The sequence below is a fragment of the Pavona decussata genome, unplaced genomic scaffold (assembly GCF_977016875.1).
Source record: "Pavona decussata unplaced genomic scaffold, jaPavDecu1.1 SCAFFOLD_574, whole genome shotgun sequence".
In the NCBI taxonomy this organism is placed as follows: Eukaryota; Metazoa; Cnidaria; class Anthozoa; order Scleractinia; family Agariciidae; genus Pavona; species Pavona decussata.
The window spans coordinates 1-70,816 of NW_028145850.1; the positions used below are offsets into that span (position 1 = coordinate 1).

At 38.9% G+C, this 70,816-nt stretch overlaps 6 protein-coding genes, 1 long non-coding RNA gene and 1 pseudogene across 7 annotated transcripts; all 8 read left to right on the forward strand.

Moving 5' to 3' along the window:
- The first annotated feature begins 2,921 nt into the window (after positions 1-2,921).
- Positions 2,922-8,728, forward strand: LOC146449811 (uncharacterized). The gene is made up of 4 exons (XM_085101063.1): positions 2,922-3,023; positions 4,446-4,544; positions 7,529-7,669; positions 8,339-8,728. The coding sequence occupies exons 2-4, from the start codon at positions 4,460-4,462 to the stop codon at positions 8,413-8,415; spliced, it is 303 nt and encodes a 100-aa protein (XP_084957189.1). The 5' UTR covers positions 2,922-3,023; positions 4,446-4,459; the 3' UTR covers positions 8,416-8,728.
- A 1,022-nt stretch (positions 8,729-9,750) lies between these two features.
- LOC146449812 (putative skeletal organic matrix protein 5) lies at positions 9,751-11,259 on the forward strand. The gene is made up of 2 exons (XM_085101061.1): positions 9,751-10,429; positions 10,499-11,259. Exons 1-2 carry the CDS (start codon positions 10,283-10,285, stop codon positions 11,015-11,017), a joined length of 666 nt encoding a protein of 221 aa, XP_084957187.1. The 5' UTR covers positions 9,751-10,282; the 3' UTR covers positions 11,018-11,259.
- A 3,365-nt stretch (positions 11,260-14,624) lies between these two features.
- On the forward strand, positions 14,625-16,600 carry LOC146449813 (putative skeletal organic matrix protein 5). The gene is made up of 4 exons (XM_085101060.1): positions 14,625-14,925; positions 15,020-15,062; positions 15,504-15,630; positions 15,700-16,600. Exons 1-4 carry the CDS (start codon positions 14,706-14,708, stop codon positions 16,216-16,218), a joined length of 909 nt encoding a protein of 302 aa, XP_084957186.1. The 5' UTR covers positions 14,625-14,705; the 3' UTR covers positions 16,219-16,600.
- A 3,911-nt stretch (positions 16,601-20,511) lies between these two features.
- On the forward strand, positions 20,512-24,725 carry LOC146449814 (uncharacterized). Its single transcript, XR_014860513.1, has 2 exons — positions 20,512-20,618; positions 23,558-24,725. It is a non-coding gene; the product is annotated as an uncharacterized LOC146449814 (long non-coding RNA).
- A 1,619-nt stretch (positions 24,726-26,344) lies between these two features.
- LOC146449815 (putative skeletal organic matrix protein 5) lies at positions 26,345-27,499 on the forward strand. Its single transcript, XM_085101068.1, has 2 exons — positions 26,345-26,580; positions 26,932-27,499. The coding sequence occupies exons 1-2, from the start codon at positions 26,518-26,520 to the stop codon at positions 27,448-27,450; spliced, it is 582 nt and encodes a 193-aa protein (XP_084957194.1). The 5' UTR covers positions 26,345-26,517; the 3' UTR covers positions 27,451-27,499.
- Positions 27,500-37,847: 10,348 nt separating this feature from the next.
- On the forward strand, positions 37,848-51,713 carry LOC146449816 (putative skeletal organic matrix protein 5). The gene is made up of 6 exons (XM_085101059.1): positions 37,848-37,974; positions 45,852-45,944; positions 48,021-48,161; positions 48,816-48,858; positions 50,755-50,881; positions 50,951-51,713. Exons 2-6 carry the CDS (start codon positions 45,860-45,862, stop codon positions 51,467-51,469), a joined length of 915 nt encoding a protein of 304 aa, XP_084957185.1. The 5' UTR covers positions 37,848-37,974; positions 45,852-45,859; the 3' UTR covers positions 51,470-51,713.
- A 7,602-nt stretch (positions 51,714-59,315) lies between these two features.
- Positions 59,316-61,084, forward strand: LOC146449817 (uncharacterized; annotated as a pseudogene).
- A 755-nt stretch (positions 61,085-61,839) lies between these two features.
- On the forward strand, positions 61,840-64,716 carry LOC146449818 (uncharacterized). Its single transcript, XM_085101064.1, has one exon. The coding sequence runs from the start codon at positions 61,840-61,842 to the stop codon at positions 64,714-64,716; it is 2,877 nt and encodes a 958-aa protein (XP_084957190.1).
- Positions 64,717-70,816: the final 6,100 nt, after the last annotated feature.

Below are 70,816 nucleotides of genomic sequence, written 5' to 3' on the forward strand. Positions count from 1 at the left end.
GAATACCCCTTTCTGATTGGATGAAATTAGACAATGGCACGTATGAATTTTGCTACGCATTCCAGTCGCTCGAATACTGTGGGATTTTGATTTTCTTCGAGGACTTGCTCCGGGCCTTTCGGATGGATTTTCGATTGGAAGGTACGAGAAGAATCGAAAATCTTTTAACCTTTATGCTGTGAAGTTTGAAATCGGAGCGATGCGTTTTTTGGGGAAAAAATCGCTCCGGCGCTGGAACCCTTTCAAAACGAGTTTTCCTCCCTTGTCACTCTTCTATTACGCTCGAGTGAACGTTCAACGCCGAACCCTTCAAATGGCTAAAATCGCCGTCTTCAACCTCAGGAACGACAACACACAACATTTAAGGTAAAACTACGTTTATTTTGATGTTAAATGAGAATATCTATCGCAATCTAGTACGATAATACGAGGATTTTCGATATTCCCATACATTGCCTCTATAAATTCAAAATACAAACGGTCACATAGTTTGTGTGCGCCCCCTGTGATCCAACACGCGCTCGTGGAATAATTGTTAAATATTCCATGTTATTAGTGTAAATAAAAAAAATGAGAAAACTCTCATTAATCTCATTCTAGTGAGATTGAAAGGCTTTGCAAATAATAATAATTTATAATAATAATAATAATAATAATAATAATAATAATAATAATAATAATAATTCTTTATAAATAAATTTATTCTAAAACGGCATGTACACGAAATGCAAAAGCCCCTTAAGATTCGTAAGCTTTTTTCAAGTCAATCGTTCCTTATTATAATACCTACTTGCATGGTGCTATAAAAATCATAACCTCCCTTAGGTAGATGTTTACCTCCTGTAGGTGGATGTTATGAGTTGATAATAAATGAAATGACACTCAGGTCAACGATTAGAAAAGCCCCTGCAAGATTGTAAGTTTTAATGCTTGCAAATAAGCTTTCCATGTGTACGATTGTGCCACTATAATACATACGATACAAACGTGGTGCTATAAAACGTACCTCCCGTAGGTCGATGTTAAACTCCCGTAGGCCGATGTTAACCTCCTTTAGGTCGATGTTAACCTCCCGTAGGTCGATGTTTAATACCTGAGCAAATCTTGACTTTTTTCATAGTTCCACGTTTCTTCCACAAATCGAGCGTAAAATCCTTGAATATCAGTGTTCAGACGCCGAGAAACGAAAGTAGAAAGAACTCTGTATTCTACCATAACGAATCCTAACAAACGTTCGAAGTCTTTATTTCACCGACGTCGTCTGCCATTACTACAAGATTGTGCCAGTATAATACATACGATACAAACGTGGTACTAAAAGAGAGTGAATGCAGGTCAATTTCCGGTATAATCGGATCTCGGATCGTGGCTGCCCCGAAGAATTGCCCGATGACGTCACCTTCCTTAGGCCGATGTTATCTTTTCTCAACCGTCAGCTTAATTGAACCAACAAAATCCAAAATGGCCGCCAATGTGAGGTTTTCTGAATCGCTTCACCCAGCCCTACTCCGGGCAAAATCAGAGTGTTTTGCGAAGGACTGATATGTAAGTGCTCAACCTTTCTTTTTATTGTTAAAAATAGTGTTTCTAGCGGAGACGGAATCCGCCGTGTAAACGGCTTCTTCAGAGAACTCAACAACGCCGCGGAAATATTAGAAGACAAATATTGCGATCGATCTAGATTTGGAAACGTGCAACGTCTATTACCGTCAAGAGGCATGGTGGCTAGATCTCTAGGAAAGATCCATGTCAAGATTATTCAACGCTTGCACATCAGGCCAAAGCTAGCAAATCCTTGGCTGGGCGAGTTTACAATGGAAATTATGCCCTCTGAGGTTTTTACAAGCATGACACAAGATATCATGGGACGCACAAATTTTGGTCGTGAATTCAGTGAAACGAATGCCTATCTTATCTATAATATTATTGATTTGCGAAAGTCTAAGTATCTTTTTTTTAAGGATGGACATTGATGGTGCGGAGGTGGACATGAGCAATATTTTGAAAGAGGAAATGCAAGCCCCGAAGAGGTGTCAAGTAATTCACTAATTGTGACTGAAGAAAAGCCTTTAGTGCTGAAATTTCATAAGCCAAATGATGTTTTGCTTGTGAAATTTCATTATGGTTATTGGAACACCTTCGGTGTTCCACAACACTAGAAAATATCTGATATGTTTTCAAGAGTTCTAATTCCTTTAATTTTTCTTATAATGTTTTGGAACTTTCTCGGAGTAGCAGGTTTTTAACCTTAAAGAGTATTTCCTCAGTATACAACTGACTGCCTAGAAAAGCACTTATTCATTTCTATCCGTCTACCCAGACGATCCCACAATCCCTCCTCGTACCTGAGTCTTTTCACCTTTTCTGGGGTGGGTCCTGTTTCTGTGAGAGGGTTTTTGTGGACTGTGAAATCCCAGAACAGCAAACAAAGGTTATCTTACAACCATGAGATGTCTTCCGAGGCACTCTCAACAAAGTCCAAAAACACTGGTTTTCATTTTGTCAGACATCGATCTTTGACAATTTGTGTTCGTTCGAAAGAAATACAAAAACATACACTGCGCCGAATTGACAATTTCAGTGGGGTACTCCCTTATATAAGCTAAGTAGGAAGGTGCAGTCCCATAAGGTTGGGATTTTTAGCCGTTTTCGCCTGGTATAGGGCATAGATTTGAAGCATTTTAGTCTGAAAGTCTGTTAATGGATATGGATCAGTTCTAGAAGCCTCGTCAGAAAATGGGTATAAATTTTAGAAGGACAGCTCTGAAAAAGGTATCGGAAAATTACCTATTAGGGTCAAGGTTTGAATAACCGGGTCCCATTCCCCTACCAGAAACTTCGAGGGGTATCCCTTCCCCCGGGTTGGAGATGTCACGATTAATTGACATTGTAATATCTTCCTAGCCAGGTGAATCTAACAAGGCAACATTCGTGCCTTGTAATACTAAGGGAAGTAGTGGAGCAGCTGCACACCTTGAACTTAAAGCTAAAATACCAGATCACAACCATTGATCAACTGTGAGGTATGTGGTGAAACTTATACTTAATGTGGTAAAAAATTATACAAACGTAGGCTCTTTTATGTTGTTAGCAACGTCGCCCAGAAAAGTGTTTGAATTTTGTTTCGTTATAACGTCAAATCGGTTTCCCCCTGACAGGTGGGATTCTATTAAAACGGTTTTTGTATGTATCCGTTTTCTTTTTTCAACCAAAATTGTCTTTGCAACACTGTAGAAGTCTGCTTTGTTTTTCACTGAAAAATAAACAGTCGGGAAAGAAATGCTGCCGGGCAACTTTTAGTTTTAATTTTTTGGGATAAAAATATTGTGCCCTTAACTTCTGCCTATTTTAAATTATTCAAATCAAGCGGGAACAGTCGCTCACAAAGAAACAAACTGTAGACACGATATACGGACTAAATGAAACCGGGCCTTTACCGGGTGCGGGGTGGTATCGTTCTATCTTGACAGAGAGTTTATAGTTAGTTTTTTTACATCGTTTTTTGACGGTCGTCATGGTTGTCCTGTATCCTCAGCTATAAGTTAAAAGTTGAGCGATTTCTCAGCTAACAATTATTTATGGCAGATCACAGTTAACTTTTATAAGATATCAATGGCGTCCCTCTCATAAGCTGAACAGTGTCGAGCATCATCTGAATATTTTCGAAGAACTTTCTTATGCCTTCAATCTCTTTTGAGACTTAACAAAGGCTGCTTATCATCTTCTGACGAACTTACGACTGCTAGAAACAACTTGTGATGAGCTGCGAGTCCACTTCATTAGTAACTTCAGTCCCCAAGCACGGTTATTGGAAAGTTACATGTATCTGCAAATAAAGTTCACACTTTACTCAGGCAAAATTTAGACATCTCAGCTAACAGTTCTCTTAACGTTTCTCAGCTATAAGTTAAAAAACCGCCTTTCCTGGCAGGTGAAAGTTAGAATTTTGAACAATTCTCAGCCATCAATTAACACCATGCAGACACTGTTTTTACATTTTGGTTTCAACTATAACTATAATGGTAAAGTTCAATTTAAGATGTCCGCTGTTTTAACTGACCAATCAAATGCGAAATTCGTGAGAGGCTATAAGTTTTAACCTTCGTGCTAACGACTCTGATTAGCACAGCCTTTAGATTTAATTGGACTCCTGGAAGGAAGCTAGAATTATTTCCATTAGTTTTCAAAAACAAACTGCAGTTAATTGTGTTTGAGCTTAAGACAAACGACCAAAGCACCACGGGATGTGGAAACGGGAATGACTCATAGCAGCTGCTAGTTATAATCATAATAGTATATAGGCTGCTAAGAAAAGCGGAAGCTCTTACATAATTTGTAGCAGTCGAAAACATTATAAAACATGCAATAATTACAACAAGCTCTCCTTTTTCAAATAAATGAGCAATTGTAAACTAACTAGCTCACCACTTACGATCTGTTTTCAGTGACAGAATCAAAGATGGCCGTTAAGAAAACAGTGTTCCTTCCCCTTCTTATCCTGTTTTCAGTGATTATGAAGAAAAAACAACCTATTAGCCCTGAAGGTAAATTATTTAAATTGAATATTTTAACGATGATGACTATATTGGTTATGCCACGATATTAGACAGAATTCCCAAGTACTCTAATCCTCTTTCTTAATTTTTTAATTGTCTCTTTATTATCTCTCTTTCTTAGTTATTTCTGTTAGCTCTCTTTGCCTTTTCAAAAAATAGACTTAGTGAACACTAATGATTATTTTGTCTTTTGTTTTCTTATTTTGTGTGAAACGTAAGGAATAGCAACAGCTCCTAGTGGGTTACTATTTTGTTAATTTCTCATTCAGTAAAGTCTCTTTGTAATTTTAGGTCCCATTAAGCTGTATACATGTATATCATTAGTTCATTGTCTAGAGAATAAATAATTCAAGCCAGTAATACAACTGTTATCTTCAAGACGTAACTGGGAGGAAGAAAAACACAGGCCGCCCAAGCTCACCCAACAAACGGAATTTTCAGCGGCGAAATATAAGGATTTTGTTATGGCTGGTTTAGGCAGCGAACAAAAAATAACCCTGGCCATGGAATAAAAATTTCTCTGAATTCACTCTAATTTGGCATGCATACAGACCGGTTCTTGTGTCAGAAACGTAATTCCATATTTATTTTGTTATTTATGGGCTCGCAATCGGGCAACAAGCTTAATATCATAAATAAGAATTGCAAGACTTCTGACCTACCGCAAGAAGCAGTCTGTATGCTTGCCAAATTAAAATAAATTTAGAGAAATTTGCATGGCCGTGGGCAGGGGTAACTGACGTATAACTAATTTTCTGGGTTGTTCTTTAACTCTTCTTCTCTAGTTCTCAGATTAGCAAAAATATCAAGCCTTTTCCATGATTTCTAAGACCAAAAGTTGAAGATTTTCTGCTGAAGATCTGCTTTGAAAAATTTTCACCTCACGACAAAGAGTCTCGAGTGTGAAAATAGCCTTCTTAAGGCCGAATTGCTCCCTGACAAGTGGACGAAGTTCTCTCAAAATTAAGGAAAATATATTTAAGGGACAGAAATAAATTATGTCTTCGAGCTAGTCCAAGCTCACCCCTTTTGTTCTACTTGAATTTTTGACTTGACGTTTGGCAATTCAGAAGACTTATCACCAAAAAAGCACTCATCATGAACTCGACTGCTACTTATGGCTGCAGGTAAAATGAGTTTTTAAATATTAAAAAAAATTCCTTTTCCAGGCTTTACTATAACTTTAAGCTGACCTTATCTCAAATATCATGTTTTGATGTTTTTTTTTTTAAATATCGGTACCTTGAAGGGTCTTTTAAAAGCGACAAAAAGGGATTTTGTGTTTATGAATGCAGAGTTTTAGGTTTGCTTCCAAGATCATCAAATCTGGCAATTAATGCTCTATAGCAGCATTGTATTCAATGTTAGGGAGATGTCCGTAGAAAGCCCGAGAAGAAAGCTGTTAAAAGAAATGTTTTGTCTTTTCATGGTGGTACTGATTTTAAGTGTTATTGGAACAACAATATTGTGTTCATCGTAGTCCTAGAAGGTTTGCAACTGAAACTCGATCTGCTCAAGGTGTTAAGTGTTTTTTGTTGGGTTTTTTAGGAACAATGTGCATTATTTACTGTTTAGATCCAAAAAAATGTTTTGGCTTGCACAAAGGCTAAGAAGGTAGACAGCATTGCCAAATGGTTCTGCCGCTGAACTTGGCGAAGGTCGCTAGTTCACATCCCAGCGTGCTTTGTGATCGTAGCGACGACACCTCCTGCCACTTAATTTTCTGACAATTGTAAAAAAAAAAAAAATCAATAAAAAAATAAGAAATTTCCGTTAAAGAGAAGGTTTTCACTTTGAGAGCTCAAAGATGATAAGTTTACCGTGAGTCTGTGAATAGGCCATTTTACAATTTTGTGCTTAGTTACCTGGTCTTTAATTGAAAGTGAGGCTTGGGTTGACCTTGTTTTGATACAGACCTCACTGCTTTTCATATGTAAATGCAAATAGTTAGCATAAGTGCAATATGATCTACATATGAAAAGCAGTGAGGTTTGTATCAAAACAAGATCACCCCCAACCTCGCTTAGAATCCAAGACCAGGTCACTTAGCACACAATATGTGTGATTGTATGTGTGACAACCGAAAGACTCATTAACCAAATGGTTCCTGAAACCTCCTTTATTAAATCGTAATATGAGTTAGTAAACTCAAAGACTCACAAAAACTTATCATCTTTGAGCTCTGAGTTTTTTCTTTAAGGGCTTTTTCTTGCTTGCTCTCTTTCTTAATTTCTTTTTTGTTGCGTCTTACCGCGATTAAACCTATTGTAGCAGTAAATGGTCTGGTCCTGCCAGTGAACCTGAATGGCCTGTGGTTGAACAGGACGCCTTTGTGGACCGAAAGACACTTTTCAACTTTACACACTGTAGTGACTCAATTCCCCTCACTCTAGAGTAAGAGCCTCCTGTGGTGAAATGGAAACTGAAATATTTAATAATCATTCGCCAAAGGCGAAGTTAATATTGGTGAATATTCCACGAGACGATGGTAAATACCCCACTGTGAAAATTCCAAGAGACGAAGTCGTTTCTCCTCACTGAAACGTAAAACTTAGATAGACATCATCTCGTTTACTTCCATGCTTACAAATTCTGTCTTAGATTTCTTTTTGTTGGTGAAACCATTCTGTTCCATGTTTGTAGCAACGGACTATATACTGTCCGACATTTTGATTTTAAAACAGGTAAAAAAAAAAAAGAATATTTATAATGGGCGATTGTTCGGATGAAGGCTGTTCGAGTGCAGAGACTTTTAAAAAACGGTGTCCGTTTTTTTTTTCTTTTCAAAAAAGTAGATATAGTAACGCACTTGACTGAAGGCATGAAGCTTACTCCTTTACAAGTATTCGAACCTCATAGCTTACGACAGGCTCCAACCATTTTGCTTTGAAAAAAGGATCGGTATTTTTCAGAAATGATTTAGAGGTAGTTGAGCAGAGTGGTTTGAATGTAATCTGAAAAATTGTTTGCAGCTTCTCCTGAGGAAAAGGAGGTTGTTGATGTGATCAACAAACAAAAAGATGAGATCAAGAAACAAGAAGAAGATGTTAAGAATCTTGTTGATAGAATAGCAGCAGAGATTGAACGCGAGTACAAGTGCAATGAAGAACCAGGTAGGCAATGAGACAGTACAGACATATATTCTTAACCAGAGTCGAGTTGTTTGAAACCCGCGACTTACACCAAATTAAACTGGTTGACTCTAGGAGAAAGGTCAACTAGGATTTCTTTTTCTCCTCACTAAAAGCATTTCTCCGTGATAGACGGTTTGACGGCAGCCTAAGTCAAACTGATGTAGGATCAGAATAATTTCCTGGACTTTATGCTTACTTGATGACAATACAGTCAATTAATTACGCGATTGAATGTCACTTATCTTGGGTTACCTAAGGCCTACCTTCAGGAACAAACAAAGCAAAAATGGAAACTGAACTGAATGATGTGCAATGGCAGACGATGGACTAAAAACTTACTCAAGGAAGAGTCTTACTGAATTTTAAGAAGGGACATTATCTAGAAGAGACTTAGATCATAGACGACTCGAAATTTTGTTCGATCATGAAGGTATAACCGTATCGCTATTTTGCCAACTCCTTTTTTATTGCAGGGGGAGGGAGGAAGGGGGCTTCTTTTTGACTGAGAAGTGTCTTGTCGCTTTTTGTTTTTCCAGTCTGGGTCTAACAAGAAATGTTTAAACTTTGTTAATTTATGTTTTACATTTTAATAGCTACCTCATCTATGTGCATCTAATTGAAAGTTAATCCAGACAATTTTGTTTGCAGCCCCACCCGCCTCTTCTTGTAAGGAACAGTACGAGAAATACAAGTACGTTTCTAAGTTCTTCCAATTACGCTACTAATGTTCATGATTTATTTATCACTCCTAAATGTGTGGAGAAAATTAATTACTTAGCGTCAAATGTGCCTAGCTGTTATGGTCTTTGAATCTTTAAATAATTGTCTTTCCCCTGAGTATCTATAAGATAGCTATATGTCAATCGTTGTGATATCACTGAATATTCGTTCGGAGACTACGCGAATACACTTCTAGTTCCATTGTCTTGCACCTCCCGATTCACGGCAGTCAGAATACCAAAATGACTTCTGTTTTCAGCCGTACTGTTGTAGTCTATTTCAATAATAGTATTCTAAGAAACACAGCTTTCATGTAGAGAATTTTAGTTTCTTTTCAAGTGGTTTAGACGTTTTGGAGTAAATATTTAGATAGAGTTTGCTTATTAGCAAAAATGATTTTACTCGGTACTCGGTGACTTCAACTCAAAGGTCAAATCTTAGTGACAATATAATTTGCCTTCCCGATCTTGTCATGGAATGTTTGTTCATAGGAAACTCCCTTAACTCTTCTTCCTTGTCCACTGTGGTATGATTTTCCGAGTTGCTTTCACATTCATTCACCTGTAGAGGTTCACGTCTAACGCTCGTATGAACCTGTGAACCTTTCTGAAAGTTTCAATGCCTTTTTGGTCCTCACAGATGGAAACACAATTATGGTATCACTCGATTGGCTTATCTTCTTATTTTCGGGAAACACTTTGCACAGCTTTCAGGGCGCTGAACATTGCAGACAACTCAACTTGTGATCAAGAAAATCAGAGAATGCCTTGATCAGACACACGTTATCAATATAGTAAATTAAATCATTAATATTTTGAAACGTTTGTGATGTTAAATTACACTCAACTTAAGTGAGAAAGACCATTTAAGGCTGTTTGGCGGCTGACAGTTAACCCCATTGAAAACCATCTTAAAGCGAAGAATACGTCGAAAGATTACTACATTCCGTTTCGGCCTACAAAACAAAAAACTGGCTTTCCGAATTGCGCGCAAAGTTTAAAAAATGAGTGCAGTCATCCGAGTCATCCGAGGAAGTAGAGAAACAAGCATTTCGATTTCCGCGTTCTGTTGCCTTTGAGCCATGCGTTAAAACTGTTCAAGTTAAATTCACTAAATTCCATACTTGAGTGTCATGCCCCTACTCAAGTTCATTTTGGAAAATTGCTAATCATATGATTCAACCCTGGCAACCTTACGTTAAACAACATTCCAGTTAGGATTAACACTGCAGAACGCCCCTTACTTAACTACCTAACTATATAAGAGTTAGAGATATATTTATGGAGCTGCGGAAGGAAGAGCGTAATTTCAAATACATCAAGTTTCAAAGTGTGAATTAAGCCGTCAACGTTGAAGGATGAAATGGAATAATGCATATTTATTTTTTATTCGTTGGAAAAATGGACAGTTTACGTGGGAATAGACCTTTATCCCTCGGCGGCCATGTTTAGTCTAACGAGAATAAAATGCTTTGTTTTTGCAAGGTAAGCCTCGCACTGAATTCGCGTCAGGCCGAGACGTGCCGTGTGAAAACAAAGCATTTTACTCCGTTAAGACTCAACATGGCCGCCCAGCGATAAGGGTCTATACATGTTAAACATAAGTAAATACAATAATTCAATATTTTTTGTAGTGTTTTGTAGAAATGTGACATTAAATTATGTATACAGCAAGGTTGGCTGTGTATTATATTCTTTGTGTATCACTTTGTGTTTGTGTAAATATTTTTAGGTTGTATTTCATTTTTTTTTCGGGGCCACGGTGCAGCAATCGCATCTAGTAGAGAGCAATAGTTGTTGTTTTGAGACTTTCAATTAAAATAGAAGTGTAACTGAGTGGACGTGTATACGTACGAAAAAAAAAAGAGTTAATATGTTAAATTCCCACAACAGGTCAACAAAGAGTCAAGTGTACACGCTGATGTTCGGCTCAGAAAAGATTCCTGTTTACTGTCACATGGGAAACTTTGGATGCGGAGATGGAGGATGGACGCTGGCCATGAAGATTGACGGCACAAAGGTTGGCATATCTCCAGTTTTAATCATCTCGCGCCTATATTGAAATTAATTTGTTTGTTTTTATTTTCAGACAACTTTCCACTACAGTTCTCATCTCTGGAGCGACAGAAATTCCTACAACATTGCAGGAGCGGAAACTGGGTTCGACCAACAAGAAACCAAGTTGCCAACTTACTGGAGCACACCCTTCTCTAAGATTTGTCTTGGAATGAGGATCGGCCATCAGATAAAGTTCGCTGTCATTAACAAGCACACCAACTCGCTGTACTCACTGATCGCTGACGGAAAATATCGCGCCACCTCGCTGGGTCGGAACACGTGGAAGAGTCTGATTGGCTCTCAAGCCTCTCTGCAGACCAACTGTAATAAAGAAGGGTTCAACGCTATGTGTAGCGACACTAGCCATTCCCAAGCAAGAATCGGTATCACTAGTAATCAGGAAGAAGATTGCAGTAGCTGTGACTCCAGAATCGGTTTTGGTACTGGAGGACTCCATGACGACTCCAACACGTGTGGAAACGATGCCAAAAACGACGCAGATAATGGAAGCAAACACATCAAGGCCATGGGGTACATCTTGGTTCAATAACAAAGAACTGAAATTGCCATGAGCGCCAAATTATACATTTTCCAAAGATGTATTTGTTTTTTCGCGTGATTACAAAATATGTAGTATATTTAATTATTTGCCTTAGCTAAAGGCTGCTTGCAGACCCAAATGAGATAAAGTAGATCACACCGAGAAAAAAAAAAGGAATCAATTTTGTAGTGCAGCGCCCATGTTAACTGATAATTAAGGTCATGGTCAATAAAAATGTTTAAAAATTTCAAGAGTTTTCCCTTATTTAGACTTAAAATATATGAAATAGTAATCATTTTCTTGGGTTTTTAAATCTCGTACCCTAAACTTCAGGCTCTTTGGCCAGCGGTTGGTCGACAAGAGAGACCGAGAAACGCAAAAAAATACTAAAGATTTTTATTGGCTGCCTCGTAACAGCTTCGATTGTTTCAACGAGAAATCCTGCGCTCTCTCCTGGAGACCAATTGCTGGCCAAACTAAGCCTGTGGACCCTGGGTGCAAGGTTGTTTATTAATTTTTTTTTTTGGCCGGGCTGAAAAAAAATTTGCAACTTGACACACTGAAGTAACCGCTCAATTAAACTCTCTTTCCATTAAGCGCCTATTTTGGTGACATGAAATATTCACCAATATCACACCAATAATTTCACAGAATAGCGGTAGAGGTTGAACGTCAGCGCTCTGAGAACCTGGTAGGTGTTAAACTCTGTCGTTTGCCCCCAAAAATAATTTTTCAAATTGGAAGCTAATGGAGATGTTTGCCTGTCATATATCCCAAAATGAAGGTTAGGCTTTTGAAGAAATAACGAATGCGCACTTCAACTAAGACGCAGTGACTTTAGGAAAGCAAAGAAACCAATTTATATAGCACATCTTTATAGTAGCTTAGGAGATGTAAAACATGATTTCCTGTTTATTTTTTCTTGCCGTTCCTCAAATCTGTTTCTCTGACAACACAAGTGAATTAATAGCTAAATGATGTTAATTTCTTTGTGAGCAAATACAAGAACTTGCGTAACGAACAAAAAGAACATTTTGCAAGGTACGGAATTCCAATGCAAATTTTAACTACTTATAGTTCGCAAATCCTCTCACAAGAATAGCATTTTTGTAAAAAATAGGGAATATTCCATGTTACATCGTACACGTTAAAGATTGTCAAGACAATGATGAAGAGAGTACTGCTGGATGGTACCAATCAATACAAATCCCTATTTGAACTGAGCAACACCACTTCACCGAGAAACCGGCGACAGTCCTCTTTTAATGACATTTGGTCAAAATACGCGGTAAATATTAGCAGTGTTTCGAGAAGAGTCAAGTGCCACCTTGCCACGCATGAAGCACAACTATGGGAAAAAGTACTCCAGAACTGTAATAACTTGCTCTTGGCCAGCTAATGTACTACCAACACACGGAAAGAAAGAAGCAAGGTTCAAGGTTCATTTATTTCACACTATTTACACAACATTAACATAGACAGTAAAGTATTACAACAGATAAATACAAGATAAAAATAAATACAGTACAAATTATAAAATGTGTGTGGTGGTCAAAGTAGCAAAGGCTTTCTAGTTGACCACTTTTAAGGTAAACAAGGAAATGATAGAAGGATTGAAGGAGAAGTACCGTTACTGCTGGACTCTGCTGAATATATGAAACATAATATATTTGAACCGCGGATGAAAGATTAAATAGAAGAAAGATCCTCGCAGTTAGTACAAAACTTAAGCAGTTGCGAAAAGAAGGCCTGAAAAAATATTTAGGCTTAAGCGGGATTCGAACCCATGACCTCTGCGATGCCGGTGCAATGCTCTACGAACTGAGCTTTGATATCAAGCCAACTGACGTAAGTTTTCGAGACTCCAATATGCCCCGTTTTCAGAGAGAAAACACACCTTTTTGAAACGAGAATCGAAAGGTTAACTTCTTGTCGGGTAGTTTTGTTCCTATCTGAGCCACATTCGAGTAAGCTAATAAGTTTGATATGTTCTGATGTTTTAGCTGAAACATTCAGTAGTTGCATGCAGAAAGTTTTAATAAACGAAGTCTTATTCCTGAATTTAAGAGTTGTTGCTGACTTTACGAGAATGCCAGTTGCGTTGTTTTTTCTTTTCGTTTTTTTTCGCATTCGTTGAGCGTTTGAGTTCAAATTTTTTTGATCAGATTTTTAATTAGCCTGCTACGAATGCGCTCTTTGGGATCGTGACATTATTATGACACATTATTCCGACGTTCGTGTGGAGGAATGAATGCGTAAGGAGCACATAAGAACGTCTGCGTAGCACATGTGTTCTATCATAAGAGAATAACGTATAAAAAGCATTGGAATGCTGGAGGTGAGAGTAGGAAGTAGAGTAAAAACATGTCGCAATAGGTGGATTACATTGCCTCCATGTTGGTGGTAAACACAAGAAAATTTGCTCACTTAGTTTGCATACAAATGGAGTTAACTCCCAGAGGAGAAAATCTTATTGTTCCATACCACCAATATGGCCACTATGACGTCAAATGCAATCCGCCTATTTCGAACCATTTCAGCTCTTTGAGATTTGTATTTTTTCTTCTTCAGAAAAAGAGGTAGAAACCGCCGGTCATATCTCGCGGTTGTAATTCCCTCCAAAATATTCAGATCATGTTATTGTCCATGTAGGCGGTTTTATGTTTCTCAATTTCCGGAACAAGAAATTAAAGGCGAAAATTGAAATTATAGCACCGGAATATGGTTTTGGAGACTTGGATATATATTCTTGTCTGTTGATGCATAAGGTGAAAATATTTTTCTGTACTCGTTGCCCTGACGCATAAACAAAATTAGAATTTTGAATCTATATTTTAATATATTTCTATATTAAAAAAAAAATTAAAGCAATATTAGACAATTATTTACTTTATAAACAAGGTAAGAAATTTGTTTTTTTCCAGTTCACTTCATTTATGAGATGAACTTGATAGTGAAGGTCTCTGAACCAAAATTGTTCACAACGTATTCGGTCGTATTGTGACGATCCACACGATGCGTCTATAATAGGTTGTTGTGACACTTCGTAACAATTAAGTTTTTCATCATTTTTACAAACTGATTAAAAAGATACATAACAATTAGTCCTTCCAGAACAAGATGAAAATGAAGGAACAGTAGAAATCTTACCTTACTCATACTGAGGTCTACGGCTATTGTATTATTTAATCTGAAATATTTAATCTGAAAAAAATATTAATTTGTTTTAATGCTAAACAAGAAACTCATAAGGGTCTCTTGTGTTATTTAATTTATTTTGTTTATTGTATAACTTAAAATTTTCAGACAAAACTGTTGCGTATAAATTAATTGATTATAGAAAAGGGCTGGCGATGAACATTATTTTTCAATTCTACGATTCAGAACACTGGAAACTGTTTATCAGTCTTATTCGATTCAGATACATTTTATAGCAATATATTGAATCAAAGAAAACGAAATAAGCTTAGGCCTCGAACGAGCGAAATCGTGCTTGATGAACCACAAAGAAAATTGAGTTAAAATATTTGGAACGTTCGCCACGTGGTTACAGGCAAGAAAATTTTCTGGTTTTGTTTAAAATAAATCCCGGTAAGAAACGAACAAAAGAGGATAGCTGAATCATCATTCTTCATTCTGGGGAAACTTATGCACAAAATTTAGTTTTGACGCACAAAGGTGTTACCAGGCACTCAAAATGCACGCGATGTTTGGTTTTCTTGTATTCACAGCTATGATACTTGCGGCGAATTGCGCCAAATCTCTCACGAAATCCTGCGACAGGGCCCGCGTGGTTTATAACTGCAATGTGAATCACGACTCTCAAGTCAGCGAAGCCATTAAGAAGTTGGAAACAAAGATTGACAGTCTCATTGCACTGGTCAACAATGCCTCCACTCCGAAGCCAATTCCACCTGGTATATGAACTAACATACGGAAAAGTTTTATTGGCATTTTTTGTCATGTGTGCATCTGTTAATTTCAGCTAACCGAAATTTATGTTCTTTCTAGGCGTTCCAGCCTCTTCTTGTAAGGAACAGTACGACAAACACAAGTAATTTCCTACACCCGAATATTGCGCGCCTGTTGCGACAAAAAATGAAGTAAAAATCCATTTTGCAAAATTTAGTCTGCAAGGCGCTCGTAACATGTTGTAATTTAATGGTCACGCTTGGTGATCAATAGACATCTCGGTACATAATAAACAGCACCACAGGAAAACACTCCAAGGAACTGTGCAAAAACTTTGATTTGAATGGTCTCACTTATTCAGGATTTCATCTACAGACACAAAAGTTGGAACTACCCTTGTACCTGTTTATACAGCTTAATAAACAGAAAAACGAGAAAAAGCTATACTGTAAATTATTAACGCTAAACATACAACTGAGTTTACAAGATTCCGAGGGGGAAAACTCTGATAACGAGATAAATTAACACGGTAGCATTTCTCTGTTATTCCTGGATTAACTGATTCTCTTTACTCAAATAACAGATCACTTAACAGTGGCGTGTACACGCTGATGTTTGGTTCTCATAAGATTCCTGTTTACTGTCACATGGGAAACTTTGGATGCGGGGATGGAGGATGGACGCTGGCCATGAAGATTGACGGCACAAAGGTTGGCATATTTCTGTCGTTATCCATATTGTACTTATATTGAAATTAATTTTTCCACTTTTAATTTCAGAGAACTTTCCACTACAGCTCTCATCTATGGAGCGACAGAAATTGGTACAACATTGCAGGAGGGAAGACTGGGTTCGATAAACAAGAGACCAAGTTACCAACTTACTGGAGCACACCCTTCTCTAAGATTTGTCTTGGAATGAGGATCGGCCATCAGATAAAGTTCGTTGTCATCAACAAGCTCGCCAACTCCCTGTACTCATTGATCGCTGACAGCAAATACCGTGCTACTTCGCTGGGTCGTATCACGTGGAAGAGTCTGATTGGCTCTCAAGCCTCTCTGCAGACCAAGTGTACTAAAGAAGGGTTCAACGCTATGTGTAGCGACACTAGCCATTCCAAAGCAAGAATCGGTATTCTGGGTAACAAACTGGGGAGTTGCAGTACTTGTGACTCTAGAATCGGGTTTGGTACTGGGGGAAAATTTGACGACTCCAACACGTGTGGAAACGAGGCCAAACACGGTCCAGACAATGGAGACAAGCACATCAAGGCCATGGGGTACATCTTGGTTCAGTAACAAAGAACTGAACTTGCCATGAGCGCCAAATTATACAACTTCCAAAGATGTAATCGTTTTTTCGCTAGGTTACAAAATATGCAGTATGTTTAATTATTTGCTTTTGCGAAAGGTTGCTTGCAGTCTAATGAGATAAAGTAGACCACACCGAAAAATAAGGATCAATTTTGTCGTTCAGCGCTCATGTAAACTGATGATTAAGATCATGGTAAATAAAAATGGTTTAACATTTTAAAAGCGTTTTTCCTTATTTAGACTTAAAATACATTAAATAGCAATTATTTTCATAGGTTTTTAACTAAGATTACTAAGGGAATTTTTCGTGGGTCTTTTAACACACTTACTGGATGTTAAAATATCGTTTTGTTTTGAATCTGTTGTTAGCTTTTCTGTCTGCTTCCTTTGGCATCAGTTCAACAAATTGCAATAAGTAAACAGCGCCTTACAATTGAGTCTATTGATTTTTTCCACAATAGTTATTTCTCACCAAACGTCGGTTGATCAAAACATTTCGTAAGAAGATCATGAGAATTAATCCTCTGATCTCACGGAAAAGTAACACACTGTGAAAAACGTTAGAAGAGCATACGTTAAAAACAAGATGAGAAACTATAGAAACTAAGAGGACGAGGAAAACTATTTGATCTATAAAAACAAGTAGAAACGCGAACCACAGATCGTACTCCTAGAGTTTGAAGCTCAAATAACTGCAAGGCTGATCTGACTGCTTCTCTAGGTAGCCTTTGACCCTTAGAAACGACAGGAAAGGTCTCTGTATACCACTGTACAAGGGCAGAAGGGTAGGGGGGGGGGGGGGTTTGGGGGGAGGACAGAAGGCCGCTTTCTTCCCCGTATTTCAAGTGGTATTGTGCAATCCATCGTTCTATTAAAAACCTCTTTAAGTCTATCCCCCGAAGCCTTAACTTTTGGTCCCAAATGCTCTCAGAATGCTGTAAAGCAGAGCTTCCACGAAAGGTAAACTTTTCATATGTGTTTGGGTGTGTGTGTGTGTGTGTGTGTGTGTGTGTGTGTGTGTGTGTGTGGGTGTGTGTTTGTGGAAGGACGGATGGGGGGTTGGGACTCTTGCCTGGGCTACTGAACTATGAAAAAGAATAGAAAAAACAAAACTGATAAGGTTATCGCAACAGAGTACAAGCCGACCAGGATAAATCATTAACTTATTGCTAGATTTTGAGCAATAGAATTGATCCAATTGAGCGGGAAAACAACTAAACTGAATACTTTTTCAGTTTGAGGGAAAGAAAAGAGTAGCAGCGTGGATTGAACTAACTCCAAGATTTTCAGCTATCATAGACTCCGCTAAACTTACTGCCTGATTTTAAACTTTTGAAATGAATAGGAGAAGAAAAATAATAAAATCTATTGCTACATTGTGATCTACAGTTACGAGTCAGAGTTGGGAAAACTTGTTAGTACAATTCTGGCCAGAAATGACGGGACGATACCGCTCCCACGCGATGCTGTCATGTTGCTGTGTTTATGTACAGTCCGAATGATTCCGTTAAATATCCACCATTAGCCACCTCCAACTTCGGTGAATACTTGTCAGTTATTTACTGTTTGGATCCAGAAAGTGAACCAATTTGTTTGCCTTGCACCAAGGCTAAAAAGGTATGCTGCAATATCAAGTGGTTTGGGCGCTGCTCTTGAAAACCGGAGGTTGCGTGTTCACAACCTGGCGTGCTTTGCGATCGTAGCGACTATACCACCTGCCACTAAGTAGCCTCTTCGTGTGCCTGGGTACTCTGTGGTTAAATAGGACGCTTTGTGGTGCAATCTCGTACCCAGAGTCCTCAGGCTCTTTGGCCAGCGGTTGGTGACCAGGAGAGAATGGGGAATTCGAAAAAAATTAAATCTTTTGATTGGCTGCCTTGTAACAGGTTGCATTGCAAATTTATCCTGAAGACTCTGGGTACGAGTTGTTTATTGGGCTGAACGAAAATTTTCGACATGACACACTGTAGTGGTTCAATTCAGACCTTTCTCAAGTATTATAGCCCCTATTGCGGTGATATGAAAACTGAAATATTCACCAATATCTCACCAATGATTTCACCAATCGTTTTCGTAGAATGGCGGCAAAGATTGAATGCCAGTGCTCTGAGATCCTGGTAGTTGTTAAATTCCATCATTTTCCCCCAAAAAGAATTTCTCAATTTGAAGCTATGATATATCTCTTTAACTTAATGGAGATGTTTGGCTGTCAAATATTCCAAGATGAATTTTAGGCTTTTGAAGATATAACGAATGCAGCTCTTCAACTAAGACGCGGTGACTTTAAGAAAGCAAAGAAAATCATTTCAATAGCACATCTTTATAGTAGCCTAGGGGATGAAAAACACGATTTACTTTTTGTTATTGCCGTTAACCCCTACAATCTGTTTCTTTAACTACAAAATTGAATATACATTATTGATACTAATTTCTTTGTAAGCAAATACATGAACCTACGCTACCAATAAATGAGATTTTACGAGATATGGAATTCAAATGTAAATTTATACTTGCTCTGGATCACAATTCCTCTCACGAAAGTAGCATTCAAAAGTTTCAAAAAAAAAAAAAAACCTGGAATTTTTTTTCAGGCTGGACATTTTTTTGTAATATTATTCCGTTACTGACACAGGCATATTGGGAAAAAAAGAAACACGAATTCTCCTCGAGTTTGTGACCTTCTTTTGTGACAAAAAAAAAACGTGCCAGTAAATTTTGTAAAATTTAAACATTTAAATCAACCTCCAACGCTTGATTACAGAAAAGCAAACTGGGGAAGACGAGAGCTTAATCCAAGTGCTTTTAGTCACTTTTACAAGGCCGTTAGGCAATTCTCCAGTGGACAGTGTTTTTAAGTTATAGTTTTCGACAACTTTTTAAATTGAGATCTTTCCGGCAACTTTATGGTGGCTATCTTAAGTGAAATTAGAAGTGTCCGTTTTATCTAACCAATCAAATGCAAGATCCGTGCGAAGCTGTCAACTTCCACTTACCACAGGATTTAATTTAACTGTTCATTTAACCATCTAAAAATTGTCACAACATGTTTTCTTGAGTTTACAAAAAACAGTCCGTAATTTCTTGGAAACATGTTTGATCTCAGCATAGACTAAAGAAAAACAACAACAACAAAAACAACTTTATTTATTTTTATTAATTTTACATTAAGTAATTTGCCTAATGCTATCTGAAAATAGCTTGCGAGCTACTCAAGGCGGCTAGTGAAAGGAAACTTAATAAAAAAACGTGCTGACATCAGTTATAATAATACGTATTATTACAACAGTAAGTCTTCCCAAGTTACAATTAATATTATTAAAATGACAAGTCAGTATTCCTACGTTCCAATGAGATAACAGATAAATGAGTTAAAAGAGAAAAGAGGAGAACGAAGTGACAAGTTCCACAAATCTAGTTATCTTTAGATGGACGTCTGTGCTTTTAAAGTAAATTCACTTTTTGAAGTAAAGTGTGTTGGTCAACATTAATGCGTTTTCCTTCTTCAGGATCTAAATGAGTGTCCGACAGATCTTTCCTTTAAACTATCACATTTAAGTTGTGTAAAGTGTTTCTGTATACTCTTTTTTTAAGAACGTTCAGGCTGAGATTAACTAGAAATTAAAAACATACTAAAAACGTTACCCCGGGCGAGAATTAGTTAAAAACATTTCCATTTTAACGTTTTTAAAATAAACACTACACGGATAAAATGATACATGTTAAACTTCAGTCTATACAGTTTACTAGAGTACATGTCAGCCACAACAAGGCATGTCGCAGGCAACGTCCTCGACAACAAATTTAACGGCACATGCTCTTTAGATGTCTTGATCACTCTCGCATATTAACATCTTAAGGACTTTTTCCGACTCAAAGTGCCAAAAAAAAATTAAATAAGATAGGAACGTTCAACCTCAGCCCCAAAATTAGACGTTCTTATATAAAAAAAGAATGTGTGGCGCTGCACGCTATCTAGCAAAGAAGACTTTATTTGTATTTCTAATCTCGAGCGACCAATGTAAAAGTTTTCGGCAGCAGATGTTTGGTGCTATCTCTCTCGAGATGAAGAAACGTGAATTACTTGTACAGAGAAGTACATATGACAATCTTCTTAAATTGTTTTTCTACTAATTAGAATTTTTTATAGGCTGTCAAGAAAGGCGATGTTCTCACATAACTGGTCATAACAGTGACAGCCGGTAGTGGCGTTCGAAAACATTTTAAAACGAGCAACATTTACAACACGCTCCTCTTTGTCAAATCAATGAGAAATTTTAGACTGGCTAGCTCACTGCTTGCAATAGCCGTTACGAGAAGAATGCTCCTTCTCCTTCTCATCTTGTTCTCAGTGACTGTGATGACAAAACAGCCTACAGGGACTGAAGGTAAAATATTGAAATTGAATATTTGAGTCAAAATAAGCTGTATCATTAGTTCATTGTCCAACGACTAAATTAATCCCCACCAATAATATAATTGTTTTTAAACTTTGCGGGCAGAAACATTATCACCAGAATTCCCTAGTGGCGAAATTGTTTTCCCTTGTCGAAATATACTGATCATATGAACATGTTACGGCTGACTTATAATTAATTAAAAAAACGAAAAATGACGGTAAACGGTCGTCAACTTTCACACACCGGGTTAGTTGCTGCCCTTCTTTTCTTGACTGTCCTGGAGTCTTACTGTCACATTTCAGGCAGTTTTTTTTTTATTTTGGTTTTCCCGTACCTTAAAATTAATAAATAATAAAGTCTGGCTGTAATGCGGCTTAGGACAACATGTATGGTATGCAAACTTAATTACTGTTTATTCTCATATTTCGTTTGATGTCTAAACCAGTCATGAAGTTCTTTACAAAGCTTGAAATTTAGCCACTATGTGATCAGTGCGATAAGACGGACCTATTTGCAAAGTTTCGAATATTTAAGGTGGCTCTGATGCCCTTCCTAATTTATTTTTGACTTTGCAAAAAGTTGTGTCTTCTAATGATGATTACAATTCAATAGTTGACATTAATGGACACCGAGCACACTTGCGAGTTATAATCACTTAAAGTTGCCGTGTACCTTCAGAGAGAAAATTTTTGGATTTTCATTTTCTTAAATAAAAATAAACTTCCCAGTAAGTTCTTACAAACAAAAAAAGAATTTAAGAAAAAAGAGTGAGTATTTGCCGAGAAATTGGGACGTAAGCGATTTCCACCGGAAGTTAAGTTTTACTTTGATTGACAGCATATTGCTGCCGGTGTAACCACCCGTTGCGGTATTTGCGCGAACGGTCTTTCTATAGTCTTGAAGCCCTCACGTTCTCGCACTTCGAACATCCTGTATTTAGTGGAAGAACTTGCGTTTGTTCGAGTACGACACTGACATAAAAGAAGACAAAAGCTTTAAGCTACACTTTAAAGAAGGTAAAGGTCTTAAAATCTTCCAGCGAAGCGAATATTTGGAGACGCGCTTGTTATTGTTTCAATTCGCGAGTCCGTGAATCGCGCTTCATAAGCTTCCTTTTTTTATTTGTGGCTGAACGTTATCAGATTACTTGTGTTCGGGTGCGTAAAACTTACAAGTCTCGGCAAGCGGAAACAAAACAAAAAAGAAATTGAAAAATAACGCTAATAATCATTTCCTATGTCTTGATCTCTTCTCACGTCGCCCGTTGCTATAAGACAACTAGTAAAGGGAAAGCCTCCGCTTTTGCTCGTAGCGTTTTCACAAAGACTTACTGTATTACAGTAATTTCCAAAGCGTTAAACGAAATCAGCTCTTTTAAACGGTTCCGTTTAAACGTTTTCTTTCAAGCGTCAAACGGATTCTTGTTTCCTATTTGCAGCATTAACAATTTGGGACGTTCATTCAAGAGCGAATTTTCACTCGAACTTTCGATAAGCAATTTTCGTTTTGACTGAGACAATACATGCGGTTACGGTGGTTCCCCGATAATTCCGAAGCGCTGATATTTTTACCCTCCTCAGCTGCTTCTGCTTCAATTCGGCCCAACAACTTTTGCTTGATGAGGTCGGCTTCAGTCCCTATTTTGTTTTCCCCATAATCATTGCAGATTACAAAATCGACGTGCGCGTACAACAAACACCGCAGATATCCAACAAAATGGTGAAGGAGTTGATTACTCTGGAACGCGAGTACGTGCATAACTGCGAGAAAATTTTCACAGGAGGTGACCGGAAGAAAAAGTAGCTTGCAAAATGATTGGCTAATTTTCCATAAAGGCGTAAGGGGGCGGTACTTGTTTGTGTAACGAAATTTTTTTTTTTCAAGCGCTGTTTTCTCAAATTTTAATTTTCGCTTGCAGGGGACACTTTCAAGAGTTACAACTCAACAACAACTTGACTGATTTCAGTAAAATTTGGCCAGATGTTAGAAAAATATATAACCAACAAAACGGTGTCGGAAAATTTGATAATTCTAAAATTCTTTCCTTGAAAGCCATTTCCGTGTGTCACTCCGCATTGTTTTCTCGCAGTTTCGAAAATGTTTTGTAACTTTTGAACGAAATCGAATTAAGGAACATCGCGACACTTTTTTAAGCTTTTGAGATCCTGACATGGAGAAAAAAAACAAACTTCCAACATATAAAAATCGCATTGAGTTGGAACTCTTGAGCGATGACTTGGATCTACAAGTACCGACTTTTATACGGAAAACCTTGGAATTTATTCTCTTGGAAAAGCAATGAAATATTTGAATATCCAGTTCTATAAGCTTTAATTTGATACAGGGTTTTGGGTATCTGTGATGTAACTGAGAGGCGCTATATCCGTCTAACTAAAGCCACCCCTGAAGTTAGGTTGTTTTAAACAGTTTATATGATTGCTATGGAAACATATTAACTAAAAAATAACAAAAAACTTGTTTAGCAATGGTTAGGCATTTCTTCTACATTTTATCATCATCGTTATAGCATCAACTAATAAAGAGTTGCAGTAAAAGCGTATACTATAATTGTAGGGAAAAGCTGGAAACCATTGTGAGCCACCTTAATATAAGCGCTCATCCTTAGTATGCACACCTGTGTCTTTAATTAAATATTAACCATCCTCTAACCAGTGATAAGAAGTTAGAAATAGTACATGACTGATAAGAGGAGGTTGAATCTACTCCATGTTTGAAGCAACGGACTATATATTGCGCTGTTACTAGTATTTGATCCTCATATATAGCTTACGACAGGCTTCAACTATATCCTGCTTTGACTAAAAGGATCGGTAACTTGCAAAAATGATCGAGAGGTAGTTGAGCAGAGTGGTTTGACTGTAATAATCGAGATGTTTCTGACCATTTGCTCTAAAAATTTTTTACAGCTTCTCCTGAGGAAAAGAAGGTTGTCGATGCGATCAACAAACAAAAAGATGAGATTAACAAAAAAGAAGTAGATGTTAAGAATCTACTTGATAAAATAGCGGCAGAGATTGAACGCGAGTGCTACGCAGAGCCTGGTAGGTAGTAAGTTCCATCATTTTCTCCCAAAACAGTATTTCAAAATTTGGATGCATCAAGTGCTCTGAAGAGCCAAGTAGGGAATAAGACAGTACAGACATTAATTTTCAACTAGAGTCGAGTTGTTTGAAACACGGCTAACGCCAAATTGACTCCAGGAGAAAGGTCAACTACAATTCTTTTTCTCCTCCTGAAAAGCATTTCTCCAATAGACGGTTTGACGGCAGCCTAAGTCCAACTGATGTAGGATCAGAATTATTTTCTGGCCTTTATGATGACTTGAAATTAATACAGTCAATTAATTACAAGATGGAGTAACACCAATACGGGTTACCTCAAGCCTGCCTTGAAGAACAAGACGGCTAAAATAGAAACTGAATTGAAGGATGTGTAACGGTATGTGACGAACTAAAAACTTTCGTAAGAAAGAGTCATTATGGTTTTTATAATAGTGCATTATTTAGAATAAACGTAGATCATAGAAGACACCGAACATTCGTTTGGATGACGACCCTATCGCCATTTTTCCCTCTCCTTTATTTTAGGGGGAGGGGAGGAGGGCCTTTTGACTGAAAAGAGTGTTGTCGCCTTTTTTTCTTCCAGTCTGACCACACATTTGGTTAATTTATGTGTTACATGTTGATGATGACCTCATATATCTGCATATAGTCAATTTTCTTTTCAGCTCCACCGGCCTCTTCCTGTAAGGAACAATACGACAAATATAGGTAAGTTTCTTACCTTTTCTACTATTGTTGATGATTTAATTTATTAAACTTAGTTGGGTGGAGAAAGTTAAGTAGTCAGTGACAAATGTAAAAACCTATAATGGTCTTGTCTAACTGAGTATCTAAGTGAGATATTTCTGAACCGATGTGACATCACCGACTATTCACTGGAAACGAATGGACTTTTAGTTCAATAAATCTGCACCAACGTTTTGAAAGTAACACAATTTTAGCTATAGTGGCGCGGAACCTTGGAACAGATTACCTCACAATTTACGGCAAAAGGAATCACTTAATGACCTTTGTTATTATCTGCACTAGTCTTTTTAGAAAAAATGGTAATCATGCAAAGCTACTTTGTAAATTTTAGAGTAAATTTTTATATATAGTATTTTTGGAAAAAAAAATTTAATAACTCAGTATTCGGTACTGATGAATTTAAATTCCGAAAATAAAGTTATCCTATCCTATCCTCTCCTATCATATCCTATCCTATCCTATCCTATCTTATCCTATCCTATCCTATCCTATCCTATCCTATCCTATCCTATCCTATCCTATCCTATCCTATCCTATCCTATCCTATCCTATCCTATCCTATCCTATCCTATCCTATCCTATCCTATCCTACCCTATCCGATGATGCATTAAAACAGGGAGTTTTTATTCGTTCTGTTGCCTTTGACTCATACATTAAAGCTTTTCAATTTGAGGCACGAAATTCCGTACTTAAAACAAAATTCAAAATTGTTTATAGGAATGGCTTCGACACGGTAGATATTGGTTCTTTCTGGAAATGAGAACCAAATTAGATTAACTGGTATTTTAACACTGCAGAACGTTCCTAACTCAGAATTAAAACTATATTTATGGAGCTGAAGAAGCAAGGATTTACGTCAGAATACAAGTGAAAATTGATGAAATGGAAAAATTCATACCATGCATCAAAAATAAGAGTTAATGGAAAAATGGGTTTGTACTGAGGAAATACTTGTGAAACATAAGTAAAAAACAATAAATCAATGTATTTTGTAGCAATGCAATGTGACATTTAATTAAGGTCATTCCCCTGTTTTGCAGTGCGCAACTCTACTGCGCATAATGGCAAAATAAAAAAATTACGCTCATTTCTAGCTATCTACTGAGTATCACTCAATCTGACTTGCATCTAACAGCAAAATTCTTAATTTGCATTTGCGCGGAAATAAAGGTGTTTTCATAAGACTCGCCCCAGTCCCTTCGCGGAGAAAACAGTTTTGAAGCTCGATTTACCACTGCCTTGTGAAATATCTGTAAAACCAACCTGGTGAACCTATTTTCTCTTTTCAGATTTCTAACCACAATATCGTTTGCCAACTACCGTGAAAATTTAAGGAAAATCCTAGTGTTAGAAATATCAAATTTTGCGCCTAATATCTAGCCAATGGACATTTTGGCCTACCTTCAGAGGTAACGAATTAGATTATTTTGTTGAATATCTCAGTAGTACTGGTTAGGGATAGTTTTCAAACAGATTTCACATTGAAAATGATTTATGAACAGGGAAAGAAATCTATGAAATGAGCCGTTAACTGTTCCCTTCATAAAATAATTCCTGTTTTTGGCAAATGCTCTATTATAGTCCTTTTTGTCCAAACATGCAGAAATTACCATATTTCAATGCTTCGTTGCTGAAGAACAAGCATGGGGACCCCCTCTTTTTATTTCATTTTTGCAGTTTACATATAGTGAACGACACATGGACAAAGTTTGGAAAAAATCTGAGTGTAGGTTCTATTTTAGGGGAAAGACCTTAAGCATGATACAGCATGGTTTTCTATGTATTGCTCTGTGTGTTTGTATCAAGTTATCTGTCTAAAACATTTTCGTGTTGTGTTCATTTCTAGTTGGGTGTAGTGTAAAATCGCGTGCAGTTAGTAATAATTGATGTTTTGAGAGTTTTAACTAAATAAAGTAGATGAATCAGAATCGGGGCGTGTCAGTCGTGACAAAAAAGGAAATACCTATATGAATTCTTACGTTTCCACAACAGGTCAAAAAAGAGTCAAGTGTACACGCTGACGTTTGGTCCACAAACGATTCCTGTTTACTGTCACATGGGAAATTTTGGATGTGGAGATGGAGGGCGCACGCCGGTCATGAAGATTGACGGCAAAAAGGTTCAATTCGTTGTAATTTTTACACTGTTTATTTATTATTATTATTATTATTATTATTATTATTATTATTATTATTATTGTTATTATTATTATTTTTATTATTATTATTATTATTATTATTATTATTATTATTATTATTTCCAACAAATATACAAAGACAATTAACACAACTCGCGTATAGCATTAGCTAATCTTGGCTGGTATAAGTAATCGACAAAAATTAAGACTACAATATTGCTGCAATATCGGCACCACAGTAGTCGGTTTATTTGTTTGTTTGTTTGTTTGTTTGTTTGTTTTTGTTCTGTTTCAGTTGCTAAAAATGACATAAAATGTTCTCGTTTATTTTAGAAAACCTTCCATTACTATTCCAGCCTTTGGAGCAACAAAAAAATCTACAACCGGGCAGGATGGCAGACTGGGTTTGATCAAAAGCAAACGAAGTTGCCATCCTACTGGAGTACGTCCTTCTCCAAGATTTGTCTTGGGATGATGATCCACAATCAGAGCAACTTTGTTGTTATTAAGAAGCGCGCAAGCTCCCTGTACTCACTGATCGCTGACGGGCAATACCGTGCCACCTCACTGGGTCGTGACACGTGGAAGAGCCTCCTTGTGTCTGCAGGATCCTTGCAGCGCTACTGTAACAAGGAAGGATTTAACGCTATGTCTAACAGCGGTGGCCATAGCAAAGCAAGAATCGGTTTCCTTGGTAATAACGAAAACACGTGTGGAACTTGTGACTCCAGAATCGGGTTTGGTACAGGAGGGCTCAACGACGACTCCAACACGTGTGGAAACGAGGCTACATGGTATTCAGACAGAGGAGACAGGCACATCAAGGCCATGGGGTACATCTTGGTGCAATGAGCGCTAAAACTGGCAAAAGATGTCAATTTGAAATTGCAAATGATCTTCAGAAACCAAATACAGAAGCTTTTTATTATTTTAATTCGAGAATTAATACATTAGGCAAAGAGAACAAAATATATTATCATGTTCTCTTGATTTAGGGTAAAAGGCGTGTAAAACGGAGGTAAAATAAACCATTGCATAAAAGGTCAAAAATGTTTCATGCCTTGATGATTTATTTGTAGTCCCTTATTGCATTCATAAGTTGAAGGGGGACTATCCAAAGTCAACGACAAGAGGGTTAGGACAAATTCAGATGTAAGATCTCTTCGTACTCAAGCGATAGAAAAAACGGAACCGGAGCTGAGCTGAGTTTGTTGGTCAATGCAGATATTTGGCTGTCAAATATTCCAGTTTTAGGCTTTTTTCGAAATACCGAATACAGCGAAGACGTAGCGAAGAAAACAATTTAAAAAACACATGTTTAAGACTGGCGCACAGTAGGGCACATGTTGCACCGACGGTTATCCTCGTCTGACAGGCCCGTTTTTGCGATAAAGTTCTGTTGCATGGAATTCGGCTGGTTTGAGTTAGTGCGTAATGAACCGGGGACAAAATGAACTTAATTTTCAATGCTGCATCGTGTGCACTGTTCTGCAAAGTGTATCTGCTACAAAATAGAAATGAACATATAAAAACGCCCCATTGGATATTCATGACCCTTTAGCGACAGTCAATCTTTGGAGGATGAAGTTATTGAGGTAACTTCGTGGAGCGTGACCACCACAAAACTGCTAATTTAATTCTACAAAGAAAACCTTTGCCTATGGGATAAGGATCACAAGGATTATGGAAAGAAAATTTGCCACAAAAAGGTCGATTCCTTATCTCGAAGAGTTGGAAAAGGGCAAAGCACCCAACACTATTGATCAGGTTAAAAAAAGGATATCGTAGCCTTCGAAGTTCAACAGTCCGATTCATAAACAAGACTTTTCAGTAATTTCTGGAACTTTTAGGCCTCAATCTGGTTCGTGTGCACCTTGCGACCGTCCCTGCAACAAGCGCCCCCAATGGTACACACGAAAGGGATTACACCTGCAACATGTCTACGTAACTTGTCCCCTAGTGTGTGCTGGCCTTTATAGTAGCCTTGCAGATGTAAAACACGATTGACTGTTTTTTATCCAAGTAAACGTAAATATACAAATGCATCAAGTTTTACGTCGATTATTGCAACGCATTAGCGAAGCCGGTTTCAGTGTTTACATTTGTTCTCGGGAATCGATAATATAGCTTACACTGGATCCCGAATTAACGAAGTTTATTGCGAAGCTAACGTTTTCGCTTCCTATTGTATCCATAGCCTTCACCCACGCAATTGCCTTGAGTCCCTAAAGTTGATTGAACGGGTGTTTTTGTTTTTGTTTTTTTTTTTTTTTGTATTTCTCGTAGTGAAAACAACAGCAATCGTAATGTAGCGTTCTCCGTTCCAGTATTTAATCAAATTACTTTGGAAGCCAAAAACGAATACGCGAATGAACAGGGAACACCAGTTACCAAAATAAGAAGTCAATGGAAGGAGTTAGCAGACAACACATCTGCTGGTGTTTTCTTTTAAGAATAACTTACCGGAGTTTGTTAAGTCGATTTTACGTCCTTGTTTTTTGTCCTGTAATGGCGGGTTATGGTGAATTCATGCACTATACGTAAGTCATGAATAATTTATGATTTTGATTGAATTCCAATGAAATTAATATAAAGTTTACAGCTGATGTAGCGAGCAAGCGAGTGAAATACACTATTTCCGAGTTGCTGTGAATCTCATTTTGTAAACGAAGCTAAGTACAAAACTTTTCATATGAAAATTAGTTTTGTTTGCATGTGAATGAAAACTACTTTTCATAACAAAAGCTTTGCATTTAGCTTCGCTTTCATAATGAGGTTCACAGCAACTCGGAAATGGCCAATTCAGTCCACATCACGAAAACTCGTTCATTGCGCATGCGCGCATTAACTAGTCAAAAATGCAAATGATATCAGTCGGTCGTGAGAGTTACATCTTCTCGACCAAATAAAGTTTTGCATTTGTTTATAAATGTTTCTAACAGAGATTCGTATGTCACCTTGGATTTCAAACAAAACTGGAGTGGATAATTGCCTTAGATATTTCCGGCGCACAGGATCATGCAAAGCATAGAGAGAAATAATTATTTTTCTTTTTTTCTGTGGCTAAACGACACGCTTCACCAGTACTTATGCACATTGCCTTCCCTTTTCTTTGATGATTTGAGTCCACTTGAATTAAATATATACAAAACTCGTACGCTGCGCGTAAATGGAACAGTGCTGTCTTCCGATTATTAAATTGAAATTGTAACAACCGATCTTGTGAAAAATTTAAATAATGTATTCCTTGCCAAGAGGAGTCCAATTTGCTTTTCAATACTCAAGCAAGAAAACCGTACAGCTAAACACTTTTGTATTTATAACAATAATACCAGATCAGAGAGCTTGATAATTCTGAGATATGTGGTAAAGCTTATACGGAAAGAAAAAAAAAAAAGAAAACTATTGTGTATGTATAACAGGTTAACAGCGTTTACATCACTGCAGCTACTTTTTTGGCCGAGAAAATACAGTTTGCCTCGCAGCTTGTTAAGAAGATTTCTCAATAGCTACATAGAGCTCGAGAGTATATGTATACATAGTTTATATAACTGCCATGTGTTTATGAGTTCTTTTGTTTTTGAATCAGTGATAACCTGGAGGCTTTTGTGTTTATGAGGAAAAGAATCTTGGCCATCCTTTCTAACCTTACTGAAAAAAGTAACTGAGTAGCCACTAAGTAATCTTCTGTTTTAACTTAAAATTTTCCTTGAAACGCTGTTGAATTCAGCTGTTTTGATTCTATGGGAAATAGATTCTATGGAAAATAACAGTAATGACTGCATTGGATGGACAAGAGCGAAGATAGGAAAGAGATCAGGCGGGCAAATTTTGAACATATGTATCTTTTTTTGTTTTGGGAAAAAGGAAATCCGATTTCTCCTAACAGGAGTCGAACCTATGATTTTCGTTTCTCACAAACAACTGTGCCTGTAAATTTAGTGAATTTTTATGCATTCTGAATCAAGCGAAAATCATCATTTGATTAGTTACTGAAGCAAAGTGGAGAATATGAGAGATTGAAAAAACTCAAGTGCTTTTAGTCATCTTTACAAGGCTGCCGGGCATCTTCAGTTGATAGTGTTTTTAAGTTAGCTTTTGGAAACGTTTAAAAGATCTTTCCGACGTCCAACCTTATGGCGGTTTACGTTAAATTAGATGAGTCTGTTTTAACTGACCAATGAGATGCAAGATCCTAAGAGGCTTTCAGCTTTTACGTTCGTGAAAGCCTCTCTGCTTACCACAGGATTTCCATTTCACTGTTCACTTAAATGTCATCAAAAAGTTGTCAAAATGATGCCTTCTTTTTTGAAAAAACAGTTTTAATTTAATGGCAAATGTGTTTAATCTTATCCTGGACATAACAGATCTCGAGATGTGGAAGCCTCCATTACTTACACCAGGAAGTACACATGAAGATCGCCTTATATTTTTTTGCTAATTGGACTACTTTATAGGCTATCAAGGAGAGCCGATACTCCAAATAACATCAGCGGCGTTCGAACACACTTTAAAACACGAAACATTTACAATAAACTACCACTTGTCAAAGCAAGGAGAAATTTTAGACTAACTAGCTCACTGCTTGCGATGGCCGTTACAAAAGCAAATTTCCCTTCTCCTTCTCATCTTGTTTCCAGTGACTGTGATGACAAAATTAAACAGCCTGTTTGGCCTGAAGGTACGGAATATTGAAATTGAATATCTAGGTACGCATAAGCTGATTCATTAGTTAACTGTTCAACCACTAGAAAATCCAAGCCAATAACATAGCTGCCACAAAACTTTTCGGGCAGGAATAATATCACCAGAAATCGTTAGTGGCGAAATTACTTGCTCTTGGCGAAATATAATGATCATATAAACATGTTATGGCTGTCTTTGACAGAGAATGAAAAATGACAATAAATGATCATTACGTTTTACACACCATATCAGTTGATGCCCATTTTTGGTTCTTTGACTGTCCTGGAGCCTTAATGTCACATTTTACGCAGTTTTCAAGTTTTGGTTTTCCCTTACCTTAAGCAAAAATTAAAATTAAGTAATAAAGGCTGACTGAAATGCGGCTTAGCACAACATATTTAGCCGCTATCATGGAATTAGTGAACTTTTTGCAAAGTTTCGAAACTTTAAGGTGGCTCTAATGGCCTTCCTAATTTGTTTTTGATTGTGTCATATCATGGTGACTACAATTCAATATCCATGGTGGTCGCTAAGTTCGTTTAGAGTTAGAATCAGCTAAACCTCAAATTAGTGTTGTTTTTAACAGGTTGTACTGTTGCTACGGTAACGTTCCGACGACGATTAAAACGGGACGGATTAGCAATTCTTTTACGAATTCCCAACTGTTTACTGCTCTCTAAAAATATATTTCTGTCAAATTTTCCTTAACTCTAGATTTAAGTTTAAATACATAAATATTTAAGAGGTAATTCTTTTCTTTAGACAGCTTTTGCCAATAATCACGCACTGTCTGGCTCTTTTTTGAGGTAACGTGAAAATCGTGAAATAATCCTCTTTTAATTTTTCATTGTCTATTATGTACTACTTGCTCGTTCGAGTTCCTCATTGCAAACTCCACACTTCAACAATTGAATATGTATAAAAAGAAAACCCAACACGAGGTTCAAAATGTTATCTGTTGGTCTTCCTTTTATATAAGCATTCTATTATTAATTTGGAATTTCGACGGTCCTATTCAGCTTAAAGCTTTGTTCCTTTTGGTCCAGCTTCACTAAAACAGTGGTCATTTTAAATAATTCATAGGCAGTCTGCTATTGTAAGGTCTCTAGCTGAGGAACGACATGATATGAAACAACTATGAAAATTGTCAATTTGTTCGGAATTTGACTCACGCGAAAGGCGCCAAAAGGCCGAGTTTCCTGCTCGCGTAAACCGGGAAACATTTAGTCAATGAACAAAAACCACCAGAAACAATTTTTTCTCAGTTATGGAAAACGTTTCAGTTCCGCGACAAATGCCTCCTTTGTGCGCGAATGGAGAAAGATTCTGTTTATGTGAGACATTTCCTCGATGTGTCGTCAGGTTTCAACAAAAAGACCCATCGCAGCCATAACAGAGGAGTCGACACAGATATCGGCAACGAAGTGTGTGCACATGCTAGCATTCACCATTGGATTATATCGCATATCTCATAACCGCGACCCAAACGCAATACTGATGAAACATGTTGTTGCATTATTACCTATACGAGTGTTACAGGTTACTAACATGGAAGCAATGGAAGTTTTAGGAACCAGTCATTTTACCTAATCTCGTGAACCTTGCTTGTATAGGAATAAATGGTTTTATTTTACTCTCTCCAAACTGCCAAAATAAAAGTGAACTACCTTTGAATAAATTGATTTATTTGAAATAAAACTTACTACCTCTAAATAAATTGATTTACTTATTGTACACAAGTCACAATAAATTCTCACACCATCAACTTGCTTGTACCAAATAGCAGCCGGTAGCAGTAACACTGCACGCGGTTATATTCGCAGGGTAAAATTTTATTTTACGGCTGAAAAGAACTACTATTTGTCTGGTAATGTATTATTATTATTATTATTATTATTATTATCATCATCATCATCATCATCATCATCATCATCATCATCATTATTATTATTATTATTATTATTATTATTATTATTATTATTATTATTACGTGACGACCAATGAATCTAAAATTTGTACTTTATAGTTTTCTACTTCTGATACAATTTATTCGCTTGGATTCCAGAAATCATGAAGAATCTTGTACGAGTTCGACATTGTTGGATTTTTTCCTGTTTTAAAACTGGCAGTAGCAGCCAGATGTAAAGGAAACTTTGTTTTAGCTAAAGGACATACGCTACCCCCCTCCCTCCCCCCCTCCCCCCCCCCCGAACTTCCGAAAAAACCTTTAGTTCCGCGCGTGACCCAAACGATCCCACAAACCTCCACACGGGCCAGTCCTCCCATAGTATGTGGAGTGAGGGATTATTGAACCTTGTGCTGTTGGATATTCTGAAAACAATAAAGACACTGAGAGCGCTTACTTCCACAAATTACTATGCAAGTTTACAAAAAGTGGTTTGATAAGTGAAGAAAACTAAATAAAGCGAGGCATCTGTTTTTGTTTTTACATATTACTGACAGACCTCAAATCATTGCACGTATCTTGCTAAATGTAAACTAATTGCACAGTTTGTTAGTCGATCAATAAAAACATTACTAACAAAGGCCAAAAATGCACGTTTTGTTATTTGAAAGAGACAATACAATTGTTAAACTGGATGATTAATACTAATTTGCTCACTGTGGTGTGCTCTTCCTTATTTACAGTGAATTCAAGGTGTTCAGTCTCTGTGGCGGCAGAATTAAAACTACGACAAAGAAACACATTTCTTTCTCAGATCGTCTGGCACGAATAATTGCAAACGCCTTCACTTCAATAAACATTCATGCTATCTATGAAGAGAACCTTAGGTAATTTAATAAAACGGATTTTTCTGAAACCTTTATTGATTTATAGCCTCGCTTTAATTAGCGCAAGAAATTAAAATTAATTGTATATCGGAAATGCAAATACGGCTATGTAAACACTAAAAAAAAACAATTCATGTATTGCTTTTATAAGATATTTCTTAAAAAAAAATTCGACAAATGAAGGGAAAGCTTGTTTATTTATTTCTTGATTGAAATAGATTTTCTCAATACACGCTTTGGACAACCATATTTGCTTCTAGCCAATGAAAACGCGCTTCTGACTGACAACACATGGACCAATCAAAATTCGCGTTATAAAAGTAAAAATCAAGTTGAAATTTTTAGCAAGTGTCAGCGAGCGCCGTACAAGCATCGTATCCCTTACAGAAAAATACCGAAAGTTCGGTGAAAACTAAGAAATGTTCGAAATATACGATTCTGTAAGGAAAGAACTTCAAGATGAGGAGTTTATTTAAGCTAAAAATGAATATTACTGTGCTTGCTCGCTCTTGAAAGTGACGTGAACTTGTCCGATTTGGCAGCCCGAGAACATGGTTGAGAAGTTGAATCACTCATCGTGTCTTGCGAAGTTTTGCTGGTTAGAAATCATAGCACAGGCTGCGATCCACATTGTTGAAGTTGTTGCTGATAATGGTAACAGTAATAGTAGATTTTGGCGCTGAGAACGTCTCAGAGAAAATACATTTTATGCAAATTTGACAGCCAAAACACGGCAACCGGCCGTACAAAGTTTGATTTGAAACATTTATAGTCTTAGCATATAGTTTTGTGTTTGTTTTCGTGTACATTTTTTGAAAAAAGAATGTATTTTAGAGAATTTTATCGTACAACTCAGATGCAAAAATTATCTTCAAAAACGTTTTCTGCGTATTCTGTTGCATATTTCGTCGCCCGGCTTCGCTTGAGCTCCCTCGACGAGCGTGTCTAGCTCACGATCATCGAGGCAGGTAGAGCGCTTTGGTCCTTCTTTCTTTTGCTTTTTTTTCCCTCGGGCTTATGTGGGCCGGGAAGGGAGGGGGGGGGGGGGGGGGAGAGATAGATAGGCAAACTCCAAACAAAATTTGGGAAATTTTTCTCCTTTTTTCAGCACTTGTACTTGAAATTACGATGCGAGTCTTGCGAAAGCTTTCAAATGTTTTCAAATTGTGCCGGGAGACACAGAAAGCGTGACGTTACAACCGTGTTTACATACTCTCATCTAACCCTCTATCGACCAATGAGAGCCCGCGTACTATCTTAAATGTTTTATAATTGAGGATATTGGTAATTATACCAGTTGGTCGCAAAAATGTTTAATAACTCAGCGTTCAAAAAACATTCGACGAAACGTGAAAATTGTAGGATGAAGAACCCTTCTGATAAATTGCCAGAAACAGAAAAACCTGTTACTGTAAACGTATATGTTATGACAAATCAAAGCAAACAATTTTAAAACCAATTTATGGTTATGTCTTACAGACGCCAGTAGGTTAAGCTCACACTCTTACTGTTGAGGCCTGAGCTTATTGCAAATAAAGAAGACAAGGATTTCAACTCGGGCCAAAATGTAAAATGGTTCCTGAAAACACATTGAGCGGAAGTCACGTGGAGTAGACGCTCGGCCACAACTGCTCTGTCTTTCTTTAGGAAACAGGATAGCTGCTGGCCATCATCATCATCACTAATTTTGTCAAATTTTGACAAATGCTCTTGTCCAAACTCAGCCACTCTGCACTGAATTGTCCAGTGTGATACCAATAACATTCGACCTATTTCATTCCAGTTAAAGCCCAGTGACCTCACCTCAATTAGAGTTTCCTCATGTATATCAAACTTGGGTCTTCCTGGATGCCCGATTTTAACACTTTCTGGTAAATTAAATGACAACACTGCTACTTGAGAGCATCTCGAGCGACAAGGAAAATCACCATGACGGATATAGTACCAGTACATTAGCTGGAGATTGAGTGTATTTCTAACAATATAGCAGCAACTGAATGTGAATGATGGACATGAGGAAGCACGTTTCGTAAAGCTTGGACAGCATTTTTAAACCTTTCAAGAGTTTCGTCTAATGAATAGTTTGTAGTTAAGTTTGGCGCTTTCAATTGCTCATAATCTAAGACTAGCTGTTCCAAGTCTATAAAAAAACAAGTCCCATCCGATACTTTGGCCAGCAGGCCGGCCGCCATCTTCTATTTCCCGTACGATGGATTTTTTCGGTCCCAACCTCCCCCGACCATAGCCAGTCGCTCGTGCCCAAATTGTTGAACGAATGTTGGGTTGTTGAAGTTGAGACTCTGTTCGATGTTGGTTTTGAGGTGATTCGCTGTCGAAGACGAGAGGAATTGTTGTTGGTGTTGACTTACTTTCGTTGTTGGTTATTGTATTAACCGTTGAAGGTGGACGGATTTTATTGTTGATCTAGAAAGAAAATGTTGAACTGCTGGTTGGTTGTTGATGTTGGAAGCGATTTTGATTCCTTGAATTTTGCACCATTCCGCCTTCCATAAATCACAGCAGTCTTTTGTGTCAGTGGTATTGTTAAAGTGACAATTCGCGGAACGAATCTATTCATTGAAACATAATAGAAAAATAACGCAACACAAGAGAACGAAATTCTAAGTTTATCAGCAGAAGTTGCGTGACTAAACTAAAATAAATAAAAAATTGCCCTGCGCAATTAAGGAAGAGATGATTTTTAGGTTATTCGATGACAAACGACAGTTCCCGATAAGAATGGGCATTATATATGCTATCATTGCGATAAAAAAGGAGGAAAACAGATAGTCACAGTCTCCAGTGAATTGAAAGTAATTTGCAAAATCGAGCGGCACGGCGGAATCAAGCAAATGTAATTTTCAATCAACGAAGGGTGTTTTTACGGCAATATACTGCGATTCCAAGAGAAAATTTTTACTAAAATGATCCTAAATCAACCAAATTCGATGTTAGAACTTTAATACGTTCCTTTCAAACGGCGCTGCTACCGGTTCCTTACGTAAACTCCTTCTTCTTGTGAAAACATATAAACGAACACTCTTGAGGATTCATGCTGCGAGACAAAAGATACCGCCAGCAGCGGCACGCTTTAAAATGCTCGCAAAGCATCATGGTACCCCAATTTTCTCGGGCGACGTGTTTCAGTGGGCGCGATTTCGTAATTTTCAGAGTGAAAGGTGATATGAAACAAAACTTTTTCATCAGTTAGCAAATTATATAAATAGATTGTTAATTTTGGCATAAATACTTTCTTTGTATAAATTATTAAAACTGTTATAACTTTACTGACGCTAGTCGTTGATTAAAGCGCAGTAAGCGAAAGTTCTAGACAAAGGCTTAATTAGAATTAAACAAATTAAACAGGTACACCTGTTCATAAATAATGGCTTGGAGTTTGTCTCTACTTTTGTCAATGAAGCCGTACTTCACGCTATCTGGCTTAGCTTGTGTAGACTCTGATAAATTTGAGTCCAAACCATAGCGAGATTTAACAGAGAAAAACGAAATACGGCAGCACATGCGGGCAACTTTATATAGTGCCAGCAAGTCTGCTTAATAATGTCCATTACACTAACATTTGGTAACTAAATAGTCCCGTATTGTTTCGCATAGAAGTAAATAAGAAATATATGAGACAAACGTTTTTCTTCGTAAACGCTGAGTATTCTAGAAATTGGTGCGTAAGTTATTAACAGTTTTGTAAAATTAAACATACTTCGACATCTGCTACCGATCCTTTTTTTTTTTTTTTTTAAAAATTGCCAACTCATAAGTCGTAGCATATATTAAGCTAGAGTTGGCCCTTGTATCGCCAGCTTGTTCAGTTTCAAGTGAAGTTTGGAAGCGCCGTTCTGAGTCGATCAAGAACCATCGCTGTGATCTGTTTTTGCTAAGGTAAGTTTTTTTTCTAAATAAATGTGACTATTCTTCGGCGATCTCCTACCCGTTACCGGCTCACGCGCACTGGCAACAGAACTGATAACCAACTTCTGTTTTACTGTGCAATTAACTCCAGCATGATCGCTTTTCTCTTCGCCTTTTTGTCGGGCTGGAAAGTTTTCAGTGAGAAAAAGTCTCTGAAACAATACTAATATGATGTTGTTTTTATAAGATTTATATTCGTTGTTCAGGTGTGTTGGTTCACACATCGTAGGTAAGACAAATTATTACTCAACACATTGTGACACTGCCCAAATATGGTCATTGCGAACTCAATATATGTCGTCCGCACAAAACAGATATCCTGCGATCTACGTAGTTTTTGTGCGTCCGGGAGAAAAATGGCAGAGCGCTTTCAAAAAGTGACGACCTCGCAAGAACACCAAACAATAAATAACGGTGTTTTATACTGAACACACTGAACAAAGACAACCAAGTTTGCTGTTAAGAATTGTAATAATTAGTGCAAAAACTTTTACTGCTTACCTTTCCGGTTATGAACTGACAAATTACAGTTCAGCAAAAACGTTTAATATAGTTTTCGCTACGCTTTTGGATTGTCCCGTATTCTAGGGTTCAGAAATTACAAACAGAACATGTATTTCCTTAGATTGGTTCTCGCAACCATTAAACAGAGATCGAGTCTCGTCTTGAAGAGATGGAGAAAACCACCCGAGAAAATCTGAGCTCGCACTGGAGTGCCTCGAGAAATTTTAGCTTTCTGGGAGACAAAAAGGTAGACAGAGTACAAAGTAATTATTCTCAGAAGCATAAGAGCTGCTTCATGAAAGATCAGAGTTCTTGCAAGCAACAAAGCACTAGATGCGTTTGTCAAAACACTGAGGAAAGATCGTGAAATTGCTTGCGTAGTAAACAAAGAAACACTCACCCGAGAAATCGTTGAAAAGCTTTTCCAGTCTGGTCAGCTCGGCCCAGCTGACACAACAAATCCTTCGCAGCCTCAAAATACTGTTTGGTTTTACCTTTTGAGGCTAGAAATTTGTGGAAAATTTTGCCGGAGCGATTGGCGGACTAGACGAGTACTCAATTTGTTAACTTGATGCAAAACGCTCTCGATTTCATTCAAACTTGAACAAAGCTGCCACTTTCATCCATGCCGGTCCGCGCACGGGAAAATGTTATAAGTTTCTTCCTTTTTTTTTTTTTTTTGACAAATAAAGATCGCCTCCAGCTTTTCTGCTATTATTTATAAACCTGTGCTTTGTTATCAATGTGTTGAATAATAAAACAATTATCCTGCTCAATCTTGCGCGGGAGTATCGCCTGATTTTAGCCAACTCGGCCTGCGGCCTCGTCTGCTAAGTATCAGGCGATATTCCGAGCGATTTCGCCGGATAATTGTTAAATGTATGAAAATTCTGACGACGATAAAAACAGGAGCGACTGGCAATTCTTTTACGAATTTCTAAATCTTTACTGCTGTCTAAAAGAATATTACCGTCAAATTATCTCTTTACTCTAGATTTAAGGATAAATATGTCGTTTTTAGTGGTAACTGTTTTCTTTAGACGGCTCTTTCCAATACTCACGGGCTTTCGGGTTCTTTTTGAGGAAATGTGAAGAATGAGAAATACTCCTGTTATAACTTTTGTTGTTGTTGTTGTTAAATTGGTTGTCAACTGGAAATAAAATTATGTTTCTTAACAAGTTAGGCATTTAGGTTCAGTTCAAAGAACTTGTTTTCTTCTAGTCAGACGGAAAATTAATACAGAGCATTTTGAGCGCACTCCTTGTGAGTCGACTGTTTGTAGATTGCAAGAGTGAGCAAACTTTAGGATTCTATTGTATACTACTTGCTCCTTTACTTCACTGAGTGTTCACAGATCTGAACTGCATTAACAAGCGCGTTATTGCGGTATCAAACAGACTCAGTTTGTATTAAAGGGGAACTCCGGGGTAAAAATGAAGTTATTTTGGATGTTTGGCCTTGGAACCATGTTTCAATTTTGATAATTTTATTTACGAACAGTTTCTTATAGCTCAGATAATTGACCTGAAAGACGACCAAAAAATGCAAAAAGAGTGCCGCCATCTTGAAAATAGATTGCATGCTCAGAGGTTGGTCAGCGTACCATTTTGTGACGTCAGATCGTCAAACGTAATTCGATATTTGTGCGTCTTCCAGCTGTGTACAGTACAACTGTATTTCCATCGCCAAGGTTTACACTGAGTTTATCCTTCCAAAATCGCTGCTGTAATGTCTGTTTCTGGGTCGGACTCTGATAATTTCGACGAGGAACAAGACGGTGAAAGCTTTTCCATAAAGCCTTACCAATATGAACCGGGAGTGAACTCGCAAGATGCGAACAACAACCCTGAAGGCGGTTCAGGCGATGAGTCGATGGGAAGCGACGAAGAAGGAAACCCTCGACTGCAAAATTCTGATTGGTATGTAGTGTGTAGGCTCTTGGTTTATTGTAATATCTCTACAGGCATTGACTTGCAGATTCAGGACAGAAATAAACTTGTATTAACACAACTGTGGCATTCAATCATCTTTGTTTACGCGTTTTCTTTTCTGAGCGCCTAGCGTCATCGGTCCAAATTCAGTTCGACTTCAGAAAATGCAAACACGCGGAATAAATTTGTTTGCAATCTGTTTATAGGGAAATTCATTCATGAGGCTGGACAAGCTTCTCTAGCCGCTTGGATGATCTATCGATTACACCGCTTTACAGGCCGGTGTATTTATGTTTATTTTAAAACTTCCACCAGCACAAAGGAAAATATACATTTATAAGCATACGATCAGGATTTTCTTACTCGGACAGGGTATCAATTCGGACTTTGCTGCTACGGAATGGTTTTAAAATAGAAGTAGACCTGTTTTGCAATAGTTGCTACGTTTCGTTGTTATTTCAATTCAATGTTATTACGTTTCTCTGCAATTCAATAGAAATCGCTCGTATGTTGTTTACATAAGTTATGTAGTGAACATGATATTTTCGAGCTCATGTGGTGTGCATGTGAGAATTGCCAGATAATGAGAAGAGTGGAGGCTTGCAAATGTTGCCAAGAAATCGAGCACGTAAAAAGTAAATTTACTGAGGCTGTTACTTGTGGTGAATGCAAGGAAGAATCTACATGCATTACCCAGCACCCCGGGTTACATCCAGTATGTATCAATAGATGGGTTCTACAGTCAGCGTGGTTTCAGTATAAACAGCAATATAAAGATCCTTATGAAGGGCCAGAACACAAACTTTTTAGACACATTGCCTACAGGCAGTTGGCCAGATGCTTCTGGGGAATTTTAGGAAAAGAAATTAGGGTTGTCCTGCCATCCTGTGCGGTTTTTGTGTATTAGCAGCTTCTATCCTCCACCTGGGCCATAGGAAGAGTTTGCATTTGGAGGCTTCCGGATGAATGACCAAACACCGAAACGTTTTGAAACTGAAATATATTAGAACATGTTCAGTTAATTTGATATAAAAAGATTTGGTACTAATTTTCATGTTGCTATGGTAGGAGACTGTTTTGTCTAAAATTGATCCAAACCATAACAGTGATCTGGTGATCAAAATGTAGATGATTTCTCCAAATTATTCTCCATTTGAAATTGACAGCAGTTTACAAGAAAAACACCTTGTGCTAAACGTTACTGGTGTAGCCAGTAATACTATATTAATAATATTGGTCATAACTTTTATTGCACGTCTTTAGGAGCCATTTTTGTTTGTTTTACCTTAAAATGTTGAACGCCAGGGAGGACGTTCATCCTACAGGATTTTTCCTGCTGAGCACAATGCAGGGTGGCTTCTCGAGGGCTTCCATTTCTGTAGTTGCATTATTACAGGAACAGTGTCGGTGTTGGATTATTTATCTATTAAATTGTGAACATTGTTGTTGAATTGCATCTGCCTTTGCTAGTGCTGGCTTTGAGGCAATGTTCTTTGGTAACTGAACAGGCACTGGGTGTAGGGTTAGACACATTATGCCGGCACAATTTCGGGCATAATTGCATAGTCGGGGCATCGAGCATAATGTCGGCATAATGGCCAAGTTTATAGCCTAATTTTAGCATAATGCTACAAAACTAATATTTTCCCTATTTTCAGTGAAAACGTAGGAAAAAAAAACGAAGTTTGCCTCCTGTCTGATTATTCAGCTCTTTCTAAGGCTTGGTTACTGGTTTACAGGTTTCGTTACAGTAGTATGCCAGGTCAATCATACTTGTATGAACATGCTTAACACATTTTAGATTTTCCGCATTATAGTTCTTCGCCTTTAAGAGTAAAACAAAAATATTAAAACTTGCGTTTTAAGCTTTGGGGACTCGTTTGGGTGGTGCCGTGGATTCATGGGCGAAATTTCAGCCAGCATCACACGAGCAAAATGGTCTGACACGAGCATAATTTTCGGCATAATGGTACGATTTCAAGGGTGAAGCTAAAAAGCATAATGGTCAAATTTACGAGCATAATGTGTCTAACCCTAACTGGGTGGGCAACTGCACCCCCTTGCTCCACACACTTGATAACTTCTGAAAGCAAACCTGTCAAAAAACTGTACGATTTTGACTCACTGATTGGCTTTACATCCCATCCCTTGTTTGCTTTCGGAATGCAAAGTTTGTAGCGTACCTCACCCGCATGTCCACCTCACTGAGCTAGTGCTTGACTGCACCCAGTATTTGCATTGTTGTAAAGAGCAGCAAGTTGAGCCCTGGCAACCATTTCCCTGTGTGAATAATGCTCCCGTTTAGAGCAGCACTTCAGCATCATTGAGTGGTAGACCTCAAGTTTGCCCGTGTGATTGAAGTCAGTTAGCTTTGCCAGATCCTACAAAAGTTTGGTATTCAAAGCCACCTCCTCTAAGGCTAAGTGAAATTAAATTATCGAAATTAAAAATGCAATGTTATTTCGTTACTGATCGAGAGCAAAGTACAATTATAATCTGTTAAATACCCAATATTTTATTCTAGTTGATATCAGTTATAGCTGCAAGGAATAAGTACACTGAGACTAGAGAATGATTACAACGTCAGTAATGTTTTCTCCTGGCAAATGCGACAAGCGGTTGCAATGAGCGACGGCTGTATTCGCAGGCTACGATCTGCCCTGAGGTCCTACGATTTTTATGTAAACAAACAAATATTATATCGGACTGATTCCCGCTCGCGATGGAAAAGTCCGCCTGTAAATCGGAATTGTAAATACTATCTAAATTCAACAGGTATATAAAGTGAAATCAAAGTAAATTATAGCAAAGACTGAAAGAGTAAAGCGCTCACTTCTTGATGGCGTTCACGTTCAAGGCGACGTTCGCTCGATAACCCTACCTTCTTCGTTTCCGGGCCATAAGAAAACCGGGACGGTACAGCATCGTCCGTCAAGTCTACCTTTGGCTTTCCCCCATTAACTGTGATCGGAGGTCGGTAACTAAACAGCTCGGCTCGAAATGGTCCTGCAAACATAGATGTATTCGAGGGGAGGCATATTTTCCGCCTTATTCGTTCCAGCTATGCGTTTGTAAGGTGGTCCAGTGGGATACTGTGGTAAGTGACCTTGTCTCCGGCCTTCTTTGTCTTCTCTGAATGATTCTTACAACCCGGTACACAACAGCTCACCATCTTAGTTGAAATCGATTAGCTAGACAAAGGGCGAAATTCGAAATAACGAGAGCAAAACGATTTTTTAGTCAGTTCTAGCTGCGTGTTTATAGATTTTCATAAACCCGCGAAAATGCTTTGACGACTCTACGTCATAACTTACTGCTGACCACTGTAACGCGGCTCATTTTTCTTCAAGATGGCGGCGTTCCACTCGCATTTTTTGGTCGTCTTTCAGGTAAAATATCTGAGCTATAAGAAACTATTAGTAAATAGAATTATCAAAAATTGAAACATGGTTCCAAGGCCAAACATCCAAAGTAACTTTATTTTTACCCCGGAGTTCCCCTTTAAAAAAAAGGATTTTACTTCGTACAATTTTCCACGAACTGACAACGGCAGCTCGAAGCTTGTTTGGAGCTGACAGCCGAAAGGTCCGAAAAAACAAATTGTTTATCCAAAAAGACCAAGTTTCCTGCTCGTGTAAACCAAGAAACATTTGGCGAAGAAACAAAAAACAACAACAACAACAAAAAACAAACAAACAAACAGATATTGCTCTTAAAAAACCAGGAAAGATTTATTGCTCGACGTTTCGGAGTCATCGTGACTCCATTACCAAAAGACTAGTAAAATAGCATGCAAATAAGGAAAAGTACAAGATAAGCATAAATTAGAATAACCGGCCTAAACAAACACCTTGGCGCGGATGGAATCTTTCCCAGTTTTTTATATGCCTTTATATGCCTTTTTTATATGCCTTTGCTTCAGCAAATCCCTCCTGATCAGATATTGCTCAGTGATGGAAAACGTTTTCCACGATAAGCGACTCTTTCGTGCGCGAATAAAGAAAGACTCAGTGTGTTGCCAGGTTTACTAAGACTCAACTTACGCTGGACTTAATTTTACTGGTTTCATCTCTTACGAGGAAAACTCGAAACAAGAGCGATTAAACCAAAATGTGTATCGCTACTGTTTTCTCTTTAGCAGACCCGAATGCCCTTGTTGGCGAAGACAGTTCTAGATGATTAAGTTAGTCACGTGGTGTTTGCTTGGTAGAATAATGAGGTTTTTAACTTCAAAAGAGACTGAAGCAGTCGAAGCGTCCTCCTACTCTTAATATTCCATCCGTCACATAAGGGTTTAGATCGCGTACTGGGCTTGTACGTGGTAAGCGCTTCTTCCTGTTTCCTTCGGGAAGACTTCATTGTTAACGAGGTGTCATCTATGGGATACTCGAGCTCGTTTCGAATAAGGCAGTTTACTTCGCACTGCAACCACAGCAGCTGTTAACTCAAGACGTGGTATAGATATCACTTTAAGGGGCGAGACGCGGGTTTTACAAAGGGCAAAGGAACAGTGAGCGACTCCTCCGTCATCAACAATTCGTAGATACATACGACACGGCACCCTAGCCATATTCTGATGCGTCGGAGAAATGGTGTAGCTCAACTCTGGCAACTGCGCTAAGCCCTGTAGGCTTGAAACATCTGGGTACTGATAATGTTCTTAAACTGTTTAGTTCTCTTAGCCATCCTCGCCAAGTCGCGTAATTCTCTTCAAATATTTCTTCGTCCCATCCGTATTTCTGATTACACAAGCTGTGAAATAGGCTCTTTGCTTGAAGGATTACTAGTGCCACGAACCCCAGGAGGTAATGCATCGAGCTAACGACCGATAATATTCTTCTGCGGGTTGGGGCCTTTTCCTGGTCCAAAATTCGGAAATTGAAGTTGTCCGTCTCCATGTCCTACTGGACAAGCAATTTCCTTAACGTTTCTCAGCTATAAGTTAAAAGACAAAAACAAAAAAACATTTCTCAGGTGACAGTTAGAATTTGAACGATTCTCAGCCATCAACTATCACCATGCAGACACTCTTTTCACATTTTTCTTTCAACTATAACTATAATGTGAGATACGTGCGAGGCTATAAGTTTTAACGCTCGTGCTAACGGACTCTGATCAGCACAGTCTTTAGATTTAATTGGACTACTAGAAGGAAGCTAGAAGGATTTCCATTATTTTTCAAAAACAAACCACAGCACCACGGGATGTGGAAACGGGAATGACTCATAGCAGCTGCTAATTATAATTATAATACTTTATAGGCTGCCAAGAAAAGCGGAAGCTCTTACATAAACTGTAGCAGTCGAAAACATTATAAAACACGCAACAATTGCAACAAACCTCCCTTTGTTAGTTAAATGAGTAATTGTGAACTAACTAGCTCGGCACTAACGATCTGTTTTCAACGACAGAATCAAAGATGGCCGTTAAGAAAACAGTGTTCCTTCTCCTTCTTATCATGTTCTCAGTGATTGTGAAGACAAAACAACCTATTAGCCCTGAAGGTAAATCAAATTGAATATTTTAACGATGATGACTATATTGGTTATACCATGATAATAGACAGAATGCCCAAGTACTCTAATCCTCTTTCTTAATTATTTTATTGTCTCTTCATTGTCTCTCTTTCTTAGTTACTTCTGTTATCTCTCTTTGCCTTTTCAAAAAATGGACTTAGTGAACACTAATGATTATTTTTTTTGTGTGTGAAACGTAACGAATAGTAACAGCTACTAGTGGGTTACTATTTTGTTAGTTTCTCAAAAAAGCCTTTTTGTAATTTTAGGTCCCATTAAGCTGTATACATGTATATCATTAGTTCATTGTCTGAAGAGAATAATTCAAGCCAGTAATACAACTGTTATTTTGAAAGCGTTACTGGAAGGAAGAATATCACAGGCAGCCCAAGCTCACCCAACAAACAGAATTTTCAGTGACGAAATATAAGAATTGTGTTATGGCTGGCTTAAGCAGCGAAAAAAAATTAACAAATTAACAGTCATTAAATTTTACACCGCCATGGTTAAAACAGGGCTTTAAAAAGTGATGACGGCTTTGGAATAAAATTTTCTCTGAATTCACTCTAATTTGGCAGGCGTACAGACTGGTTCTTTTGTCAGAAACGTAATTCCATATTTAAATTGTTATTTAAGGGCTCGAATTCGGTCAAACAAGCTTAATATCTTGAATTAGAATTGAAAGGTTTCTGACCTACCGCAAGAAGCTGCAGTCTATATGGATGCCAAATTAGAATGAATTTCTCCCCTTGTTCTCAGATTATCAAAAACATCAAGCCTTTTCCATGATTTCTAAAACCAAAAGTTGAGTATTTTCTGCTGTAGATCTGCTTTGAAAAATTCTCACCTCACGACAATGAATTTCGTGTGTGAAAATAGTCTTCTTAAGGCAGAATTGCTCCCTGACAAGAGGACGAAGTTCGCTCAAAATTAAGGAGAACAGAAACAAAATAAGTCATCGAGCTAGTCCAAGCCCACCCCTTCTGCTCTACTTCTGCGCTACTGATGGTAGCTACCACACTTCCTGCCACTTAATTATAGCCGTCAACTGTAAAAAAAAAAAACAAAAAAACAAAAGAAGTTTCGGTTAAAAGAGAAGGTTTTCACTTTTTCCGTGAGTCTGTGAATTTACTAAATCGTTTATGATTTGCTCAAAAAAGGTTTTTTTGTGTGGAGACTGACAGGCACTATGTAATTGAATGTGCGACAACCGACTCATTGACCAAATGGTTCCTGAAACCCCCTTTAGTAAATCGTAAAATGAGTTAGTAAACTCAAAGACTCACAAGAAACGTATCATCTTTGAGCACTCAAAATGAAAACCGTTTCTTTATAGTCCTTTCCTTGCTTCTTGCTTTCTTAATTTCTTTGTTGTTGTTGTTTTTGCATTTTACCGCGGTTAAACCTATTGTAGCAAAATTGGTCTGGTCCTGAACCTGAATGGCCTGTGGTTGAACAGGACGCCTTTGTGGACCGAAAAATTTTTTTTCACATTTATACACTATGGTGACTCAATTGCCCTCAGTCTAGAGTAAGAGCCTCTTGCGGTGAAATGAAAACTATTTAACAACTATTCGCCGAAGGCCAAGTAATTATTGGTGAATATTCCACGAGACGAAGGCAAATACTCCATGGTGAACGAAACGTAAAACTTAGAACGACATTTTTTCATCTCGTTTACTTCCATGCTTTTAAAGTTCTGTCTTAAATTCGTTTTGTTGGTGAAACAATTCTGTTCCATGTTTGCAGCAACGGACTATATACTGTCCGACATTTTGATGTTGAAACAGTTCAGAAAAAGAATACTTATAATGGGCGATTGTTCGAGTGGAGGCTGTTCGAGTGCAGAGACTTAAAACGGTGTCCGTTTTTTTCACAAAAAAGTAGGTATAGTAATGCACTTGACTGAAGGCATGAAGCTTACGCCTTTTCAAGTATTCGAGCCTCATAGCTTACGACAGGCTCCAACCATTTTCCTTTGACAGAATTTTCGCTATTTTGCAGAAATGATTTAGAGGTAGTTGAGCAGAGTGGTTTGACTGTAATCAAAAATATTTTTTGCAGCTTCCCCTGAGGAGAAGAAGGTTGTTGATGCGATCAACAAACAAAAAGATGAGATTAAGAAACAAGAAGAAGACGTTAAGAATCTAATTGATAGAATAGTGGCAGAGATTGAACGCGAGTACAAGTGCACTGAAGAACCAGGTAGGCAATGAGACAGTACAGACATTAAGTTATAACCACAGTCGAGTTGTTTGAAACCCGCGACTAACGCTAAATTAAACTGACTGACTCTAGGAAAAAGGTCAACTAGGATTTCTTTTTATCTTCCTGAAAAGCATTTCTCTGATAGACGGTTTTACGGCAGCTTAAGTCCAACCTATGTAGGACCAGAATACTTTCGTGGACTTAATATGCTCACTGGATGACAATACAGTCAATTAATTACGCGATTGAATGGCACGTATCTCAGGTTACTTAAGGCCTGCCTTAAAAAAACAGAGCAAAAATGAAAACTGAACTGAATGATATGTAACGGCATACGACGGATTAGAAGAACTTGCTCAAGAAAGATTCCCCATGGTTTTTATGAGGGGATATTATCTAGGACAGACGTACATCATAGACGACACGGAATTCTTTTCGATGATGAAGGTACCTGTATAATCGAATCGCTATTTTAGCCATCTCCTCTTTTGCGGAGTAGGGAGAGAGACTTCTTTTTGACTAAGAAGTTTCTTGTCGCTTTTTGTTCTAACAAGAAATGTCTAAACTTGCTTAATTTATCTTTTACATTTTGACAATTACCTTATATATGTGCATCTACTTAAAAGTTAATCCAGAAAATTTTATTTGCAGCCCCACCCGCCTCTTCTTGTAAGGAACAGTACGAGAAATACAAGTACGTTTCTAAGCTCTTCCAGTAATGACACCAATGTTCATGATCTCTTTATCACTCTTAATTGGGTGGAAAAAATTAAATACTCAGCGTCAAATGTGCCTAGCTGTTATGGTCTTTGAATCTTTAAATTACTGTCTTTCACCTGAGTATCTAAGAGAACTATATGTCAATCGTTGTGACTTTACTGAATATTCGTTCGGAGACTACGTGAATAAACTTCCAGTTTCATTGTTTTGCACCTCCCGATTCACGACTGTCAGAATACCATAATCACTTCTGTTTTCAGCCGTACTGTTGTAATCTATTTCAATAATAGTATTCTAAGAAACACAGCATTCTTGTAGAGAATTGTATTTTCTTTTCAAGTAGTTTAGAAGGTTTAGAGTAAATTTTAACTCGGTACTTGATGACCTCAACACAAAGGTCAAATCTTAGTGACAATTTAATTTGCCTTCCTGATCTTGCCATGGAATGTCTGTTTGTAGGAAACTCCCTTAACTCTTCTTTTTTATCCTCTGTCGTATGATTTTCCGAGTTGCTTTCACATTCATCCACCTGTAGAGGTCCACGTCTAACGCTCGGGTCTGAACCTGTGAACCTTTCTGAAAGTTTCAATGCCTTTTTGGTCCTCACAGATGGAAACAAAAATATTGTATCGCTCGATTGGTTTATCTTCTGCTTTGCGGGAAATACTAACCACGGCTTTCAGGGCGCTGAACATTGCAGACATCTGAACTTGTGATTAAGGAAGTCAGAGAATGGCTTGATCAGAAACACGTTATCAATACAGTAAATTAAATTATTAATATTTTGAAACTGGAAGAACTCCCAGACGGAATTTACGATTGTGATGCTAAATTAGACTCAAATTAAGTGAAAAAGACCATTTAAGGCCTTTTGGCGGCTGACAGTTAACCCCATTGAAACCATCTGAAAACCAAGAATACCTCGAAAGATTACTATTCCGTTTCGGCCCATAAAAAAAGTTCGCTTTCCGAATTGCGCGTTAAGTTTGAAAAATGAATACAGTCATCCGAGGATGCAGAGAAACAAGCATTTCGCTTTCCTCGTTCTGTTGCCTTTGAGCCGCATACGTTAAAACAGTTCAAGTTAAATTCACTGAATTCCATACTTGAGTGTCATGCCCCTTCTCAAGTTCATTTTGGAAAATTGCGAATCATATAATTCAACCTTGGCAAACTTACGTTGAACAACATTTTAATTAGGATTAACATTACAGAACACCCCTTACTTAACTACTTAACTATATAAGAGTTAGAGATATATTTATAGAGCTGCGGAAGAAAGGGCGTACTTTTAAATACATCAAGGGAAAATTAAGCCGTCAACGTTGATGGATGACATGGAATAATGTATATTTATTTTTTACCCATTGGAAAAATGGGCAGTTTACGTGGGAATAGGCCTTTATCTCTTGGCGGTCATATTTAGTCTAACAAGAATAAGAACCTTTGTTTTTGCACGGTAAGCCTCGCACTGAATTCGCGTCAGGCCGAGACTTGCCGTGTGAAAACAAAGCATTTTACTCCCCCAACACTCAACATGTCCGCCCAGCGATAAGGGTCTATACTTCTTAAACATAAGTAAATATAATAATTCAATATTTTTTGTAGTGTTTTGTAGAAATGTGACATTAAATTATGTATACAGCAAGGTTGGCTGTGTATTATATTCTGTGTGTATCACTTTGTGTTTGTGTAAATATTTTTAGGTTGTATTTCCTTTTTTTTTTTCGGGGCCACGGTGCAGCAATCGCATCTAGTAGAGAGCAATAGTTGTTGTTTTAACACTTTCGATTAAAATAGAAGTGTAACTGAGTGGACGTGTATACGTACGAAGAAAAAGAGTTAATCAGATGTTAAATTCCCACAACAGGTCAACAAAGAGTCAAGTGTACACGCTGATGTTTGGTTCACAAAAGATTCCTGTTTACTGTCACATGGGAAACTTTGGATGCGGGGATGGAGGATGGACGCTGGCCATGAAGATTGATGGTACAAAGGTTGGCATATCTCCAGTTTTAATCATCTTGTGCCTATATTGAAATTAATTTGTTCGTTTTTATTTTTAGAGAACTTTCCACTACAGTTCTCATCTCTGGAGCGACAGAAATTCACATAACATTGCAGGAGGGGGAACTGGGTTCGACCAACAAGAAACTAAGTTGCCAACTTACTGGAGCACACCCTTCTCCAAGATTTGTCTTGGAATGAGGATCGGCCATCAGATAAAGTTCGTTGTCATCAACAAACACGCCAACTCGCTGTACTCACTGATCGCTGACGGCATATATCGCGCCACCTCGCTGGGTCTAAACAAATGGAAGAGTCTGATTGGCTCTCAGGCCTCTCTTCAGACCAATTGCAATAAAGAAGGGTTCAACGCTATGTGTAGCGACATTTCCTGTTCCAAAGCAAGAATCGGTATTCTTGGTAACAACCAAAGGATTTGCAGTACCTGTGACTCCAGAATCGGGTTTGGTACTGGAGGACTCCATGATGACTCCAACACGTGTGGAAACGAGGCTACATACAGCCCAGATAATGGACACAAGCACATCAAGGCCATGGGATACATCTTGGTTCAATAACAAAGAACTGAACTTGCCATGAGCACCAAATTGTACATCTTCCAAAGATGTAATCGCTTTTTTTCGCTTGATTACAAAATGTGCAGTATGTTTAGTTATTTGCCTCAGCTAAGCTTGCTTTCAGACCCAAACGAGGTAAAGTAGATCACATCGCCAAAAAAAAAAAAAAGGAATCAGTTTTGTAGTTCAGGGCTCAAATAAACTGATGATTGAGGTCATTTTCAATAAAAATGGTTACAAATTTCACAAGGTTTTTTCCTTATTTAGACTTAAAACATTTAATACTAAGTATTTTCATAAGTTTTAAACTAAGATTACTAAGTCCTGGGAGGGAATTTTTCGTGGGTCTTTTATCACACTTACCGGAAAGTCCGTAAAGTATCGTTTTGTTTTGAATCTCTTTCAGGCCTCTCTGTTTTCTTTCTTTGGAATCAGTTTAACAAATTGCAGTAAGTAAACAGCGCTTTGTAATCGAGTCTTTTGATTAATTCCACAATAATTTCTTCTCGCCAAACTCGGATGTTCAAAATATTTCGTAAGAAGATCGTGGGATTAATCATCTGGTACTTGCTGAGTGCACAGTAGTGGGTGGCTACGACCACTGGAGTGGTAGTTATATTGGCTGTGTGTGAATTTTGGTACATTGTAGGGGGAACATGTGGTTCAAGTGTGGACAATTTTGCCAATGTGAAAAGCTTAATCCTTGCCAAGTGTTCCAAATCCACGCAAGGGCATCTGCGTTATTGCCAAACTCGAGACGCTATGTAAGACTATAAAGCAAAGTTGTTATCGGCACGGAAAGGTATGTTTTAGCGGTGTGTACTGTGTATATGAATGCCCAACATAAATTAATTTAAAAATATTTACTTTCAAAACAAAGATTGTTTTTTTTTTTTTTTTGTAACGTTGAAAGTTGCAATTAACCTCTAACTCAGCTAACGGGGTTAAATTTGTATATGATTTAAAGCTTGAACATCTTCTAAGGAGTAATTTTTAACCCAAAACCCTTTTGTAGACATTGCGATGTTTTCGATACGTTTACAAAACGCTTAAAATAATTTAATTTAATTTAATTAAAAGTTGTTTAAAAGTCACGAAACAACTAAGCTACGGCAAGCGTAAAGGCAAAAACCTTTCCTGTTGCTTTATAAATATACAAAGCTAAAAGTTTCCCTGATCATCAATGCTTAAGAGACAGTCCGCGTTAGATTCGACCGGTCAATTTGGGCCAGTCGTTCGATTTCCTTCAAATTTTCAGCAACAGACAAAGTTGATATAACATTAATGAAAACACATTTCTTTTGATTCTAAACTTAACAAGACCCGAAATTTTGAGGCGAATGTTCAACCCTCCCGAATCCCCGAAAATCGACCTTTCACCGAGTCGAAATTAACCCGTTTTCGGATGTTTGCCGCCGAAATAATATTTATCCGAAAAACCTTACATTTATACCACGAACACATACACTATACTTCTTTACAAATATGGTATATAGATCTCATATTATTGAGAACTTTTAAAAGGAGGGCATCTCAAACATACCAATGTTAACGATTCGTGCACGGAGCGTGTCAAGTGCTGCAACAAAAACCAACATTTCTCAAAATTCTGACTTACTCTGGAAGTCTCGTTTATTTTTTCAAAGAGTAATAGGATAGTGTCCTTAAACTACGGAATAATATTTAGTGGCTCTCTATACTGCGAAAAGATACGGCCGCAACAATTTTGGGCAAATCTCTTATTTTCCGACACGTGTTGTGTGACAGCGATGGCATCCCAAGGCAACAAATTTCGAATTTTTCAGTCTGGACCGCAACTTAAAGTAGACAAATGCGTTTTAAAAGGGTAAACAATTAAAAACGTACCTTAAAAGTTCCACTGTTTTGCTTCCAAGACTTCATATTTCACCGATTAACTGTTAGCAAATTTGATGGCCGTGTCACGGTATCCGTGCACGGGATCCGTGTTCTTTATTTGTTGGCTTGCAGGCGACTATCATGCTAGCTAAAAACCTGAACGTCTCTATAGAGTCCCGTGAAATTAGTTCTGTTATTCAACCGGGCACTCTGCCGACCAAACAGTCATAAGTTGCAGAATTTATATCGAGGAAAGACTTTTGAAAGTTGTCGTCCATCTTTGTTTTGAAATAACAACCGCTGACAGTAACAACACTTCCGGTCTGATCGAACCGGAAACAGAACATCGTCTACAGTAAGAAGTCGTACACTAAGTTCAATTTCTACTGTCAATTACTTGATTATTTCTAGCTTATTTTCTACTTCAAATGCATACATGTTTATGCAGGGCAACTCATTATTTAACCCTTTTACGTTATCTATGATGTATTTTACTAAAATAATAACAAAAACTGTAAAAAAATATCGAAAAACTGCGAAATATATAGAAATGAGACTTCAGAAAGGTCTCAACAGCAACTGCAAATTTACGAAACTTGCAATAAATGAGACGTCAGAATGGTGGTAGTTCAGAAAGGTCTCAACAGCAACTGCGAATTTACGAAACTTGCAATAAATGAGACGTCAGAATGGTCTCATTGAGAACTGCGAATTCTAATGTAAAAAGAAGAAAATGCAGGAAACTTCGAAAATTTGCAATTTTTAGTTGAAAATCGTAAACTTTGTAGCGACAATTTCGTCCTTGACCGGCATACCGCTACAATAAAAGAGGCTAAGGCTAGCAGAGTTTTTCTTTATCTTGTTTGTTTCCCGGGGGTTTTATTTAGGCTAGACTCTTCAGTGGCTCTCCTGTTTGCTATCTCCGAGAGCTACAGGTAGCTGCATGGAAGGCAATCATTAAAAACTGAGTGTACCTAAATATTATTCTGTCTCTTAGCTAAATAATTTTACAGAAAACACGAACATTTTTCAACAAAGATAGCCAAGTGCTGAACCAAATCCTTCTTTCTGTCCTTTGCTGTAAATGGGACTTCATAGTTCTTTAGAATGTTCTTTAGCATTGAAACATTAAACTGTGAAAGTTTGTTGGTTTTCCGGTACTGGCAAAGGTCATAGACGTCGTAGTAAATGGGATGTAGAAGGCCGATCTCGTCAACAATGCTGTTCACCATTTGTTGCCTTGGGATGCCATCGCTGTCACACAACACGTGTCGGAAAATAAGAGATTTGCCCAAAATTGTTGCGGCCGTATCTTTTCGCAGTATAGAGAGCCACTAAATATTATTCCGTAGTTTAAGGACACTATCCTATTACTCTTTGAAAAAATAAACGAGACTTCCAGAGTAAGTCAGAATTTTGAGAAATGTTGGTTTTTGTTGCAGCACTTGACACGCTCCGTGCACGAATCGTTAACATTGGTATGTTTGAGATGCCCTCCTTTTAAAAGTTCTCAATAATATGAGATCTATATACCATATTTGTAAAGAAGTATAATGTATGTGTTCGTGGTATTAATGTAAGGTTTTTCGGATAAATATTATTTCGGCGGCAAACATCCGAAAACGGGTTAATTTCGACTCGGTGAAAGGTCGATTTTCGGGGATTCGGGAGGGTTGAACATTCGCCTCAAAATTTCGGGTCTTGTTAAGTTTAGAATCAAAAGAAATGTGTTTTCATTGATGTTATATCAACTTTGTCTGTTGCTGAAAATTTGAAGGAAATCGAACGACTGGCCCAAATTGACCGGTCGAATCTAACGCGGACTGTCTCTTAAGTCCGTGAAGAAGGATTTTTTTACCTAAAACCACAACAGATGTACGGACGAGCATGATAGCCTTGTTTGTTTCCATGAAGAGAACGTGACAAATTAGATTTGCGGGCCTTCAAGGAACCGAATTTATGAATTTATTTATTTATTCAGGTCCGGGGCGGAGGGGGGGAGGGGGGGGGGGGGGGGTTGGACAACACGTGTGGGCGGTGGTGAATAAAACATTAATGCATTCTTTTGCCTATATGTTAAAATTTCCAAGGTAGAAAGAAAGGTAAAGTACTTGTAGTAATTGACTGTTTGACCTTCAAAGGCATTTTTGAGAAAAGCTAAAGTCACCTTGAGCTCACTATATGACCGAGACATCGGGGCATATTTGGTATCAGATGGCGTTCAAATAAGAGGATCTGTGCCGCTCTCATTGGGTGGGCATCGCATGGAACGTCAGTGTCAGGGGAGAAGGGAATATCACCTCTACATGCTAAGCTTCTCTACGACGAAACAAGAGTGCTGCTTCTTGTTGGCTCGCGTGGGTATTAACCCGTAGCACTAGCTTACAAATTTGCCTGGCGGGTCTGTTACTCTAGATTACAGCAAAACAAATCGTAGCCTCAGGATTCCCTTCCTCACAAATTTTCATAAAGCGAAAAAAAAAAACAAAAACATATAGTCTAAGATTTTTAACCGTAAAAGGATGTATATGACAAGAAACGCGCTTGTGGATAACACAGAGCATTGCAAAGATGCGACTTATAAGATATATTCACAGATTCCCCAAGTAATCTTCCCAGTGTGGGAAGAACGTGGCCGCTAGCGTTGATTATTTTCTTTGCTTTGTTTTGTTTTAGAAATCTACAAGCAATGCAGAAGAAAGAACCATCCCTTTTAGTATTTCCCAGCTCAGAATCTGAAGAAGGTTTAGAACCCCTGGGAGAACCTAACGTCGCAGAGCCAGTAGAGCGGATAACAGAAGATATCGCACAGGTATATAATATAGCTATTACACTTACAGAACATCTTAAACATGAATTAAACTCTGTTGTCAGGATTGACTTCTAAATTAACTTATGCAGAGCCATATAATACGATAATAATACAATACGTACTTATATACTAATTTATACTCATATACTTGTATGTGATATGTAATACATACACATTCTTATCTGTGAACAAAGGTCTTTTTTTTCCTCTGTAACACATATAGAAAGATGAAGTAGCAAGGAAGAAGTTGTAGAAATTGTTAGCTACTCGATGCAGCACCTGACGATAGAAAACGATATTCTGTCTCAGCCGGACTCTCAAATTGATGTCTCAATCCACCACCTGTCGATAGGAGACGAAAGCACGTCTCATTCGTACTCTCAGCTAGGCGATTCAGAACTCAATACGACTATAGACACTAGCCTTTAACAACCCGACTCCCAAGTGAGCAGTAGCGAGACTTTTAGAGGCGACGATCTACCAACAAGCTGTCAGGCCACAAGACCTGCACCCTTGAATTATTTCTTTCCTTCCTGTAATGCTGATACAGTCGGACCATACTTAAAGCGATGGGAGAAGGTCGGTGAACGTACTAGGGCAAGCGATGTTTTAAAGGCTAACACTAATATTGTGGCTGGTCTTAATGTTATCGCCCAAGGAGACACGGGCTACATTTGGGAGGCCGTTAGAAAGTCTGGCTCAGCTGAGAAGGAAGTACGTATCGGCGAACAACAAGAAGACCGAATATATCTTAAAGCACTGGCCGAGTCCTACCGAAACGCATCTAGCTGGGAAACAAGGCGTCAGATATTATCAATCATGGGAGGGTTAAATAAAAAAAAGGCAGAACGAAAACACTCAGCTTAGCCATGCTAAAGAGTATCTGCGACTTTTTTGGGGCGTCTACAGACGGATTCCACCCAAGGCGCAAAACAGAGTCCCTTCCCGTGTTAAGAGCTCTTGTAAAGGGGTGTGGTAGTTGTAGCACCTCATATTACTACTCACCTGAGACAGTCGCCGTATCCCTATCTATAGTTTTGCTTGTATTTTATTGTTTCATTATAATTATTACTTATTTGTGATGCAAGGAATTTATTTCTATTTCTGTATATTTTTTTCACTTAAGACTTCGTTGGATTGACAGCAAGTGGTAAGATCACAAGAAAGAAAAAATGGTTACCACAATGTAGAATTAGCCTACTAGTCCAGTCATCTTGTGGTTTGAAGTCAAACTAATTGCAACAGAATTTTTGTCACTGCCAAACGATAGATAGTAGTCAACTTATTAACATACTAAAAGTTCCCCAAAATTCGTGTGGTGGAACATGCTAGAATTAAACATTGTAATATTTGGAGCATGTACCACAGGGTACCCACGTCGCGGAAGATATTTTTTATTGATAAGTTAACTTAAGGACGGTGCCTAATAATACCGAAGTATTTTTGTGCAGTTTATGACTATGCGGGAAAAGCAAATCTTAGCAAGGCTTATTGGAATCCAAAAAGAAAATTGGGGGTAACCTCGTATTTTTCAGAGATAATTAAGCAATAACATATCTAAAAAACGCCAAAATATAAAGCAATGTATGGGATTTTTTCCTAAATTGAAGCTTAATTATCTCTGAAAAATGCATGGTTACCCCCAATTTTCTTTTGAAATTCCAAAAGCATTTAGTAAGTTCTGCTTTCTCCGTATAGTTTTAAGCCGCGCAAAAATGTTCCTGTATTAGAAGGCACCACCCATAGGAAACCCGAGTATCTTGCGATGCGCAGAACGTATGCGCAGTAACAATAGTAGGCACCGTCCTTAAATTACAAGAAAGGATAAAATATTGTTACTAGCTAACGCAAATGTGTTTTTTCTATCACTTGCATAGCACGTTTGGTGAATGTTACAGCGAGTTATAGCTTTTTCTGCGCGGCTAATTTTCACCTACTTTTGTTTTATTTGTGTGTGCTACATCTTTCATACCTTTCGCCCCCACAACTTTATAGATCATTATGTATGTAAATAGCCTTTCTGTCACTCCTTTTTTACCCTTTTTAAGCCAGTTTTCTTTGCATAAGTTTTCAGTGTGCGCATCATTTTCAGTATTGTATAGTTGTGTCTCGCCGTTCTTCCCGTCTTGGTTAATTTTCTGTAGAATCACCGATAAGGTACGTTCTTGTGTTAGTCGTTCGTTTTCTATTGTTTCTCAGTTGCTTATTCCATGTCGTTACTTGTAGTATTATTTTTAACATCTTTTATTTAATCTTTGTATTTCAAGAACCGTTCTGGTACGGATTTGTTTACCGTCGGGATGAGTTTGCAATGGTGAAGATATCAAATAAAGTGATAAAGTAGAGTGCTGAGTGATTAGCAGCGGCTACATGGTTCTTATCGTTACGACGGATTATTAGCGGAGTTTCCCTTCCTTGCTGAATCAAGTTCCATTATGGCAGAAGGCGGGTCAGGATTTACGCGGCGAACGTCGAGTTGCGCGTTGTTGGATGAGGGTCAGATTAATCAACTTAGACGATCGTTATCAGCCTACAGAGGTCACTTAACGAGGTCATACAAAGAATTGGAGTGGTTGTTTTCGAATAGTGGAAGTCTTGTGGAAGTTTTAGACAAGAAATGTACGCTGGACGGTTTATTTATGAGGTATAACGCGAAGGCAAAAGATTTGTTACAGTTATTGACAGTTTCAGACGAACACGAACGGGTGTTGCAAGATCATATGCGTGAAATAGAAACGAAAGGCCTTTTCGACGAGGAATTTGCTCGGTGGTTTAAGAAGTCGTGCGAATCGGCAACTTCACGTCCCGAATTGGATCCTGCTCCGCGCGAGGGCCCACGCGTGGTTCCTCGTGACAGTGTGTTCGTGGGAAATCAGCCACACCCTTCTTCGTGCGAGAGTCCTCGCGAGGGATACCCACGCGAGGGTATCCCACGCCCTTTTCTCGAGATCCCTCGAGATGCAGCACCACAGAGTTCACGCGATATTCCGCATGATACGTTTCCAGATGACGATTCAGTTTGGCTTACCCGTTCTTTCAACGGGGATTCACGTGGTAGCTCGAGAGTTAGCAAAGCTTCGCAGTCGTCCAAGGTAAAGCTTGCGAAGGCCAGACTTCAAGTGAAGAAAGTTGAAGAGGAACTAAGGCTCCTAAGTCGTCTACAACAGTTAGAGCACGAGAGGCAGCGTCTAAACAAGGAAAAGGAGCTGTTTAAGGCCAGATTTGAGGCTGACCAGGCACAGATCGAGGTGGATTTTTGCAGTGATTTCGAGCGCGTATTTGAGTCCTTTAATCAATTGCCAAAACAGACGCCTGATGAAGCCATTGGAAAATATCTTCAGTCTTGTGAAAGGGATCCTGGACAAGCTCATGAATTCTCGTCTGGTTTTCTGCCTAAGTCACGCGAGCTACCAGCAGTCGTACCAAATAAAGAGTCCAGAGATCATAGGAAAAACGAAGCAGTTATTGAAGCCTCAGACCTTCAGCGCCTTTTGAGCCAACAGCAGGAAAAAACAGTCCGCTACTTGTCCTCTGGCCTCGAAAGGCTCGAAATGCCGAAAAGAGAAGTTATCTCCTTTGATGGCGATCCTAGGAAGTATCCTCGATTTATAAAGAGCTTTGAAATCAATGTGGAACGTAGAGTTAACGCGGACGATGAAAGACTGTCCTACCTGATCCAGTTTTGCTCAGGTGTCGCAAAAGATGCCATCAAGAACTGTGTTATCTTGCCTCCTGGGCAAGGTTACCGCGAAGCGAAAGATATCTTGCAGAAGAATATCGGTCAGAAACACATCATTGTGCGTGCGTTTATTGAAAGAGTTGTTATAGGACCTCAAATCCGAGCGTCGGACGCCGAGAAGCTGTCGCAGCTAGCGAGAGACATGAGAAATTGCGTTATGAGCTCTGAGCATATGCGATACAAAGCAGATATAAATTCGATGGACACTCTCAGAAAGGTTGTAATGCGCCTGCCACCTCACATCCAGGCGAAGTGGGCAGAAGTGTCAAGCAAGTTGATTGAAGCTGATATCGAACCTGAGTTCTCTCACCTAACAGATTTCGTGGAAAAGAGAGCCGCTGTAGCCAATACTGCCTTCGGAAAATTGGTTGGTACTAGACCGAATGAAGACAAAGGGATTACACAAAGAGCAAGAAGAAAATCAGACGATGCCCCTGCGGTGAAAGTAACAACTCTCGCGACTCAAGGTTTAAATGGTACCTCGTCTATCCCGAGTCCACAGAAAGCTCTTGGCTCGAAGCAGCATGCAAACAAGCAAGCTCCTGTGACTACGTGTTTGTTCTGCAATGGCAATCATGATCTCGAGAGATGCTTCAAATTTAGAGTCAAATCCTATGAAGAACGTAGAAAGTTTGTGTTGGACAAAAGATTATGCATCAACTGCCTGAGAAGCAACCACTTTGTAAGGCGCTGCAGGTAATTTAGAGCTTGCCTCTTCAGTGGATGTGGGAAACGTCACCACTCGTTGCTGCATCCTCCTGGCGACAGAGTCCTTGAAGAAACGAACCAACCCGCTGACAGGGCCACAGTGGATACCCCTGAGAAGGTAAACGTCGACAGAGCTAGTGATGAAGGCCAGTGTGCAGCCATTGGTACCGGAAAACCTCGTGTGAGCCTGCGTATAGTTCCCGTGAGAGTCAGTGGTGCGGATGGCAGTCCCGAGGTAGAGAAATACGCTTTCCTAGATGATGGCTCGGATATCACTCTCTGCTCCAATAGTTTGGCAGAAACCCTGGGCTTGTCAGGGAAACCTATGACGTTCTCTCTTACAACCGTAAACGAGAAAGACCGATCCAGAAGCGGTTTTGAGGTGGAATTGAACGTCAAGGCTCTCAAGTCAGATGACAGTATACATTTGAACAAAGTGTGGACAGTGAACCATCTCCCGGTTTCAAGACGGAGCATACCAACCGATGAAGATGTTTGAGGATGGTCTCATTTACACGGCATTGAGTTTCCAAAGCTTGAAGACTAAAAGGTGTAGATCCTGATCGGTAATGACAACCCTGAAGCCCATTGGGTATTTGAACAAAGATGCGGTAAAAGAAAGCAGCCTTATGCAGCCCGTACGCTACTTGGATGGACACTCATTGGTCCTTTAGAACATAGCAAGAGTTCAGAAGTGCATGTCAACTTTATTAGTGGCGGCCAAGAGATGATCTCAAGCCAGCTTAAGAGGTTATATGACGCAGACTTCAATGAGTCCTTATCTAGTGTGAAGCAAGCCACGTCAATTGAAGACCAACGAGCCCTGGCCATTCTGGAGAGTTCCGCCTGCCTTAGAAATGGTCACTATCAGTTACCTCTCCCATGGCGCTTCAAGTCTCCTTGCCTACCGAATAACCGAGATGTTGCTGTACGAAGAATGAGGTTCCTAGAAAGACGTTTCCAAAAGGACACCCCCTTTTTGAGAAGTACAGATCGACTGTTGAAAAATACATCTCAAGGGGCCACGCCAAGAGAGTTCCCGACGACCAAGTCTACGTTGATGACAAACCACTGTGGTACTTGCCTCATCATCCAGTTTTGCATCCCCAAAAACCTGGGAAAGTAAGAGTTGTTTTCGATTGCGCAGCAAGATTCCGTGATACTTCTTTGAACGATCAGCTCCTCCAAGGTCCGGATCTTACGAATAATCTCGCAGGTGTTCTACTCAGATTCCGGCAAGAACCCATAGCACTAATGTCGGACATAGAGCGGATGTTCCACCAGGTACTTGTGGCACCGGACGACTGTCATGCCCTGCGGTTTCTTTGGTGGGAAGATGGCAATCCTTCAAACAACCTTGTTGATCATCAGATGTTAGTACATCTATTTGGCGCCAAATCATCGCCATGTTGTGCCAGTTTCGCCCTCAGGAAAACGGCACGTGATAATCAAAGTGAATTTGACGTCCAGACCGTTGACACAGTTTATCGCAACTTCTACGTCGATGATTGCTTGAAGTCGGTGGTCTCAGTTCCTGATGCGAAAAGATTGGTGCACCAATTGACGGACTTGCTTTCCAAAGGCGGGTTTCATCTTACAAAGTGGATAAGCAATTGCCGAGAAGTTCTTGAGTTTATACCGGCTTCAGAGCGGGCACCGTCTGTGATGACTCTAGATTTTGAAGATTTGCCTATTGATCGAGCCTTGGAAACCCAGTGGAATGTCGAGAAGGACACATTAAGCTTCCGTGTCTCCGAGAAAGAAGTCGCTGATACTAGAAGGGGGATATTGTCCTTGGTTTCTGGTGTGTACGATCCGCTAGGATTCGCAGCCCCTCTTGTATTGCCGGCCAAGATGATCCTTCAAGAACTGTGCAAGCAAGACTTCGGCTGGGACGATCAAATTCCTGATGAGAAGCTAACGGAGTGGCGTGGTTGGGTTGATAATCTTCCAAAACTGAAGCTTGTTAGCTGGCCACGTTGTATGAAGCCTCGAGGGTTTGGCAACCTCCTTAATGTTCAACTGCACCACTTCAGCGATGCATCGGAGAAAGGATACGGTGCAGCATCGTATATCCGGCTTGTAGATGTTTCAGGTCATATTCACAGTGGATTACTCCTTGGAAAGGCATGGGTAGCACCCTTGAAAACTATCACAATTCCTCGAATGGAGCTGACCGCTGCAACCGTAGCTGTGAAATTGCATAAGTTCCTCGAAGACGAGCTTGACCTTCAAGTTCACAAAACTGTGTTCTGGACAGACTCTACTATAGTCCTTCAGTACATCCGTAACGAGGCAAGGAGGTTCCAGACGTTTGTGGCTAACAGATTGTCGATAATTCACGATGCGTCCTCACCATGTCAGTGGCGGTACGTGGACTCGCAGTCCAATCCTGCAGACTACGCTCCCCGTGGTTTGTCAATTCTAGAGACAGAGAAGTTTGAAAGTTGGCTTAATGGTCCAGCCTTCCTCTGCAGACATGAGAGTGAATGGCCACAATCCCCTTTCCAGATACTTGATTGTTGTGAAGAGGATCCAGAATTTAAAAGGAAAAAGCCACAAATCCACTTAGTGTTAAGAGAAGACATCCTCGAGCGCCTACTTCGGACAAACTCCTCCTTTAACAAGCTTCAGGCATCCGTCGCCTGGTTGTTACGTTTCCGAGAATACCTTCAGTCACGTGTGTCCCAGAAAGCACCACGAGTTGGCAATTTGACGGTTGGAGAAATTTCCCGTGCGACAAGAGAAATAGTTCAAGTCATTCAAGCCCAATCTTTCCCGAAAGAGTTAGAAATTCTGTCCAAGGAGCGTTCAGCAAGTTCTCTAGATTCAAGCCTCTCACGTCCATCCAGAAAGAGATTCGCATGCGTGGGTTACCTCAGTCCTCTACGTAAGCTGAGTCCGTTCATCCATAATGGTATCATATGCGTCGGAGGACGTCTTGAAAGGGCACCTATTAGTTTCGACGCCAAACACCCAATGATTCTGCCTGGCAAGAATTACGTCACCGACCTAATTGTTAAAGAGTATCACGAAGCAGAAGGCCATGTGGGTGCAAACCAAGTCCTCTCCAGCATTAGACGAAAATTTTGGATCCTTCAGGGACATTCAGCTGTTCGTCGTGTTGTTGGGAAGTGTTTGAAGTGTCGTCAATGGAATGCTCCTCCATGTCAGCAAGTAATGGCACCTCTTCCCAGAGCAAGGGTAACCCCACAGTCGCCTCCGTTCTCTTCAGTGGGAGTGGATTACTTCGGCCCAATTCTTGTCAAGTTAAAACGAAGTCATGTGAAGAGATACGGGTGTCTGTTCACGTGTTTAGCTGTCCGAGCAGTACATATCGAGATTGCGCACGACCTTACCAGCGATTCCTTTATACAAGCGTTCTCTAGATTCGTCAGCAGACGCGGTTCACCAGTTGAAGTCTTTAGTGACAATGGAACCAACTTCAGAGGAGCAGAAGTAGAAATTAACACCGTCTTGGAGAAATGGAACATCGACCGAATCGACAATTGTCTCAGAAGACGAGGCGTTACTTGGCACTTCAATCCACCGTTAGCAAGTCATGCTGGCGGAGTCTGGGAAAGAATAATCCGTTCCATACGCAAGATTTTCCGCTCACTCTTAGGCGTTCAACTGGTCAATGACGAGACTCTCCTTACTTTCATGGCAGAAGTTGAGAAGATCCTTAACGATCGCCCTCTCACGCCACCGTCTAGTGACCCGCAGGACCTCGAACCCTTGACCCCGAACAAGTTGCTATTGCTTCGTCCAAATGTCTGTCAGTCTCCAACAGAAACCAGTGATGTCGTGTCTTATACGTCTAAGCGTTGGAAGCAAGCACATTATTTAGCTGATGTGTTTTGGAAGCGTTGGATACGCGAATACATACCGGCTCTTCAGCTAAAACAGAAATGGCTCCGTCCACGCCCAAGCTTGGCTGTTGGTGACTTGGTTCTAGTCGTTGACGAAGCTTCGCCTCGCGGATTTTGGCCGAAGGGTATTGTTCAAGAAGTATTTCCTGACAAGCACGGTTTCGTGAGACAGGTCTTGGTCAGGACGGCCTCCTCGGTTCTACGACGCGACGTGCGGAAACTTTGCCTATTAGAAGGCGCTTTATTTGAAAGAGACTAACCTGGACAGTGATGTTAAATAACTGATCTCAGACATTATGAACACCTTAGTTTTTTTGGAAAGGCTTTCTTATATGCGCCTTTCGGGGCCGGTGTGTTACAGCGAGTTATAGCTTTTTCTTCGCGGCTAATTTTCACCTACTTTTGTTTTATTTGTGTGTGCTACATCTTTCATACCTTTCGCCCCCACACCTTTATAGATCATTATGTATGTAAATAGCCTTTCTGTCACTCCTTTTTACCCTTTTTAAGCCAGTTTTCTTTGCATAAGTTATCAGTGTGCGCATCATTTTCAGTATTGTATAGTTGTGTCTCGCCGTTCTTCCCGTCTTGGTTAATTTTCTGTAGAATCACCGATAAGGTACGTTCTTGTGTTAGTCGTTCGTTTTCTATTGTTTCTCAGTTGCTTATTCCATGTCGTTACTTGTAGTATTATTTTTAACATCTTTTATTTAATCTTTGTATTTCAAGAACCGTTCTGGTACGGATTTTTTTACCGTCGGGATGAGTTTGCAATGGTGAAGATATCAAATAAAGTGATAAAGTAGAGTGCTGAGTGATTAGCAGCGGCTACAGTGAATTTGATGAAGACTGTGCAACATTTCAAGCATCTAGTGATGTTTGGCATAACAGGCACAGGGTGTGTTCCATAATTCAACAGGTCAAAAAAAAATAAAAACAACCTCATAATTTATATCATTTTCTTGGCTTATCTGGTAACCTCTACATAATTATCTAGTTAAACTGATCAAACTGGATATTTGGGGGGATTCCGGTGGGTTGGGAATGGGGGGGGGGGGGGGGGGGGACTAATCTACCAGTGATATTTGTGTGATTTTCATTTATCGTTAATGCTGAGGTCTGGTGAGGCGGAAGTCGTGCAACTCTGTCCTCTACAAGTACCACGTGCAGCCGAGCAATCCAGTCCATGTTTTCTGCACCTAATAATCTCTAACAAAGACACGTGAGCTGCTGTTAGGGCAGTTCTTACTGGTAGGAGACTTCCATCTACTAGTTTCCATACCCAGTCTTGTGGCTTTAGCGCAACACCTCTCCACTGCTGTACCTGGTGGTAAACCCTGAGGCTGTGGTAGACCGCGGCTGCAGAAGTCGGAGGGAGACATTCGGGATGTACAAACGAGGACCCTATTGTGATGTTCTGGCAGAATCTCGAATATCGTAATGAATCCAGACTTTCGTCAGACCGGCCGTTGTATAGACAAACAAGGGCTTTCTCTCCAACTGCAATAATATCACTCTTTGTGGAATCTTCATTATTAAAAACCTCATCTTGCTCCTGAAATTCTGAATCCTTCGTAATCTTCTTAAGTGCCAAACCTTTGCCAATGCCATGTATTCATGACGTTGTACCACACATCCTAGAACTGCGTGAACAAAAATATTTCCGCAAGTTTCTGGTCCCAGTCTCTTTCATCTCTCTCTAAATCTTTCGCGTCGTTGACCTTTGCTTTGTCTGAGGAATGAAAAACAGATCACGAGCGCTTGTATCAGCATGATACAAAGCAGAACTACAAGGTCTGTGTCATCTCCTACAAGTACTGTTGTGATTGACTTGGCGGACTGAACGGCCATTTGGACTATCATCAGCTCTGCGTCTCCTGGGGCGTGTATAATATTACATCCCGAAAGTTGTAGTTTCTCCCCAAGTAGTTTTATGAGCCGGTGCTTGTTGGCGGTATTACTCAGAAACACGTCCTTCTTCAGGTTGAAAACCATGTCGCTTTCAAAGTTCACTGATGGACCAGAGACACCGGATGTTCTTTGATGCGCGCAGTCTTGTGGAAGGCCCCTCTTCATATTCATCAAATACTACCGTAGCCTGGCTGTACCTTTGGGGACATGTTGTAGATAGAGCGAGAGAATTTCCGTGTAGGTAAGGCCCTGTGGCCAGGGAATACGATGGAGGAGAGCGCCGCCATTAAGAACATGGTGAACCTTTACTGTAGACTTGGTTTTTTACTCATTCTTCGTTCGAGTCCAGACAGCTCAGCCAGGAGGGGCTTTTTAGCCTTACATGATAGGAGCGAGGAATCAAATAATGTTGCTGGATAACTGCACATCTCAACCTTAAAGAACGATTGGGGATTGTCATACTGTCCTCCAGTTGCTACAAAACACAATCTCTGAAACAGCAACTGTGGATCCACCTGGATGTTGCCTTCATTTAACCTCATAGCCGTCTTGCACGTAAGGGTAACTACTTGGTCTTTCTTACGAAATGAGTCGTCATGTGCATTTTTGCCAACCATAGAACTTAACATCTCGTCTCCTACTTCCTTGCACTAATCGACATTGACTTCCTCATCAGCAAGGACACCTGTTTCAATGCAGCACAGCGCATGGTCCTGAGAAAATAGATCTCTCTGGGTAAGGTAATCAACTAGATCAAGGGTGTCATTATAGTCGCGCAACTATCTTGCCTCTGTGGCGTTCCTATGCTGTTCACTAGTTTGATACTTGTGATTAGAAAAGTGAGAATATCAGTCTGATTTGTACTGATTGTGGAAACATAAATACGAATATAATACTATAAACAAGGTGAATACTTATCACCAGTAAGGGTCTGCATGGCGTCGTTGCCTTCTGCACAAGCAGGCATTGACATTAACCAAACAAGCGGCTGCATCTCAGACAATCCTTTATCTCGAGTTAAACCACGGTTCGTCTTAACGCTGGGCGTTAGAACTTGTTCAATCATCAAATCGGTGGAAAGCTCCGCCCAAAAGCGATCCCTTCTCCGTGCGCAATGAAGTCCATTCTGAAAGTTCTTGTAAATGTTTGGGTGAGTGTTTTGAAGCTCATTGATCATTTGTAGGTAGATATAGGCCGATTTAGCATAGAGTCGGTGACCAGCGGCGGCAAAATAAGGAAGCAGGTCATAAACCTACGGGAGGTGTAGACTCCAATTTCCGTGCATTCGGCTTTTATGAATCTGCGCAGTATTTCTACCATCTCCATATATTCAGTCCACAGAACAGCAGTCCGTTGATTCTTCATTGAACTTTGCACGTGTTTAAGCTTTTCTCAAATTCTTTGGACCACCTCTGTAGAACAAACTTCCTCTACTGCGAATTTGCCTTTTTCAAGCCGTCTAAGCATGGTTCTCGCCACCTTAATATCTTCTTCAACACTTTCGTTTCTCGATTCCGCTTGGACGTGATCAAGTTGTATCTGTGAAGGAGTGTCATTCTGCGGGATACTGCTGCCGATTTGACTAGTTGGCTTCCGAGCTTTACTAGCAGTCTCTGTGGGGTCAGTACAAGACACCAAGGAGGTACGTACAGTCTCTGTTGGATCCGCATGCGAGGCGAGCGATAGTTGTTCTTTCGTTCTGATCAATATTACGGCTTCCTGTGTTTTTGGACCTAATGAGATCAAGACGGCATTTCTTATGTACGCATTGGCCAGTTTTTACCTGGACTGTGCACTGGTCGAGTGTCTGGCTTATGCTATTAACGTTACTGCAACCCTTTTCCGTCAAAGTGACCGTGAGATTTCCATTGTCTACGGACTCGCTGCAAAAGCAGCAATCCGTGATGCATTGTAGTTGCGTACGTCTTCGTAGAACAAATTCCCTTGGAAGAAATCATATTAATATTTCAATAACTAATTCTGTTTGTGAATTATCAAGCATTAGTGTATTTACCTGCAGTACGATTTGAAGAAAAAGGCTGAAAATAGTGAAAGAAATCGAATTGCCAAACTGTTTAGACTTGTTGTTTCTTGCCTTGTTTGAACATTTTGAAAGAGGTGAAACGTCCACAATGACATTTCCTTCGCTTTAATTTATTTGTCGCAGTCTTTTATCCATTAAGAAGACTTTTTTTATAGCAATTAAGAACGTTTATTATATGGCTGGCTCCGCGAGCGGGCAAGATGAGTCAAATTCTGCGCTGTGATTGGCTACCCGAGCGGGCAAGATGGAGCTATCTTGCCCGCTCGGGATTACCCGTTGCCCGTCCGCTTGGCATCGAAAGTTTAATCCCAACAACAATGCGGGGTTTCTTCGATTTTCTCCTTGTTTTAGGGGAAAACGCTCACTAAGAAGTTCGGTAAACTCTCAACATTTACCTAAAGGAAAGGAAAGAGAATGGAATCGTCCTGGTGTAGTTAAAACTTCGTTTCAGCTACAATGAATGTGAGTTGAACCGGTGAGTTGCTCTGCGTGTAGTATTTTAGATAGAATTGATTTTGAAAAACTTATTGTCTCAAGTCGAGTGCCAAATTGATAAGTTCTCTAGGTTTGCAATGAATGCATTTAAATCATAACGTAGTGGAAGTTGCGGTTAGTGTTTAGATCGGTTCAGACAAATATTTTTTTTAAGTTCGCCGAAGAAGCTCACGTTTTTAATTCAGCCGCGTCTTGCTTGTTGTAAAATACAAAATCTTGTCAAAGTTTCGCCCATTTTTCTGATTTACCTGCTCTTTTTTTCGGCTTATGTTTGCATATGATCTCAAAATCTATTGTTTCATTCAAGAATTAATGATTGGAAGCCGAAAACTGTGTAAACAAATTTTATTATTTACGCCACCGCGCGATCGCCTGAAAATGGCGAGTTTGCCGGATTCTATTCAAATCTTCCCGCTCTTGCGAAAATCTAAATTTTTCGTTCTCGATAATTGTACACTTCCTTTAAGCCATTATAAAGTTAGATCCCTAAGATAATTTAGGATTCCTTGTTTTCCACGATTACATTCTAATCCAAAGGTGCACTGAAAATAAATCTTGCACCGGCCGGCTATGAAGAATTTCTTTCCGAGTAGAGCAGTTTCATGTCGTGTTTTGTTTTGTTATTGTAGTTTTAACTTGATGGTAAAGCCATATAATAAATCCTTTATTGACCAAGCTTGTTCGGTCAAGATGGCTGGATATTGGCCTCGTTCTTTTTTTTGCGTTTTTATGGACCTCGACTTCGTCTCGGTCCATAAAAACGCAAAAAAAGAACTTGGCCAATATCCAGCCATCTTGACCTCACGCTTGGTCAATAACGCATATGTATTTGTAGTTCGCTCTTAGACAATAAAATTTTTTTGGAACAAGACTTTGTTGAATCGCTTTAATCTCTCTTCAGTTTGTCGAGCAAGTCTTCTTACATCGCCGAATCGGGCGGCCTTTGAGTGAAAAAAGGCTTTAAAACTTTAACCGTTATTTTGCCCTCTATCTCATAGACATGTAATTGCATGATTCCACGTAAAAGTAAGGATTACTATCACTTGTATTTTCAGAAGTTGCAGAAATTAACCTCGTCGCTTCTGAAAACACGCGTGATATTAATCGTCATAGATTTTTCTCGGCCACATGCGTTTACATATACAAATTAACCTAAATATGCATGATACTGAAATACAATGTACAACATAAATCAGACTTACCGTTTCTCACAGCACGACCCTGCTATAAATAGAACAAGTAGATATTGCAGAGAAACCATAAACGTCCAGTAATAAAAATAAAAGTCCGTGAGTACAGAACTTACAGACAGTGCAGCGAAACGAACTAGATACTGCAAAGCGTCCATGTTATTTAGAGTCTGGAACCACTTAAATCGTATGTTTTAATCTAATTATTTTATTTTCATCTGTTAATAACATTTTTGTACATTATGAACATTATTGTAGTTCAAGATGGCTTAAAACCACCCAAAAGAACTTTATTTTGCGTGTTTCGATTTATTATTACTTTCCGCGAAATGGGTATCCTGTGGTACATACTCCAAGTTTCAATGCTTAATCTAAGTATGTTCCACCGCACGAATTTTGGGGAACTTTTATTATGTTGGTAAGTTGACCACTATCTATCATTTGGCAGTGACAGAAATTCTGTTGCAATTAGTTTGACTTCGACCATAAAAATTTCATTAGATAACTGGACTATACACCATTCCCATTTGTATCGCAGTTTCCTAAATGTTACGGAGAACTGACAAGTCGCAAAGTTCGTCATATAAAGGTAGTTCATTATTAATGGACAGTACAGTGCAAAAACGAAACACTATTACATAAATAAAACGAGCTGTGCGGTCCCGGTATTGTGCAATTTAATACAGTGCGATTCTTGTGGTTTTATTTGGTTAATCGTT

Coding starts and splice junctions, on each gene's coding strand:
- LOC146449815 (XM_085101068.1), top strand. CDS start 26,518: ATGGGAAATTTTGGATGTGGAGATGGAGGGCGCACGCCGGTCATGAAG. Junction 26,581..26,931: donor TGAAGATTGACGGCAAAAAG/GTTCAATTCGTT, acceptor CGTTTATTTTAG/AAAACCTTCCATTACTATTC.
- LOC146449818 (XM_085101064.1), top strand. CDS start 61,840: ATGTCGGACATAGAGCGGATGTTCCACCAGGTACTTGTGGCACCGGAC.
- LOC146449812 (XM_085101061.1), top strand. CDS start 10,283: ATGTTAAATTCCCACAACAGGTCAACAAAGAGTCAAGTGTACACGCTG. Junction 10,430..10,498: donor TGAAGATTGACGGCACAAAG/GTTGGCATATCT, acceptor TTTTATTTTCAG/ACAACTTTCCACTACAGTTC.
- LOC146449813 (XM_085101060.1), top strand. CDS start 14,706: ATGCACGCGATGTTTGGTTTTCTTGTATTCACAGCTATGATACTTGCG. Junction 15,063..15,503: donor GAACAGTACGACAAACACAA/GTAATTTCCTAC, acceptor CTCAAATAACAG/ATCACTTAACAGTGGCGTGT. Junction 15,631..15,699: donor TGAAGATTGACGGCACAAAG/GTTGGCATATTT, acceptor TTTTAATTTCAG/AGAACTTTCCACTACAGCTC.
- LOC146449811 (XM_085101063.1), top strand. CDS start 4,460: ATGGCCGTTAAGAAAACAGTGTTCCTTCCCCTTCTTATCCTGTTTTCA. Junction 4,545..7,528: donor ACAACCTATTAGCCCTGAAG/GTAAATTATTTA, acceptor AATTGTTTGCAG/CTTCTCCTGAGGAAAAGGAG. Junction 7,670..8,338: donor CAAGTGCAATGAAGAACCAG/GTAGGCAATGAG, acceptor TTTTGTTTGCAG/CCCCACCCGCCTCTTCTTGT.
- LOC146449816 (XM_085101059.1), top strand. CDS start 45,860: ATGGCCGTTAAGAAAACAGTGTTCCTTCTCCTTCTTATCATGTTCTCA. Junction 45,945..48,020: donor ACAACCTATTAGCCCTGAAG/GTAAATCAAATT, acceptor TATTTTTTGCAG/CTTCCCCTGAGGAGAAGAAG. Junction 48,162..48,815: donor CAAGTGCACTGAAGAACCAG/GTAGGCAATGAG, acceptor TTTTATTTGCAG/CCCCACCCGCCTCTTCTTGT.